Here is a 72,089-nt window from a genome sequence, read left to right as displayed (position 1 = left end):
GTCAAGACTTATTATACACCAGAGAATTCATACTGGTGAGAAGCCATTTAAATGTAATGATTGTGGGAAGGCCTTTAATCAGAACTCCAACCTCCTTAAACACCAGAGAATTCATACTGGTGAGAAGCCATTTAAATGTGATGATTGTGGGAAGGCCTTTAATTGGATTTCCAACCTCCGTAAACACCAGAGAATTCATACTGGTGAGAAGCCATTTAAATGTGATGATTGTGGGAAGGCCTTTAATCAGAATTCCAACCTCTCTGTTCACCAAAGAATTCATACTAGTGAGAGGCCATTTCAATGTAATGATTGTGGGAAGGCCTTTAATCGGAGTTCCCACCTCCTTCAACACCAGAGAATTCATACTGGTGAGAAGCCATTTCAATGTCATGATTGTGGAAATACCTTTAATTGCAGTTCCAGCCTCCTTCAACACAAGAGAATTCATACTGGTGAGAAGCCTTTTAAGTGTCATGATTGTGGGAAGGCCTTTAATCAGAGTTCTAACCTCCTTCAACACCAGAGAATTCATACTGGTGAAAAGCCATTTCTATGTCATGATTGTGGGAAGGCCTTTAATCAGAATTCGCACCTCCTTCAACACCAGAGAATTCATACTGGTGAGAAGGCATTTCTATGTCATGATTGTGGGAAGGCCTTTAATTGGATTTCCAACCTCCTTAAACATCAGAGAATTCATACTGGTGAGAAGCCATTTAAATGTAATGATTGTGGGAAGGCCTTTAATCAGAATTCCAACCTCTTTAAACACCAGAGAATTCATACTGGTGAGAAGCCATTTAAATGTAATGATTGTGGGAAGGCCTTTAATCAGAACTCCAACCTCTTTAAACACCAGAGAATTCATACTGGTGGGAAGCCATTTAAATGTAGTGATTGTGGGATGGCCTTTAATCAGAATTCCAACCTCTTTAAACACCAGAGAATTCATACTGGTGAGAAGCCATTTAAATGTAATGATTATGGGAAGGCCTTTAATCAGAGTTCAAATTTAATTGTCCATCAGAGAATTCATACTGGAAAGCTTATTAAAAAATCATGAATGTGGTAAAGATTTCAATAAGAGAACAAACTTCCTGGTACATCAGAGAATTCACACTGGTGAGGAACCTTATAAATGTGAAGGCTGTGAGAAAGTCCTCAGTTTTCAGTCATATTTTCTTGACCATCAGAGGGCCCATATTGGTGAGAAACTTTAGTAATGTGATGAATATGCCAAAGGGCTCTGTAAGCATCTAGTACTCATTGATCATCTGATCATGTTAGATATAAACCTTTTCCGTACGCTTCTTGTGAGAATGTTTTGGTACAAAATACAAAATTTTCTACACTAGAAAACTTGTGCTGAAAAAAAAAAACAACTTAGGTCCACAAGTTTCATTTGGCTGTATGATTATCATGAAATGTGTTTCTGTTTAGTAGCATAATAATGAATTCAATTTTTTATTTCATTCTTTACCTCATTTTTGACAATCAAATACAAACCATTTATATTTTATTATTTTTATAAATATATTTTCTCCTCTCACTTATTCCTAGTTTTACATGGGATTGATATTTATCTTTACATATTACAAACAAGATAATGTTTTCTAGTTTGAATGTCACTTCATCTAGATGTTAATATTGCAATTTCTGTCTTATAATAAAATATTATTTTTACGATATTTGCTTATTTTTAAACTAGGGATTTTGTGTATTATTTATCTTCAATGATTTTTAAAAATCATAAGTTTTTTTTTTGCATGAGACATTCTACATGTCTTATTTTAATAAGAAATTCAAACTATTTCTAAAATGTTAGGAATTTCAGTTTATTTTCGATAATTTTCTTTTCATTATTTTTGTTAATTCCATCATTCATTTACAGCAAAGCCCTTTAATGGGTAAGGTAAACGGACAAGTTCAGTAGACTTTTATTTGAGGAGAGTCTAGCCCCTCTAGAGGACAAAGGTTGTTCTCCCATCCATGGGAGGTGTTAAATTTATTTGTGGTTGAGATGGAAATATTAATTAGGTGGTCGCCAGGGATTTAAATTCTAAATCCCAAAAAGTATTACTCAAGTAAATAGAATTTATCGTAGTTTATTTATAATAGAGGGAATATATATATATATATATGTATATGTATGTATACAGAGAGAGAGAGAGAGGGAGAGAGAGATCTGGCTTCTTCTGATATCAGAATTTCTAAGCCCCAGCCAGGAGAAAAAAGTCTCAAAACGATGGGACTCTCTCAGAAGTTTAGACCTCTGAGAAAGGCATGGTCATTAAGTCAGCCTTTCACTCACTAATGGTGACCATCTAAAAGGAAAAGCAGTCTGAGGTCTCCGGCCTGAGTTCCTTCAGGGGTCCAGTTCCTCGGGTCCAACACCAAGTTAGAGAATCCTCCATCCAACTCGAATCTTGAATCAAAATATCTTCTTCTGGCCTCTGATCTTCTTAAAGATCTTTTTCTCTTGTGTCACCTTCCCTAAATTTCACACAAATCACAGCAGATGCTACTCTCCAGGACTGCCCACTCTTTAGTTCATACCTTCTTTGGTTTGAGTAAACCTTTTTTAGTTATTTAACACCTTTTTTGGTTAGATCACTTTTTGTAGCTACTTAACACCTTTTGTATTTAAAATGGGTAGATCTACTTAAAATACTGAGTTACCACCTTTTTGTAGATTAAAGTCTAAAACTACATTGTGTATTACAATTCAATCTTCCCAATAAAGGAAGAGCTAAGTACCTTCATTGTTACAATCAGAGGATGTAAGGGGTAAATGTAGGGGTTCTGACTAATATATTATCCTTATAGTCACCAGGGATTCATTCAAATCCCAATAAAAATATTCAAGTCAGTTTGGGAATTGTATGTTAGTTTAATTAATATAGAGGGAAGGAATGAAGAAGAACAGAGAGGGGAAAGGGTATAAGATTTCTCTGGCCTAGCCTGAGCCAAGGGGAGTTCAGAGACCTTCCAGCCACAAGGCCTCCTCCGAGATGAGGGGCCTCCTAGGAGGATGACGTTTTTAGGAAAGGTAAAGGAAAAAAAGGAATCAGCCTAAACTCCAAGAGAGTTCAGGGAACACACCTCACCTGACCCACAATATTAAGCTTCTCCCAGTTACTGTATCAAGGACACTCATCACCAAACCGGGACAATAGCTGCAGCCATGCCAAGATGCCAAGATGCCCAGCACACTGCCACAAGCCACCTCTCCACCAAAAGAGAACTGGCAAGAGGAAGTGGCGTGAATATATAGACTTTTTTTAATATCACTTCCTGCATCTCACATGTACCAATGGTAGCTTAAGCTTGACTTAGGACAGCCTAGGGCATCTGTCAGTTGTTTCCGATTTGTCACTTGATAGAACATGTTGGTCATTGGTCATCCTTCTCAACATTTGATCCATAAGTAGGGGTGTAGACAACCTTGTTTTGTTAGGATTTTAAAGATTTAATCAGGGTGGCCAAAATCAAAAATTCACAGGGATTACAATTTAATCTTCACAATAAAAGAAGAGCTAAGTATCTTGATTGTAACAATCAGGGGAGAGCTAAATCCAATCTTCACAGAGGATTTTCCTGTGTCTCCTCAGAGAAGGACCCCTTTCATTCTAGCCAATAAGGCCAGCCTGGAGTGATGGCCAGGTGATCCTTCCTGAGCCTGATGTCCCAGAAAGTGCCCTCCTCTTCCAGGCAGTCACACACAGAACATAGTCCTCTTGGGAAAGGGAGAAAGGACTGCAGAGAAGCCTGATTCTTTCCTCTCTGTCTGTCTGGCAGAGAGGAACGAGCTAAACTCTGAGCAGAGAGGCTGAAGGAGATGCTCCATTTCCCTCCTGTACTCAGGGGCTGAGTAATGTAATATTTATAGGGAAAATGGGTGGAATATAAAGAACAGGGGATACTGTAGGTTTTGTAACAGGGAATGGAGGAGTTGAGGGGAGAGAGGAAATATGGCTGCTGGTGAGGGAAAAGGAGTGAGATGCTCACTACTGAGAGGCTATTTTTGAAAAATGGGGTTCCCAAGAAATGGGCCACTTATGATAGCCTGAGGAGATATCTTCTCTATTGGATTCATGTGGAAGATACCCCAGAATAGGTAAACACAGATCCTCCTGAGGGAAAGCCTCCCCCCAGACTTAGTTGCCCAGAAGGGGTCCAATAAGGACCATTGATACTTGAATGACTATCTTGAGATTCAGCTCCCTCTATGTCCCCTGAAATGATAGTCCTCTTATCTGACTGCGGTTATTTAAATAAAGATAAATTTTAATGACAATGTTGGATTGGGGAAGGTATCAGGGAAGAAGGAAGAGGGATTTCCCTAGATAAGGTTTGAGTCTCTCTCAGCTTTTGAGCTGAGGCCAGGTCTCACAGAGGGAGGGAGGGTTTCTTTTATTCCTGTCTATGCTATTCTGTGCTAGTTTTCTTAAATTCAAAGTCTTAGCAGTAGACAGCAAGAGGAAGAAAAGTTCTGATCTTCAGAGGTGGTTGGGCCTGTCTCTTCGGGCTGATACCCCTAAATACTGGCCTTACAATCCAAACTGTTTCCACTGAGTCCTTTTGTCCGATGAATATGATCACAGGGATCCAGGTAGATCACACAGTTGGGAAATTCATGAATAGAGGCACTTCTATCTAGAAACAGGAAGAGAGTGCTCCTCACAAGACCAACTTCCACTTCCAGTTGCCCCTCTCTCCACCAACTGTCATTCTTGTCAATATCTTGTCTCTAACATTACAACTACTGTTTGTTCCACCTGACTGGCAGAAAGTCCAAAACTTGCTTTAGTTTTCCTTTCCACTGTAATGGCCAGAGGCTAGGCTATCCCAGGGCTTGAGAAGAGCAGCCAAGTGGATGAAGATGAGAAGGAAGGTAGCTACAGAGCTGGAGAGGTCAGGAATGGGATGTAGGATGTTGGGAGAGGTCAGGAACTTGGTGAAGGGGTTAGAGGGCAACAGGAAGCTACAGAAAGAGATAGATAGGGAACGGAGAGGAGGAAAGACCAGGCAGGGGGTAGAGAGAAAAGGGAATATTAAGAAGGATAAAGCAGAGAGGGGAGAAGAGAGATTAATGAGAGTAGCTGGCATTGACATGGGACTTTAAGGCTGGCAAAAGGCTTAAGAGGAGCAGCCTCATTGGATACTCAAATGACCTCTTGCATTATTTATAATGAATTCAGAAAATAAAGAAACTGAGGCTCAGAAATGTCATGGCCTGACTAGAATCACACAGCTACTCTTCTGGACTTAGTGCTTCTGTGAAGAAGCATCCAGTCAGAGGAAGAGGACACAGGGACAGAATTATTTACAATGTAAGTCCAGAAGGTCAGTGAGTTTCCAGAGTAAATATGTTTCTGTGGCATATCTGGCAGAGGAAGGACAGGGGCCAGGAGTATAGCCTGGACTCCAACATGCTGCTGCCAATGGCCCTAAGAATTCCTACCAGCCTGCAGGAAGACCACATGGATAAACTTCAACAGAGACAACTCTGCTTTAAATAAAACATAGCCAGTTCCTTTGACACTGGTTTGATGTCCTGCTCTCTTCCTTCTTTTGGAATTTGGCAACCCAGCAATGTTGAGTGCCAGGATTCTTGGCTGTGCTTGATTAATTTGGTTTTAAAATATACTTTAATAACAATTCCAATACAACTGCTTCCTTTGGACTACTATGATTCTGTTTTATACATTAAAAAAAAATTGTATCCCTGCAAAGTAAAACCCCTCTGAGGTACCACATATTATTTCAGGAAAGCCTCTGTCACCCTTCCCATCACTCCCTTCTCCCTCTTCATGGCCTGTGAAGGGTCCTTGCCAAGGCTCTGGCTGATTCTTGCATGGCCCTTTGCCCTGTCTCCCCCTCACACACAATTCTGTGAAAGGGAATTCTTTATTCCCAGTATCTATTTTGAGTTAACACTCTAGTTAATACTAACCCCTACTTAGATTGTGAAGACAGGATTAACTCTCCTTTGTCTACATTTGAATTGAATCAACAAGGTTGAACACAGGTAAGAAGCTAACAAGGTACTTGGAGAACTCACAAGTCTCTTCCTGAGAGAGCTCCACCCTTTTAACTCAGTACCAAACTTGTGAATATGATGATCAGAGTTTAAACCCTCAGAAAGTCAATCAGCCAGGAATCTGTGAACCTTTGTGATGAGCATTCACCCCCCCAGAAGATGAGAAATGGTTCCTATGAGCACTGCCCCCTGAGCAGTGCTGGACAATTTGGAAACTGTGACTGGCCCCTGTGAAGAGAGATAGGGACAAAAATTCACTATAAAAGCCATGAATTCTTCAGTTTGAGTCAGTCTTGTGGAGATAGACTCCTGACTGGAGAGAGTTTTCAAGGGAGCTTCACTGGAGACTGTGCATTGGATCGAGGGCTTAGAGCTCGGCTTCAACTTGGACCCTGACTCCTAGACTACTTTGCGAGGGGAGTGAAAGGTTGACTCCTTTCCTAGTTTCTGGAGAGACTAGCTTCCATCTTGGAGGAAGCTGTATGGTTACTGACTACAGGTCTTCCTGGTTGAGAGCTAATTAACTTCTGCCTGGATTAAGATAGGATGGATAACCTCTCTAATCCCCTCACATTTCTCTTCTTTATTGTTTCTTCTCTATTTGTAAATAAAGTTCTGACTCAAAGTATAATAAATATTGGTGAGCACATAATTTCATAAAAGTATTGTCCAACCATTAAATTCAACCTTTATAGTTCCAGATATAGAACTGTAAAAGAACATAGGAGGAATGCACCACATAAAAGGGAGCTGAGTTGCCTTTCTTCCTGAGAATCTCCTTCAGACCTTGTTATTTGTTTTCAGTTGTTTCCCATGATTTACAGAACTTCACCACCCTGGGCCACAGAACTGCAGGCCTAACCCTCTACTGCTGCTCTTGCTATGGGCGTGTGGCAGCCCCTGCAAGGGTCCAGAACACCAGATCACTCCATCAGAACTTGGGTCCTCAGCTGAGACCAAGCTGAAAACTTCTGTGCATGTACCCTCATTAAAGGGAGTCTCTGAATCTACCAGTGATCTTTGATCCAATATCGATCCTGACCACCATGTTGCTGTACCCTGGCCAGGGTACAGATCTCCTGTATGACAGAGCAGTCTAAGCCTAGAACTCCATCATACCACAAAGTTGAAGATTGTAATATTCTTCTCTAAGACTACACACACACATGTATACACACATATATGTTCCCTTTTCTTTCTCATATAGTATGTGGAGTCCGCGGTATATCTTTGCCACCTATCTACCTGCCACCAAACTCTTACCTTTGGCAGCAGTCACACACACACCAGTAAACTAAGCCTCAAACTTGTCTGAGTGTTAGGTAGATGTCTCCCCAAAGAATGTGAAGACTTCCTCAGCTGAATGGGCAGATGAGAACCATTTCTTACAACAGTCATGAAGGCAGTGGTTTAGGCAGGGCTAGGTTTTAGGGCTCTTAGAGTTTGGTTAGACATTTTAAAAAGCCAGGGTCTTCCACTTTGCAACCGAAATATTCTAAGTCTGGGAGCAGGAGGGCAAACAGCTCTCATTCCTAGCCACTTTTTCTTTAAGAGGAATGGGCTGTCTTAAGATCACACTCAACCATCTGAGCCTTTCCCACTAAATCCTGGCTACAAAAAGGCTGTCACCAATAGTGAATATTGAGGAAATCTATTTACTCAACCAAACCCAAACCACAAAATAGATGAATTGCAAAAATTAGAGTATAGAAAAAATGGCTCCCCAACTGGGATCAAGTGATTTAAGTTCAACCAACAGTCAGGTTTTCCATATCATCCTGGGGAAAATTCTCAGAAGACTTTAGAGAAGCCAATGGAAATCAGTGGATATACTGAGGAGCTAGCTATCTCTACATATCTGTAAGAGATCTCTCTTTCTCCTTTCTGGTGACTTTTTATAAGAAAGAACAAAGAGGGAACAGCCAGGTGATTTAGTGGATTGAGAGCCAGGTTCAAATCTGGCCTCAGACATTTCTAAGCTGTGTGACCCTGGGCATATCCTGACCCATCCCAGTTGGGCCCCTGGGCACCTCCTGACCCAGGCAGGCTGTCTGTCTCTGGTGTTCACCCTCTGCAGGGACTGCCTGGTCTTCACTGCTCAGCCTGACATGGCCTTCAAGGCTTGGTTCAAGCCCTGCCTTTTCCCTGCCACCTTCCCCAACCAGCCAACCACACCTTCTGGAAGACTCCCTCTCAGATGATCCCAGACTCTCCTGCTCATAGCTCCTGGCTGCCTGTCGTCTCACTTCTTTCTGATGGCTAGTAGCAATTTGTTTCCTTCTTTGAAAACTTCCAATTGCTTAGAGAAATTATCATTATAGATGTTGATCATAAGGTTGTTTTGGTTTTCTTCATGCACTTTTTTTCCTTCCTATAGAAACAAATTAATCTTTTTTCTCAGTTTCATGTTATGTCTCATTAAGACTTTTCCCCATCATATGTGTAAAAGATTTAATATCATCTTTTATATTTTCGATGAGGATTTTCTAAAACTCTTTATGAATCCATTTGGACATTATGGCTCTGCTATGACACGATCATCTGCTTCCTTTTCTCACCAAACTGCTTTCCAGTTTTCCAACAGTTTATTTTTAATCAAAACCTTCTCCCATGTTTTGTGAGTTTGGGTCTATCCAACACCAGAATAATACCCAATATGGCAAGTGTCATAGTTCTATCTCATCATTATCTAATCAGATTTCAGATCTTTTTCTATTCTTTGTCAATATTTGCCAATTTTGCCTTACTGTTCTCACTTCCTCACATGTTTACATACTATCTTCTTACATTTTTATCTAGTTTAATGAAGCTTAAGTGCTATTTTGATCGGATAAAACTGTCTAGATTGATCTATTTGAGTACCATCATCATCTTTATCATGTGTATGCAGTATTTTTATCTTTTACTGCACCTGTGATTTAATGTGTACTGAGCTCCTGGTAAGGAATTTTCTTTACCGTTGAGGCACCTTCTTTGCAATTTTTAGTCTCAGAGGTTTGGAGGGACTGAGTTATTAAGTGATTTACCCAGGATCATTCAAATTTGTCAGAAATAGAACTTGAACTCAGATCTGTAGGACTAGAAGACCAACTTTTTACCAATTTTGACATGCTGCCTAATGGTATTATTGAATATATTTTACATATTTAAATTTTAAAAATATTTTATGTCCCCAATTTTATGTAACAGCAATATTCAATGTTTCCTCAAAATTATAAGGTCCAAACTGTCTCCCTTCTTCCCTTCCCTCTCCCCTCCACAGAGGGTGAGCAATTTGATCTGGGTTATACATACATGTATTGTCATGCAAATCATACTTCCCATATTGGTCACTGTTGTAAGAGAATAGTCATATAAAACCACATCCCCAAAATAAAAACACAAAGAAAGTGAAAAATAGAATGCTTTGATCTGTATTCCAACTCCCACAGTTCTTTCTCTGGAGGTGGATAGCATTCTTTATCATAAGTCCTTCAGAATTGTCCTGGATTATTAAATGGCTGGGAATAGCTAAATCTCTCACATTTAATCACCATGAGTTGTTGTTGTTACTGTGTACAATATTCTGCTGGTTCAATTTATTTCACTCTACATCAGTTCATTTTGGTATAATTCTTTCTGAAGTCATGCTGCTCATCATTTCTTATAGCACAATAGTATTCCATTAAAATCATACCCCACTGTCCGTTCAGCCATTCCCCAACTGATGGATATCCCATCAATTTTCACTTCTTTGCTATCATAAAGAGTTGTAAATATATTTGTACAAGTAGGTCCTTTTTGCTGGGGGCCATCAGTCCATGACGCCTTGACAGAATTACTCATGGTAGCTGGGGAGGCCACAGAGTGTCCTTGGAGAGATGTGACTGCCCACTCTATCCCCCTTGCATGACTTCTTCCATCAATGCCCCTTACCTATGAATTGACATGATTATTATTCCCCCAGTCTCAAAAGAAATAATGCAAGAGCAAAGCACATGTACCCTAATTCTACAAAACATCACCAAAGAACAGACCCTCAAACACAATCCCAAAAGACTATCGTGGCTTAACTTTTACTTAGGTACATAATTCCCAGCGAAACCGCAGCTACAGGCCAAGCCAAAAACTCTTCCACATACAGAAGCCTCTTCTCATGAAGGAAGCACACAAATCAGTCATAGAGGCCCAAGCGATAAGTACAAGTATATCAAGCTTCAGAATGCCTCAGTGACTCGATCCCACAAATCAGTAACTCCCTAGAAGCCACCAGTCTAAATTCGAATTGTGTTCCCAGACCCCTCAGCCTCCATGATATGATTGTTGAATTGTCTTCTATGAACTGCTGATTAATTATTCCGTTTTATTAAAAGCAATACGTAATTTTCCTTGATTGATTGTAAGCTCAAAACTTCTCACAAGGTAATGAGAAAATTAAGCCACCTGTGACAGAAATCATTGATCTTGTGCGCAACCTTTATTCTGTCTGTAATCACAATACAAGAATATAGAATGTTAATCAAGAGATTTGTTAAAAGCTGATGTATCACTTTTCCAATTATCTCTCTTTGATTTTGTGTGTCTGCATGCCGAGAATATGGATATAAAATAATCCCAAACCTGGAAATGTCGGAGCAGCTGAGATGCAAAGCAGTCCCATGGCCATAATGATTAAGCTGTCTTCTGTTTGTTATTTATTTTATTTTATTTATTTTGACTGATCCTTTCCCACCTGTCAGGAACCCTGGAGTTGGGAGTGGGGCTGGACCACGACCGCGGCACCTTTTCTCTCCCCTTTTTTTATATCACTGGAACAGACCTAGTAATGGTATTAAGGGATCAAAGACTGCCCAGTTTTATAGTGCATTGGGCATGTAATTGGGAAAACAGCAAAAATAGCAGCAGCAACTAGAAATACTTCCAAATTATATCTAGCAATAGTTATTCTCTTAATGTTATTTTCTAATTCCTTTAGCTAACATATTGAGAAGTATGATAACAATGGGAAGCTTGAATTTCCTATTGTCCTTACTAGGAACTCCTCTTTTCTTTTCCCCATTATAAGCAGTTCTTTTTGCATTTCTATAATCAATGTCGATTTAGAGCATTTTTTTTCACATGACTTTAGATAGTTGTGATTTCTTCTTCTGAAAAGCGATTATTCATATCCTTTGGCCATTTTTCAATTGGGGAATGACTTACAGTCTTACAAATTTGGCTTATTTCTCTAAGTATTTCAGAAATGAGGCTTTTATCAGAGAATTTTGCTGTAATATTTTTTAGTTATGATTACTATGTATTTCCCTCCATCCAATTTTCCCTATTTATCCTTCTCTCTCCTTTCACCCTATCCCTACTCAAAAAATATTTTGCTTCTGAACACCTCCTCCCCTAGTTCACACTTCCTTTAGAACCTCCTTCTATTTTCTTCCCTTCCTACTTTCATGTAGAGCAATATTAAGATTTCTAAATCCAGCTAAGTATGCATATTATTCCCTCTTTGGGCCAATTCTCTTGAGAGTAACGTTGGAGCATTGCCCACTAACCCCAATCTTCCTCTCTACTTTATATATAGTAATAAAATATGGCACTAGTGGTTCAGAGTCAGTTTTCCCTGGCAGGCTTTCGCTCCGGAAAGGCTGTGGTCAAGCTGGCTGCCCAGCAAACTTCCATATCCTAGAGCCATGGTCTCCATGGCTTTGGACAGAAAGGGAAGGTATAAGGGTGGTCATGACACAAATGTCTAGAGTGCCCTTGGGTCTGTTACTACAAAGTTGCTGCCAGGAGCATGTAATGCAGCTGGAATCAGTAAGCATCAGTTCCTGGTTGTCCCTAACCTTTTCGATGTCCCCATTATGAAGCCAGCTGTCATTGCTGTATGTCTTATATAAAATACTTTTGAGAGATTAAAGGGGTTGTAGAGAAAGAAAAGATCTGTTTGTCATGCTGTTCATATGACCATCTTTGCTTCTTCATAAAAGGCTCTCTATACTTGTTCTCTGTCCATGGTAGTTTGATCAGTCCCATGAGTTCAATTATCTTTAATGTAGAAACATTGCACATAAAGATGCTTTTCTACATAGCCCATCTCTTCTTCCAAATTTGCTGTTTCTCTTGAGCAACATTATCCTTTACCTTGATTAGAATTTCTTTTATCAGTTAAAATCTTACCTTATGCCAGAGTTCTTTCCTAGTTCCAATCAAAACCGGTGCCTCCACTTGCCCTCTATATCTTGGATGAGCATCATTGGAATGTGAGCTCCTTCCGTGAGGTGACTGTTTTTGTCTTTAGAAGCCTAGTCCTTCACCAGTTCTGGGCACACTTACTAATAATTGTTGATGTGCTGACCATCCTAATAATATATGAAAATATAGTGGTGTCCCTACGTCACTATGCCACAAGGAAGCGTGTTGGTATTTTCTACATGACCTTCACTATTTCTCCAATTACTTTAACTTCTGTTTAATGTTCTCTTTATTTAAGATAGACAGACAGATATATAGATAGATGGACAGACAGACATAGATAGATAGACAGATATAGATAGACAGACAGATATAGATAGACAGAGAGAGAGAGAGAGAGAGAGAGAGAGAGAGAGAGAGAGAGAGGGATAGAGGGAGAGAGAGAGAGAGATCCAAATAACAAATCTAACAGACATTTATTAGGCATCCTATGCAAGGCACTCAATTAGATTCAAAGAGAAAAACAAGTCTCCACCATCAAGGAGCTTCCATACAAAATTCTATTTCCTCACCTGAATCTATCTATGAAAAGTCACCTCTAAGAAAGGCTGCACATTTCTATATTCACACTTACTACTGCCAAGGAATGAGAAATGTGTGGTTGCCCTCCTATCCCGGGAAAAGTGGCTTCGCTCTTTCAAATACATCTTGAAAGCTCGAGGGGGTAAAAGCTGGGACAATCACTAATCCTAGAGCAAATGAAACAGCAAGAGGCATTCTTCTTGGACTCTATGGCTTTAAGGATAAACTTTTTAAGAGACCTCATTGTTCATGACCAAAGTTCCTGTGTCTAGATGAGGAGAATGAATGAAAGAGCATTTATTAAGCACTTAGATGCTATGTGCTGGCAACACAAATAAAAAAGTGGAATGTCTCTGATCTCAGAAATTCACATTCTAATCAGGGAGACACCATATCAAAAGTTTGAGCTACAAGTCCCATGTTCCTCAGGGTACAACAGTAAAACAAGATGGTACGGCACATTCTCTAATGTGATTTCCATGGATGAAACCACATTCATTTCTAAGATTAAGTCATTTGACCATGTCAAGGACTCTGGTGGTGAGAACCTGCTTTTCTGAATCCTCAGTTGTGGTTGTTATAGTTGCAAAAGCAGTTTGCCAGGTGGCATCTCCCCAAGGATTGCTATCTTGGTTAACAGGGAACAAGGGCTAAGCTAGAAGTGGTGGTCTGCGTGGCAGTGCTATTTCCAGAAATCTAGGGCTGGGAATCCTGGGCAATATGCATTCTCACAGGAGTGAGGATGGTGATCCAAATGGTGGTGGCATGACTCCCCTGACATGTGATCTCCTGTCTTCTCTTCAGGGTGCTTTGCCACTTCCGCTAAATTGGCTTTCTAGCCACATAGGTACCAATTGGTGGAGGTCACTGGCCCCCTTTGATTAGTTCTGCTACACTGGATGACAGCTATGGGGCTGGGCTAAAAGCAGAGTCTGTGGAGGCCTCCTAGTGCTAGGGCTCTAGCTGCCTGATACTGATAAATGGGGTTGTTCCTTCATTGGTGGGGACTAAAGAATTGAAAGAACTGGGTCTCTATGCAATCTATTTATTTCACCATAAGATGAATAAACAATTGGGAAGAACTTTCAGTAATTCACTCAACATTCTTTTTAATACCTACAATCTTGTAAGCCCTCTCCTCACTTTGCATTACTCTGTGTTGATTCTTTAATATGCCTGCATGTTCCTCATGCTTTTTGCTCTATGGCATGACAGTTTCCATTGAATTGAAGTAGTGATTTGCATAACCATTTCCCAATCTGGGGTCCTTACACTATTTCCAGATGTGGGCTTTTAAAAAAATACTATATATAAGACTTCTGGAAACAACTTTGTATATAGTTTTCTTTTCCCCCAGGGACATATTTTAGTCAGAATTATCTCTTCAGAGAAGAAAGCTCTTACAACTATTCTCTATTGTCAGATTGTACAAATTCTATCAATAGCAGAAACATTTTTCTCCCCACAGTCCTGCCAATATTTGATTGGATTGTTTTTAAGTAACTCCTTTCAGTTGTTTGTGATTTGGGAGTAAAGAGCTTGGAGATGTTTGCAGAAGACTCAGAGAAAGTTTAGTTCTTGTAGATTCTGCTCTTGGGATATTTTGGAAGTTTCTACAATCAGACCTTCCTCTGACATCCTCAATTCAAGTCCTCCCACCCTCAAAAGCCTTTACCTTCTGTCTTAGTAGTCATTCTAATAAATGAGCAACAAGAACTAGATATCTAGGGTTGTGACATGCCCACAGTCACATAGTGAAGAAGTGCCTAAACCCAGATTTGTACCCAGGTCCTCCTGACTCTAGACCATCCCTGGTGTCTTAGCTTCTATTCTGAAAGGCAATTTTTTATGCATAAGTTTGAAGAACATGATTACAAGATTCCAAACCATGCCTTTTAGGATTTATACAAATTAGGCTCTTCATGACTTTTAGCTTATAATCTTATGATTTTTGAAGTCTTCATGATGTCAGTTCTATTTTTGTTGTTTAAAGAGCTTTATCTCTATCCTTCTGGAGTTTGAAAATTTTATACAGATTTTGTGCATACGATTTTGTGTCTTTTTCCTGTTTTAAGTGTTACTGCTAATTCTTCTTAGCTATGAAGGATATTCTTCAACATAATCTTCAAGTTGAATTCTTCACAAATGGCCATTTTGGGTAGGTTGGAGAACCCCAATTCATTCTCAACAACAGATTTCCCTCTGCCTTTGTATAAATCCTAGTATACCTCATCAGGTTTTTGCCCCTCTTCAGCACCTGGCACCTCCTCCTTACCCTGGTCATCTTTGTATACATCATCCTAGACATTATCAGGCTTAGAAAGTAGGGATCAGTTTCCCCTGCTCCTCGCCTTGCCTATCAAGTGACTTCTACCAACAAGATTATTCAACCAATCCACATCCCTCTATTTTTATCACTGTCTTAGATTATTTCACAAGTTGTGATATTCTTGAGTTATAAAAGAAGTCTTCTCACAAGTGGGGTCCTTTAGTCTTGACCAGAAGTCCGGCTTTATTATAAGACTGGCACTGGTGTGTAAATCTTAAAATTTGTTAGACTTATAAATGTTGGAAATTTCACCATTCGGGAATTTCATACTTGAAAAATTTCCTATTGAGAGTGGGAACTCTATTGGAATGTGAACCCCATTCACATGGGAGGTTCTTCCTCCTTCCTTCTTAAGATTACTTTAGGACAGAAACCTTTTGCTGAACAATGGAAAGGGCTTTGACCTATGCTTAAGCATACAACAGGAATTTCTTTGAGTCATGATTGATTTTAGAATTGATACAATGGAGATACTTGGAATGACAGAACCAGGTCTTGGAAATTGCAATCTCCACCCTACTCAGTCCTAACAGGATTTAGGAAGGGCTGCAGCATAGATCAAAATTTAATTATTCCAATCTCTACCCTACTCAGGGTAACAATATTAAGGAAGGGCTGTAGCAAAAGATCAAGAATTAATTATTTGAGAATATGACCTTCAAAAGACATGTGCAAAGCCACAGACCTCTGGGTGGTCCTGGGTTAAGCTAGAGCCTCCATTGGCACAGGGAAAATGATAGACAGTAATTGGTAGATGTGAGAACTGAGGGGAGGGAACTTGGATGGTTTCCTTAAAGATAGAGGGGTCTGAGGACTGAGGGATTGGTTGGAGAGTTTTGGCTCTGAGTGGTTGGAGAGGTGCTCTGAGAAGCTTGCTCTGAAGGAAGCTGGAGGTGGAGGCCCTTGAGACTGTTTCTCCATTTTGGTCACTTGAGTAATAGGGACTGATCTCTTTTCTTTGCCCCAGCTCTCTAAGGGCTTGGGCCTTTTGGCCCAGCCTAAACAGAAGGGGTATTTAAGCTCTATTCCCTTCTCTCCCCTTTCTCTCTCTCTATTTCTCTCTCTCTCTCTCTCTCTCTCTCTCTCTCTCTCTCTCTCTCTCTCATTCGTTTCTTCCTCCTGTTTGAAATTAAACTCTATAAAAGGTTGATGGCTGACTTGAGTTTTCATTTAGGAATTACATAGCTGAATTCCTTGGCGACCTTAAATTAATATATATCAGTCTTTTAAAGTGATTTCCTTGTCACAGGTGCAATAAACCTATTTCTTTTTGGCTTGGAGACTTGGTTTCCCTTATTTGCATTCCTACAGTTAGAAATTATACAACACTTTACTGAAAGAATGTGGGAAAAACTTCACACACAGGTCACCTTTTTCTCACCATCAGAGAATTCTTACTTAAGTTTTATCTTGACTATGAATTCTCTGATGATGAGAAAAAGATGACCTGTGTGTGAAGTTTTCCCCACATTCACTCATTACATTTATAAGGTTTCTCTTCAGTATGAATTTTCTGATGTTGAGAGGATAAACTGTCATTGAAAGATTTTCCACAATCAATAAACTTATAAGACTTTGGTCCTATACGAATTCTCTGATGTTTCATAAGGGAAGAGCTTCTACTAAAAGCTTTGCCACATCTACTACATTCATAGGGTTTCTCACCAGTATGAACTCTCAGGTGTAGAACCAGTAATGCATTCTGCCTGAAGGTGTAACCACATTCATTACACTTAAAGGGTTTTTTCTCCAGGATGAATTCTCTGATGATGAGAAAGAGAAGAACTATCACTAAAAGATTTTCCACAAGTACATTTATAAAGTTTCTCTCCAGTGTGAATTCTCTGGTGTCGAGTAAAAGATGAACTGTCACTGAAAGATTTTCTACAATCATTGCATTTATTGGGCTTCTCTCCTGTATGAATACTCTGATGCTTAGTAAAAGAAGAGCTATCACCCAAGGCTTTGCCACGCCCACTCCATTCATAGGGTTTCTCACCAGTGTGCATCCTCTGATGTAGTATCAGAAATACATTCTGCCTGAACGCTTTGCCACATTCATTACAATTAAAGGGTTTTTCTCCAGTATGAATTCTCTGGTGGGGAGAAGGGGATGACTGTGTGTGAATGCTGCACCACATTCAGAACATTTGTAGGGCTTCTCTCCAGTATGAATTCTCTGATGTTGAGCGAGAGACAAACTGTCAATGAAGGATGTTCCACAGTCACTGCATTTATAAGGTTTCTCTCCTGTATGGATTCTCTGATGTTTAGTAAGAGAAGAGCCATCATTGAAAGCTTTACCACATTCATTGCATTCATAAGGTTTCTCTCCAGTATCAACTCTTTGATGTAGTTTAAGATGAAATTTACTTAAAACTTTCCCACACTCCTTGCATTTATAGTGTTTCCCTCCAGTACACATTCCCTGATGTTGAGTTAAGAACTTACTGTGTAGGAATGCTTCCTCAAATTCATTAAGTTTGTAGGATTTCTCTCCAGTAGCTATTTTATTACATAGAGCTGAAGAGTAATTAAATTCTTTCTTACAAACATTTTTGTTACAAAGTCTCTTTCTTGAGATTCTATGTTTTTAATTGCTTCTGAATACTGTTTAAAGTTATTCCCATGTATATCATATTTATGAATACTCTTTCCTAGAGAAATGTCTCTTTCTATAACAATACTTGACTTATGAAGGAAATTCTTCCCAAATATATCACATTCACAAATTCTTATTTTATAAGGTATGTTCTTGTGGCTGATGGTTATTTGCCTCAAATTACTTTCATGGGTCTCCTGTGGCCTCTGGAATCTGCCATCACATTCCCAGTATGGTCCCAAATTGGAGTCCCATAAGTCATATTCTGCAAGTCCTCCCTGGGATAAGTCTTTCAAGGAAGTATCTTGCTTTGCAACTGAGTTCTTGGTCTCAAGTCTAGCCTGCCAATTTATGGGGAAACAAATCATTGGAGTAAAACCCATGTTCATACTGGAGATATTTTCTCCTCACTCAGATTAAAAATAACATTTCCTCACAAACATCTGGTGAAATACTTAGAATGAGTAACATCCACATTTACAGATATAGAAAAGCCAGGGGAGACAGGGATTATTAGAAGGAGAAAGACTAAGTAATAGAAGTTCAAGGAAGGGAGGAATAAAAATAATCTGTAATAGCAAAAAAAAGGGGGGGGTGGACATAAGGAAGGTGAGGCTCCAATTGACTAGTAAAAGATGTAGAAGATGTAGAGAATGTGGATTACTGGAGAAGGAGCAGGACAGTTCAGGCAGGAGGCATACTCCTGTTTGTCAGTATATGAAAGAGGTTAGCTTAGATGAGAAAGAGAGTGTCCTTTCAGTAATAAAAAGTTTAAAGCAGGCAAAAGATAAGATACCATTACTAGAGAACTGCAAGGTTGTATTATCACAAGTCTGAAAAAAAAAAAGACAAATGGGTGGTCTGACCATATTCAAGAAAACCAAGGGCTCCAAGTCCTACCTTCAACACATAATGGTTGAGGGAATGGCAGGAAAGAAAAGATGAGAATGTCAGGCAGGTGATTTGATGACAATAGGTCTATGGGAACAAACTAATGTCTGAAAGTCTGAGGCCCCCTCTCCAGGACTAGTAGACTGAGTAAAACTACACACCTAATACTCCAAAGACTGAGGGACCGAGCTATTGACTACAATAACTACTATCCACTTGTCTTCTCCCTTGCTTACTTGGATATGTGTTTCTTGGTACTTCTTTCTCTGCTGTCCATGATACTTCTTGTTCCAACAGGGAAATCACTTCTGCTTTGGACACCAGAAGCCTTGTTCATGAGTTTTTTAAAAAGAAATGAAACAGAGTTCGAGAGAAGTATCAGTCTCACAATTTAATCTTGGCTAATCTTCATTAGGAGAAAGAAGGCATGATAGGAAAGCTCCAAGAGTGACAGATTTTTAAATTTTATTCTTATATTTCATTTTACAAAAAATTGGTAATTTACCAATAAGAAATTTCCAAATTATTCAAAGTTACAAGATTCAAATTTTCTTCTTCCCTCCCCCTTCACAGAGCTTGCAGGCAAGCAAGCAATTCACTCTGGGTCATACACATATCATCACATTTTCCTTTCCCAACTTAGGAAACACTCATGACCCTCTTTTGGGGTTTTTGTAGATTGTTTAACTCTGGGAAGACCAAAGAAAAACCTGATCTTTGGTTTGGACTCTGAGTCTGTTAAGGTTCAGAGTCCTAACTTGATTCTTGTTGAGACTTGACCAGTAGAGTTTCGTATTTTATAATTTGAAGGTGAAGTTGAGAAATATAAGGATAATAGCAGTAGTTTTTCTTTAGCTAATATAAATTTGGGTTTGTCAGAACAAAGAGGACTAGTGTAGTCTTCAAATCACAGGAGAAGTGGTTCCTCCTGGAATCTGGGAGTTTATTTGGGTGGATTTAGAATCTCTTAGAATTAGAAGTCCTTTATTTATCCTTATATAGTTCAATAAACATTTTATGTTTATAATAAGAGTCTCTTTAACATCCTTGCACCTCGGTCTGACGGGAAGTTCACATTTGAGCTTCACTTCATCACTGAGGATACTTTTGATTATATTTATCAAAAGTATTGGAACAGTTTTAAAAAGTTTTGAACCTATATAGAAACAGTTTTTCCAGCTAAATATTTTCTTTATTTTGTAAACCTTAAAATTTCTTAGACTTATAAATGTTGGAAATTTCACCACTGGGAAATTTCATACTTGAAAATTTTCCTATTGATAGTGAGAACTCTATTGGAATGTGAACCCCATTGGCATGGGAGGTTCCTCCTCCTCCCTTCTTAAGATTACTTTAGGACAGAAACCTTTTGCTGAACAATGGAAAGGGCTTTGACCTATGCTTAAGCATAGAACAGGAATTTCTTTGAGTCATGATTGATTTTAGAATGGATACAATAGAGATACTTGGAATGACAGAACCAGGTCTTCGAAATTACAATCTCCACCCTACTCAGTCCTAACAGGATTTAGGAAGGGCTGCAGCATAGATCAAAATTTAATTATTCCAATCTCTACCCTACTCAGGGTAACAGGATTTAGGAAGGGCTGTAGCAAAGGATCAAGTTTAATTATTTGAGAATATGACCTTTAACAGACATGTGCAAAGCCACAGACATCTTGGCGGTCCTGGGTTAAGCTAGAGCCACCATTGGCACAGGGAAGACATGGACAGTGATTGGTAGATGTGAGAACTGAGGGGAGGGAACTTGGATGGTTTCCTTAAAGATAGAGGGGTCTGAGGACTGAGGCGGTTGGTTGGAGAGTTTTGGCTCTGAGTGGTTGGAGAGGTACTCTGAGAAGATTGCTCTGAAGGAAGCTGGAGGTGGAGGCCCCTGAGACTGTTTCTCCATTTTGGTCACGTGAGTAATAGGGACTGATCTCTTTCTTTGCCTCAGCTATCTAAGGGCTTGAGCCTTTTGGCCCAGCCTAAACAGAAGGGGGTATTTAAGCCCTATTCCCTTCTCTCCCTTTTCTCTCTCCCTCTCTCTCTTTATCTCTAATACCTTTCTTCATCCTCTTTGTAATTAAACTTTATAAAAGGTTGATGGCTGACTTGAGTTTTCATTTAGGAATTACATAGCTGAATTCCTTGGCGACCTTAAATTAATATATATCAGTCTTTTAAAGTGATTTCCTCGTCACAATTTTTACACTGGCTTTCAAGTGGAAGTCTAGCACCATTAATGGAAACAATCCATCCTTCTAGAGGGTCTAGATTCTCCTCTAATTAAACTCCTAAACAGAAAACAGACTCATATGCACGTAAACCCTTGTGGCACATGCATACGCAAAGGCATAGAATTCTAGTCCAAGGACTCTAAACCACAGAGGATCCCAGAATCAGAGGTGGAAGGGACCTTCCCTCTAATTCTGACTCTTTACAACATCCCCAAAGGGGGGTAATTCACATTCCAGATGCTAACCTTCCCCAACAACTCCTTTTGGGCAGCTCTCATATTCAGGATGGTTTCTTTCCATGTCAGAAAGATCTTCCCTTCCCTCTTTTCTTGCCAAGGCACATTCCCATGAACCTTCTACTTTCCTGGGTTAGAGGGACAGCAAAGAGACTGAAAAAAAATTTTGAGAAATTTTTATTAATTAATTTAGAATATCATTCCATGGTTACATGATTCACACTCTTTCCCTCCTCTCCTTCAACCTTCCTCCCATAGCCAACAAGCAATTTCACTGGGTTTTATATATAATGTGAAGAGTGAAATGTTGAGGGAACTCATTTACTCATGAAGGGAAATCCAAAATCAGAGAACTTATGCAGAGTATGTAGAAAATGACTCCTCAAAGGGGAGCAAGTTATCTGAGTTCAACCAAGAGACAGGCCTTCAGTATCATCTAGATGTATTAAAAATAGATGATCTGTAGAGCTATTTCTAGTTGCAGTAAATGATATACTCTGCTTCTGATTAGAGAGATACTGGGGAAAACTCAGGAAGCCCAATTGTAATGGAGATAGAGGTACTTCTGAGAGATAGAGAGATACTATTAGAGAAAGATATTCTAGGGTTGCCTATTGATCACTACTGATGTCTAATTGATTATTTTTCCTAAGCTCCTCCTCCCTCAATCCCTCCCTTCACCACCCTATTCTGTAGCCTTGTCTGATTTTGCCTTTGGCTTCGCACCACCCCCCTGAGTGGACTATAAGATTTATGAGGAAAAACTCTTTTCTCTTCCTTTTTCAAGTAAGGGGGTTTATTGGGAACAACAGGATGGAGAACTGAGGTAAGATGAGGTGAGAGGGATAAGGTGTTCCCTAATCTCTAAGGAAGGTTAGGAGGATTTTGGGAAATGTCAGTTCTGTCACAGCTGTGACACAAGTCTGTCAAGGAGATATGAAGGACAATTGATTTTCTTCTGTCTTCTTCTAATCAGCCCAGTATATAACAATCAATGACCAACATCAGCCACACCAAAGCCTCAGCCTAGGTCAGAAGCCAAGGCAGTCTCTCAGTTCATCCCCTGGCCATGCTCCACCTGATATTCCTGGGAACATTCTATTTGAAATATTCTTTCTTCATTGACATCTGAGGTCCTTTACTCTCTGTCTCCCATGCATGGAATTATCTCTTCCTTCATGCCTCTTCCACATTGGGGAAAACTCCCAGAAGTCTTTAGGGAAGCAAATGGAAAATGGGGATAGACTCAGAATCCAACTTCCCCTACCTGTCTTTAAGAGATCTCTCTTTCTCTTTCCTGCAGTCAGTTTCAAAGAGTCTATCACCATGAGTGCTTGTCTCCAAGAAGGAATGAAAAACACTTCTTATCTGCAAAAGTCTTCTACTGATTCTGACTCTCAGGTGGGCACAACATTGGCTTTTCAACACCAATTAGTAGAGCCACATGAAGACAACCACAAGGACTCATGACAAGAAGGGCCCTCTGCCTCCAGAGAAGGAGCTGATGGATCTGGATGCAGACTTCCTTTTTTCTTTGCTCAGATTCTCTTCCACTCAGTGATGAGTATGGGGTACAGTTTGACAGTATTACTTCTGTACACTCCATATCAGATTGCTTGCCCACTGTTACACGGAAATTAGCAGGAATAAGAGATCCTGCAAGGCAGAAGAGCACGGTTCCAGAACTCTGGAGAGTGACAGGCAGTTCCTTCTGAGAGGGACAGTAGAGCAGCCAGGAGTTGAGTTTCTGTCTAGTTCTTCTGGGAAGGATGTAGAGAGCTAGATATTCTCTCTCCTGTGGCTTTCCTGGTGATCCAGTCTGTTCTTGTGGGTCCCTGCTACTGCTGAGACTGATTTCCAACAGAGATGCTCAAGACTCCAGAGGACAACTGTCAGTGAGACCTTCCTTTGAATCCTGGTCCTGCTACCTTCAATTCCTTCCCACTTTTATATATTAATTAAGGGGGTTTCATTTCACTAGATGAATCAAGTAGATTTGTAGGTAGTGAAGTATTAAATGGTGGAGGTAACCACTTGACTTGGGTTTTAGATAGATCATCCCAAATCCCTTCCTTCCCTTATCTGAAAATGAACTATTGTCTTAGTTAGATTTATATACATTATTTCAGTAGAGTTATTTCACCACTCAGAGAAGGGAAGGGGAAGAAGGGAGAGATGCTGTGATTCTTCCACACTCTGCCCTTCTCAGAAGGCATACTGGCTGCACTTTCCTGTCCTTTTCCTGGTCTCTCTCTTTCTCGTTGCTGGTCTCCCTAGCAGGCTAACTCTCACTCTCCAAGGCTACAATGGCCCTCCGATCCAATCACACATGGCAGCTGAAGTAGCCAGAAACAGACATGCTCCAATCAGATTCTCCTCGAGCAGCAGGGATCCCCCACCAGCTCATCCACGCCACTCACAAGACTCCCGGCCAAGAGCAATTCTTTAGGGACACAAAAGACACAAGTGAGCAGGTGAAAAGTGGAACCAACGGATCACAGCCCCACCAAGCCAAACACCAAACCATTCCGGAGCACCGTAGGTGCCTTTCCAAAGAGACAGCCCAGTATATTTCATTTCCAAAAAGATTGCAGGAACCAGAAACAGAATCAATTCGACACAAAAGCCAGGATGGATGTAAAAAGAACTTTGACAAGGCCTGAGGATACATCCCAATGTAAGAGAGCGCAAGTGCAGCCAGAGGAGAGATTGAAAGACCTGGAGAGATGGAAAGAAACAGCTTTAGCCAAGAGACACTCGAGGACTTTTCAACAACTCACTGCCAAGAAGGGTCTGAGCAGCAGTTAATCCCAGAACAACAATGATTTTAGAACACGATCACTCTGTGTTAAACCTGGTCTATGTTGAACCCTGTTGTTGTCCTCTGGTGTTGTCTTATCTGGTGTGCACAAACAAAAAAACCAGGATTGAGCCTAAGAGAACTCTGATCAGAATAAGTAGAGCCCCAAACAAGAAAGTTGTTTGAGGTTATGGATTATATATGAATGAAATCAGAATGCTAATAAGAACAGGTTTTTATCTCAACTTTAATGTATAAGATTTATGAAAAAAGGGTTTATGGAAATCACACCACTGGGATATTTTTACTTAAAGTCATAAAGTGAAAGATTATTAAATACCCCACAAATGATTTCATATTCATACAGAGTATTTAATCATTGATGAGAACAATCTAAATGCTGCTAGGCATTTTCATGACTGTAAAAACAAAAGGGGGATAGTAAATCTAATATAGGCAATGGATTTGATCATTGATTAAAAACTGATTTCAGATACTCTGCTTACTGTGCTCACAAAGTATCCTCAGTTTATATCAGTGAAGTGAAACTCATAAATGAACATCATTTCAGGGCCAGGCACAAGGATGATAAAGAGACTCTTGTTATCAAAAATAAAATATATGTTGAAATATATAAGAATAAAAGGATTTCTAACTCAAAGGGATTCCAACTCCACCCAAATGAAACTCCCTGGTTCCACAAAGATCTGCTTCTCCTGTGTTTCACAGGCTACACTAATCCTACCTGATCTGACTAACCCAAATTTATACTATCTAAATAAAAACTACCACTATTATCCTGATAAATCTTAACTGTGCCTTCAAATTATAAAAAAGCAAAGGATAGCTGGTTGAGTCTCAACAAGAACCAAGTCAGGACTCTGAGCCTTAGCAGACTCAGAGTCCAAAGGAAAGACCACATCTTTCTTTGGCCTTCTCAGAGTTAAACAATCTATAAAGACAGTAATTGATAGTCAATAGTACTGCACTCAGTCAAATGACATCATGAAGTCCTGAGTCCCCTCACTCTGGAAAGCAAAGAAGTCATTGTAATACCAAGACTGAAAGTACCACACTTGCCTTTCTCCAAGTTACACAGAAGAGATTAGCAATCACCGTTTCTCAGCTTGCTTACCTCTATAATAGCAACCCTGGTAATGTTCATGTGTGGAGTCATTTTCATAAACATTATCCTGTGGGAGAGTAGCACATCCAGCCCCCAGGAATGTTGTTGTGCTTAGGATTTTTCTCTCTATAAAAGTCTTTCTTTTAGTCACAATAAAGGAAGTCATAGCCCCAGTCATGGTGCCATGATTCTTTCCCCTGGTCCTGCTCAAAAGGCTTGCTGGCTTCACCTTTCTGGTCCTTCTCCTTATCTCACTCTTTCTCTCTAGCTGCTAGTTTTCCTAGCTGACTAACTCTCACTCTCCATGGTACAACAGCCCTCAGATCCAATCACTCATCACCAGTCTCCCACACATGACTCCCATAGAGAGGGGAAAACAATTTGACTCAAAAAAAATTTTAAAGAAAGTTTAGAATCATTTTTACATTTAATTAAGGGAAAAAATAGAATGTGATTTTTAAAAATGTACCAGGCTGGGCCCAAAATCTGCTTCTTAGATAAAGAAATCAAAACCTTCTCAAGGTCTATGCCATCTCCCCAGGGAAGTAAATAAGCCCTGAATTAAGGGGAAATTCCACCACCTGGAGGTGATCAAGATGGGGCAGGGCAGAGCTGAGGCCTGGAATAAAGGCAGAACTCCCAGAGCTTCAGAACCTTGGGAGGAAAGAGGCCAGATAAGGAAGTGAGAGGTACCAGGCCTACACTTTCTGATGGAGACTTCCTCAGGCAGCCCTCAGCCTGGATGAGTCTTTTTAGGTGGGAGCTCTTGTTCTGGTCCCACTGAACTGAACCTGAGGTTACTCTATTGAGCTTCAGGGCCTTCTGGGGTCTGTTCCTGCTGTGGGTGAGTCTGCCCCATTTTCTCCTCCTCCTCCTCAAGTCCTCCTTGCTTCAGTCCCTCACCCCAAGCTCTCAGAGGGGTCTCCTCCTGCCTTAATGAGGACCAATGACCTAGAACAAGGTAGCTGAGGGTCACCCCTGATTGCAGAGGAAAGGAGGCCCTGGATTCCTCAGGGGCCTTAGTTCCCCAAAGAAACCCTTATCTATGAAACCTCTGGTAGGTCCTACTCCCAGTTGGAGGTGATGGGGAATCAAAGGCCAAAGGCAAATAGAACCTTTCCTTTAGGAGTTTCCCATTTACCCTAAGGCAAACAGATAAGAATGTAGGGAATGGGAAGGGACCTCAATACTAAGAAGCGCCTGGGGAACCAGGAGATATTCCCTTGGGTATCCTGTTAATCCTATGTATAGCTTCCTTGGTATGTTTTTGTTTGAATGTTGTCTCCTGTGAGCTTCCTCAGGGAGGAGCCATTTTTTACCTCTTTCTTGGATGTCCAGCACTTAGCATAAAACAGAGCTCATAATAAGCTCTCAAGACATGTCCACTGATCTATTTTTCATGTCTAGAGTGTTATCAAATCGGTTACAACTTGACATAGAAAATTTAGAAACTTCAGAAGCAGATTTAGAGATAATAGATAAATTAATGGATAAATAAAATATCGACAGCAAGTCTATTCTATGGTGGGCTGTACTGAGCACTTTATAATACTACCATCTCTTAAGATCCTCACAACAATCCTAAGAGGTAGGTTGCCACTTTACCATTGAGGAAACTGAGTCAGCAGAGGTAAAGTGACTTTGCCAGGGTCACCCAGCTAGGAAGAGTTTGAAGCCCAGATTTGAACTCAGATCTTTCTGACTTTAGGCCTTTGTGAACTCTTCCCTTCACCATCACTTCACTGCCACTAGATTAGGAGGGACCTTATCTGCAATTGGCAGATGAGTGGTGGGGGCCATCAGTCCATGAGACAGAGTCACGCGTGGTAGCTGGGAGACCACAGAGTGGTCCTTGGCGAGACGTGATTACCCACCCAACCCCCTTTTACATGACCTCTTTCATCAATGCCCCTCACCTATGAATTCACATGATTATTCCCCCTAGTCTCAAAAGAAATAATAAAAGAACGAAGCACAAGTGCCATAATTCTCCAAAACACCACCAAAAGTTCAGACCCTCAAACCCAATCCCAAAGAGACTGTCATGGGTTACCTTTTACTTAGGCACATAATTCCCAGCAAAACCTCATCTACAGGCCAAGCCCAAAACTTTCTCATGAAGTCGGCACCCAAATCAGTCAAAGAGGCCCAAAGATAAGTACTTCAAGCTTCCGTGTGACTCAGGAACTCCCTAGAAGCCACCAGTTTAAATCTGAATTGTGTTCCCAGACCCCACAGCCTCGATGATATGATTGTTGAGTTTTCTCCTAAGAACTGCTGATTAATTATTCCATTTTATTAATAGCAAGACGTAATTTTCCTTGATTGTTAGCTCAAAATTTCTCACAGGGTGAGGAAATTAAGCCACCTGTGACAAAATCATTGATCTTGTGTGCAACCTTTATTCTGTCTGTAATCACAATACAAGAATATAGAATGTTAATCAAGTCATTTGTTAAAAGATAATGTATTGGGGCAGCTGGGTAGCTCAGTGGATCGAGAGCCTAGAAATGGGAGTTCCTAGCTTCAAATATGGGCTCAGACACTTCCCAGCTGTGTGACCCTGGGCAAGTCACTTGACCCCCATTGCCTAGCCCATACCACCCTTCTGCCTTGGAGCCAATACACAGTATTGAATCCAAGAAGAAAGGTAAGGGTTAAAAAAAAGTTAATGTATCACTTTTCCAATTATCTCTCTTTGATTTTGTGTATCTGCATGCCAACAGAATGGGTATAAAAATAAATATTAGACATGGAGAAAGCAGAGCAGCAGTCAGATGCAAAGCAATCCCATGGCTGTTATGTTTAAGCTCTCTTCTGTTTGTTATTTTTTTTTGACTGATCGTTCATCACTCCAGAATACCCTGGAGTCTTGGACTTAGCCCATGACACCAGTTGACCCAGTGTCTACTAAGTAGGTAGTCTAATAGTTGAAGCCAGATTTCCTGACTCCTAAACTAGGGTTCTCTTTAGGCCACAGTGCTGCTTCCTATGACTGATGGTGGAGTCTGACTTGACTCTCCTTTCCCAATCAGACCATGCCATTCTCCTACTCAAGAAATGCCAGTGACTCCCATTTGCTCTGGAATTCATGGGTCCAACTATGTGACTCTGAGCAAGTCACCTAATCACCACTGTCTAGTCTTTCCTGCTCTTTTCCTTTGGAACCGATACACAGTACTGATTCTGAGACGGAAGGGAAGGGTTTAAAAAACAAAGAATTCATGAGTCTTCCTCTGTTCAGCATTGATAGGCCTCTCTACCTCATTCCAACTTCCTTTTACACAGTGTTTATTCATTACAATCATTCAGTTGTCCTTCTGATATTTCCCCTCATCTTCCTTCATCCTTGAACTCTTTTGGTAGTTCTCATGGCTTGGATTCCCCAATCTCTGATCACTCCTCATTACCCACCTCCTTCAATTCCTTCCTAGCTCTGTGTTGCCCATGGATCATGGCCACTTTTCCCTCCTAGTTCTGTTGACCTTCTCTGCCTTTTCCCCATGAGTTCAGGCTATGATTGAGAGAACTCAAGGACATTCCTCTTAGGGCTATTGTCACTGTGGGGTATGTGCCTGGTTTTTCTCAGCTACAAGGGTCCCGTTCCCCTAGAAGAGGCCACAAAGGAAATTTGTGTATTTCATTTCATCTCTTTCAGACTGGGAGTCCAGGTCTAAGACCAAGAAGGAAACTCCACAATAAGGCATTCCTGAGGAAGAAGGAAGCAAAAAGATTGGTCTTGCATTCTGCTTTTGGAGAAGTAGAAATTGATGAAAACAAATTCTGTGGAGAAATCAGAGAAACCAGGAGTCACATTTGGGGCATTTCATCTTTACTCATTTCAGAAAAGTACCAACATGTATACTGGAGAGAAATTCTACAAGTGCCCTCAATGTAGGAAAGCTTTTAATAAAAGCTCAAAACTCATTTTACATCAGAGAATTCATGTTGGAGAAAACCCTTATGAATGCAATGACTGTGGGAAAGGTTTCCGTCATAGGTCAAAACTTAACATACATCGGAGAGCACATACTAGAAAAAATCCTTATCAATGCAATGACTGTGGGAAAATGTTTATTAATGACTCAAAACTTATTTTGCATCAGAGGATTCATACTGGTGAGAAGCCTTTTAAATGCAATGATTGTGGGAAAGTCTTCAGTCATAGGTCAAAACTTATTATACACAAGAGAATTCATACTGGTGAGAAACCTTTTAAATGTCATGATTGTGGGAAGGCCTTTATTCGGAGTTCCCACCTCCTTCAACACCAGAGAATTCATACTGATGAGAAGCCATTTCAATGTCATGATTGTGGGAAGGCCTTTAATCAGAATTCCCACCTCCTTCAACACCAGAGAATTCATACTGGTGAGAAGCCATTTAAATGTGATGATTGTGGGAAGGCCTTTAATCAGAATTCCAACCTCTCTGTTCACCAAAGAATTCATACTAGTGAGAGGCCGTTTCAATGTAATGATTGTGGTAAGGCCTTTAATCGGAGTTCCCACCTCCTTCAACACCAGAGAATTCATAGTGGTGAGAAGCCATTTAAATGTGATGATTGTGGGAAGGCCTTTAATCAGAATTCCCACCTCCTTCAACACCAGAGAATTCATACTGGTGAGAAGCCATTTCAATGTCATGGTACTGGGAAGGCCTTTAATCCGAATTCCAACATCTCTATTCACCAAAGAATTCATAATATTGAGAGGCTATTTAAATGTAATGATTGTGGGAAAGCCTTTAAACAGAGTTCCCACCTCCTTCAACACCAAAGAATTCATACTGGTGAGAAGCCATTTCAATGTCATGATTGTGGGAAGGCCTTTAATCAGAATTCCAACCTCTCTGTTCACCAAAGAATACATACTGGTGAGAAGCCATTTCAATGTCATGATTGTGGGAAGGCCTTTAATCAGAATTCCCACCTCCTTCGGCACCAGAGAATTCATACTGGTGAGAAGCCTTTTAAATGTAATGATTGTGAGAAGGCCTTTAATCGGAGTTCCCACCTCCTTCAACACCAGAGAATTCATACTGGTGAGAAGCCTTTTAAATGTAATGATTGTGAGAAGGCCTTTAATCGGAGTTCCCACCTCCTTCAACACCAGAGAATTCATACTGGTGAGAAGCCATTTAAATGTGATGATTGTGAGAAGGCCTTTAATCGGAGTTCCCACCTCCTTCAACACCAGAGAATTCATACTGGTGAGAAGCCTTTTAAATGTAATGATTGTGAGAAGGCCTTTAATCAGAGTTCCCACCTCCTTCAACACCAGAGAATTCATAGTGGTGAGAAGCCTTTTAAATGTGATGATTGTGAGAAGGCCTTTAATCAGAGTTCCAACCTCCTTCAACACCAGAGAATTCATAGTGGTGAGAAGCCATTTAAATGTGATGATTGTGGGAAGGCCTTTAATCAGAATTCCCACCTCCTTCAGCACCAGAGTATCCATACTGGTGAGAAGCCTTTTAAATGTAATGATTGTGAGAAGGCCTTTAATGGGAGTTCTACCCTCCTTAAACACCAGAGAATTCATACTGGTGAGAAGCCATTTAAATGTAATGATTGTGGGAAGGCCTTTAATCAGAATTCCCACCTCCTTCAGCACCAGAGAATTCATACTGGTGAGAAGCCATTTCAATGTAATGATTGTGGTAAGGCCTTTAATCAGAGTTCCAACCTCCTTAAACACCAGAGAATTCATACTGGTGAGAAGCCATTTAAATGTAATGATTGTGGGAAGGCCTTTAATCGGAGTTCAAATTTAATTGTCCATCAGAGAATTCATACTGGAAAGCTCATTAAAAAATCATGAATGTGGTAAAGATTTCAATAAGAGAACAAACTTCCTGGTACATCAGAGAATTCACATTGGTGAGGAACCTTATAAATATGAAGGCTGTGAGAAAGTCCTCAGTTTTCAGTCATATTTTCTTGACCATCAGAGGGCCCATATTGGTGAGAAACTTTAGTAATGTGATGAATATTCCAAAGGGCTCTGTAAGCATCTAGGACTCATTGATCATCTGATCATGTTAGATATAAACCTTTTCCGTACGCTTCTTGTGAGAATGTTTTGGTACAAAATACAAAATTTTCTACATTAGAAAACTTGTGCTGAAAAAAAACTTTCATTTTAAAAAAAAGTTTCATTTGGCTGTATGATAATCATGAAATACGTTTCTGTTATGTAGCCCAATAATGAATTCAATTTTTTATTTCATTCTTTACCTCATTTTTGACACTCAGATAATACAAACCATTTATATTTATTATTTTTATTAATATATTTTCTCCTCTCATTTATTCCCACTTTTATATAGGATTGATATTTTTCTTTATATATTACAAACAAGGAAATGCTTTCTAGTTTGAATGTCACTTCATCTTGATATTAATATTCAAATTTCTGACGTATAATAAAATGTGATTTTTAGAATAATTGCTTATTTTAAAACTAGGGATTGTTTATCTTCAATGGTTTTTAAAACTCATAAGTGTTTTTGTTAATTGAGACATTCCAAATGTCTTATTTTAATAAGAAATTCAAACTATTTCTAAAATTTTAGGAATTTCAGTTTATTTTCAATAATTTTCTTTTTATTCTTTTTGTCAATACCATCATTCATTTATTCATTTATAGAAAAAACATATAATGGGGACAGTAAATGGACAAGTTCAGTAGCAGGAATAAGGGAACATTGCTGAACAGAATATGTCCTCTGTTGGTATATCCATACAATATCTGCACATTAGGTGGATTGTCTGTAAAGGGCTGAGGAAGAAGAGATGAGTTTGGATCTGTACTACTAGGGGCAGATGCAGACTAGTAGTAAATGGGAAGAATTGGGTGTTTAAGGAAATGATAGATTTCCAGATAATGGAGGTAGATAGTTTTGAGTGATGTTAAGATCAAGCATATAATCAACTTTATGGATGGCTAAGTCACCAAGACAATGTTAACTTGGATGTGGAGAGGCTAAAGAAATGGGCGGCCATCCTATTAGAGGGGGTATCACCATGGATGCTTCAGACTCGTAGATGAGAAGGCGATTGAGTTGGAGGAAAAAATGATGTTGTGAGCACTGGAATCCAAGAGAAGGGAAAAAAGTCTCTCAGTTTTGATGGGTTTCCCCCCCTACTATATTGCAATTCTCTCCATTTGCTTTACAAGTTACACTTGAATGGTTCCTGCTGTCCATGGATGAATACCAGTAGTGAGGAGGTGCCAGTTTTGTAAAAAGTTTTCCAAATGATTTTAATTCCAGGTTTCCAAGCAGGCTTCACAGTGTCTTTTGGAGTGGGAGAACTTGGCAATATTCCAGAGAGATTTTTCCATTTTGTCCCAGAAGATGCATTTAGACAAATCGTGTAGACTTCCTCATCTTACAAGGGGAGCCCTCATACACCTTACAGCTAATTTGGGGAGGAGGCAGAGAACTTTTCCCAGTAGGGGCCCTACTCTCCCCACATTCTTTGTTGTCCCTATAATCCATGAAAGTGAAAGATTCATAAGACCTGGCAAGAGAAGATGGGAAAGGCGGATTTCCTCCATTGATGAAAACCATATAACATGAGAGCTGCCCATAGAGGGTAGAATTGGCTTGGTGGGATAGGGTAGAGGGATGTTGTTTCTTCACAGGTTAGTAACAGAGAAGTAACTGATCCCTCTTTGGGGATGTTGCACAGGGTCGGGAGAAGATAACTTCCAGCTCCAACTCTAGGATTCTCTGTGGTTCAGGATCTTTGGGCTAGATTCAGTCCTGGGGAGTACAACTGTTTCTGTGCTATGTGGCTGGCTGTGCATATCAATCCATTTCCTGTCCAAGAGTTTCATTTGAGGGTAGTCTAGCCCCTCTAGAGGCCAAAGGTTGTTCTCCCATCCATGGGAGGTGTTAAATTTATTTGCGCTTGTGACTGAAATATATTAATTAGGCCTTTGCCAGGGAATTAAATTCTAAATCTCAAGATGAATTACTAAAGTAAATGGAATTTATGATTTATTTATTTACAATTAGGGGAAGATTATATAGAGAGAGACAGAGACAGAGAGAAATCAGGATTGGGATTATTCTGATATCAGTTAGAATTTCTAAGGCCCGGGGGAGGGGTGGGGGGGTCAGTCTCAAGATGATGGGCCTTTCTTAAGAGATTTAGATCTCTGGGTCAGACTTTCACTCACCAAAGGAAAAGCAGTCTGAGGTCTCCTGCAGGAGTTCCTCCAGAGGTCCAGTTCCTCTAGTCCAACTCTGTGTTGGATAGAGGAGTCAGAGTATCCTCCATCCAACTCGAATCTTGATTCAAAATATCTTCTTCTGTCCTCTGATCTTTTTAAAGATCTTTTTCTCGTGTCACGTCCAATCACAGCAGATGCTCCTCTCCAGGACTGCCCACTCTTTAGTTCACACTGTCTTTAGTTATATTATCTATTTTTGGTTATTTTAACACCTTTTTTATATTAGTTCACCTTTTGTAGTTACTTAACACCTATTGTAGTTAAAATGAGTAGATTGACTTAAAATACTGAATCACCACCTTTTTGTAGATTAACATCTAAAAGTAGATTGTGAATTACAATTCAATCTTCCCAAGAAAGGAAGACCCAAGTGCCTTCATTGTTAGAATCAAGGGATGTAAAGGGGTCAATTTAGGGGTTTTGACTAATATATCATCCTTATGGTCACCAGAGATTCATTCAAATCCCAATAAAAATATTCAAGTCAGGGAATTTTTTATGTTGGTTTAATTAATATAGAGGGAAGGAATTAAGAACAGAGAGGGAAAAGGGTATAAGATTTCTCCAGCCAAGCCTGAGCCAAGCTCTTCAGAGATCTTGCAATCATGAAGCCTCCTCCCAAGATGAGGGACCTCCTAGGAGGAAAAATAGGAATCAGCCTAAACTCCAAGAGAGCTCAGGAAACAGGCCTCACCTGACTCACAATATTAAGCTTCGCCCAGTTACTGTGTCAAGGACACTCATCACCAAACCGGGACAATAGCTACAGCCATGCCAAGATGCCCAGCACACTGCCTCAAGCCACCTCTCCACCAAAAGAGAGCTGGCAAGAGGAAGTGCCGTGAATATATACTTTTTTTAATATCACTTCCTGCATCTCACATGTACCAATGGTAGCTTAAGCTTGACTTAGGACAGCCTAGGGCATCTGTCAGTTGTTTCAGATTTGTCACTTGATGGCACATATCAAAGAAGGGGTGTAGACATTCCCATTTTGTTAGGATTTCCCAGAAAGTGCCCTCCTACTCTAGGCAGTCACACACAGCAGAATGTGGGCCTCTTGGCAAAGGGAGAAAGGACTACAGAGAAGGCCCAGGGATTCTTCCCTCTCTGACTGTCCGGCCGAAGCTGAAGGGCCCTTTTCCCTCCTATACTATTAAGGTTTTGGGCCTGAGTAATGTAATATTTATAGAGGAAATGGGTGGGATATGAAGAACAGGAGATCCTGAAGGTTTTGGAACAGGGAATGGAGGAGTTGAGGGGAGAGAGGAAATATGGCTGCTAATGAGGGAATAGGAGATACCCCCTGCTGAGGCTATTTTTGAAAATGATAGCCTGAGGGGACATCTTCTCTATTTGGATTGATGTGGGAGATACCCCAGAGCAGGAAGGCATGGGACACTCCTGAGGGACAAGGCTCCCTCCAATCTTAGTTGCCCAGCAGGGGTCAAGGACTATTGATTGTTGAGTAACTGTCCTGAGATTCAGCTCCCTCTATGTCCCCTGAAATGACAGTCCTCTTATCTGACTGCAAAGATAAATTTTAATAACAATGTTGGATTGGGGAAGGTATCAGGGAAGAAGAGGGATTTCCCTAGATGAGGTTTACTCTCTCTCAGCTTTTGAGCTGAGGCCATGTCTCACAGAGGGATGGAGGGTTTCTTTTATTCCTGTCTATGCTATTCTGTGCTAGTTTTCTTAAATTCAAAGTCTTAGCAGTAGACAGCAAGAGGAAGAAAAGTTCTGATCTTCAGAGGTGGTTTGGCCTGTCTCTTCGGGCTGATGCCCCTAAATACTGGCCTTACAATCCAAACTGTTTCCACTGAGTCCTTTTGTCCGATGAATATGATCACAGGGATCCAGGTAGAGCACACAGTTGGGAAATTCATGAATAGAGGTACTTCTATCTAGAAACAGGAAGAGAGTGCTCCTCACAAGACCAACTTCCACTTCCAGTTGCCCCTCCCCCCACCAACTGCCATTCTTGTCAATATCTTGTCTCTAACATTCCAACTACTGTTTGTTCCACCTGACAGGCAGAAAGTCCAAAACTTGCTTTAGTTTTCCTTTCCACTGTAATGGCCAGAGGTTAGACTCTCCCAGGGCTTGAGAAGAGCAGCCAAGAGGATGAAGATGAGAAGGAAGTTAGCTACAGAGCTGGAGAGGTCAGGAATGGGATGTAGGATGTTGACAGAGGTCAGGAACTTGGTGAAGGGGTTAGAGGGCAACAAGAAGCTAAGGAAAGAGATAGGGAATGGAGAGGAGGAAAGATCAGGCAGGGGGTAGAGAGAAAAGGGAATATTAAGAAGGATAAAGCAGAGAGGGGAGAAGAGAGATTAATGAGAGTAGCTGGCATTGACATGGGACTTTAAGGCTGGCAAAAGGCTTAAGAGGAGCAGCCTCATTGGATACTCAAATGACCTCTTGCATTATTTATAATGAATTCATAAAATAAAGAAACTGAGGCTCAGAAATGTCATGGCCTGACTAGAATCACACAGCTTCTCTTCTGGACTTAGTGCTTCTGTGAAGAAGCATCCAGTCAGAGGAAGAGGACACAGGGACAGAATTATTTACAATGTAAGTCCAGAAGGTCAGTGAGTTTCCAGAGTAAATATGTTTCTGTGGCATATCTGGCAGAGGAAGGACAGGGGCCAGGAGTATAACCTGGACTCCAATATCCTGCTGCCAATGGCCCTAAGAATTCCTACCAGCATGGAGGGAGACCATATGGATAACCTTCACCAGAGACAACTCTGCTTTAAATGCAACATAGCCAGTTCCTTTGACACTGGTTTGATGTCCTGCTCTCTTCCTTCTTTTGGAATTTGGCAAGCCAGCAATGTTGAGTGCCAGGATTCTTGGGTGTGGTTGATTAATTTGGTTTTAAAATATACTTTAATAACAATTCCAATACAACTGCTTCCTTTGGACTACTATGATTCTGTTTTATACATTAAAAAAAATTGTATCCCTGCAAAGTAAAACCCCTCTGAGGTACCACATATTATTTCAGGAAAGCCTCTGTCACCCTTCCCATCACTCCCTTCTCCCTCTTTATGGCCTGTGAAGGGTCCTTGCCAAGGCTCTGGCTGATTCTTGCATGGCCCTTTGCCCTGTCTCCCCCTCACACACAATTCTGTGAAAGGGAATTCTTTATTCCCAGTATCTATTTTGAGTTAACACTCTAGTTAACACTAACCCCTACTTAGATTGTGAAGACAGGATTAACTCTCCTTTGTCTACATTTGAATTGAATCAACAAGATTGAACACAGGTAAGAAGCTAACAAGGTACTTAGAGAACTCACAAGTGACTTACTGATAGAGCTCCACCCTTTTAACTCAGTCCCAAACTTGTGAATATGATAATCAGAGTTTAAACCCTCAGAAACTCAATCAGCCAGGAATCTGTGAACCTTGTTGATGAGTATTCACCCCCCCCCCCAGAAGATGAGAAATGGTTCCTATGAGCACTGCCCCCTGAGCAGTGCTGGACAATTTGGAAACTGTGACTGGCCCCTGTGACGAGAGATAGGGACAAAAATTCACTATAAAAGCCATGAATTCTTCAGTTTGAGTCAGTCTTGTGGAGATAGACTCCTGACTGGAGAGAGTTTTCAAGGGAGCTTCACTGGAGACTGTGCATTGGATCCAGGGCTTAGAGCTTGGCTTCAACTTGGATCCTGACTCCTAGACTACCTTGCGAGGGGAGTGAAAGGTTGACTCTGTTCCTAGTTTCTGGAGAGACTAGCTTCCATCTTGGAGGAAGCTGTATGGTTACTGACTACAGGCCTTCCTGGTTGAGAGCTAATTAACTTCTGCCTGGATTAAGATAGGATGGATAACCTCTCTAATCCCCTCACATTTCTCTTCTTTATTGTTTCTTCTCTATTTGTAAATAAAGTTCTGACTCAAAGTATAATAAATATTGGTGAACACATAATTTCATAAAAGTATTGTCCAACCATTAAATTCAACCTTTATAGTTCCAGATATAGAACTGTAAAAGAACATAGGAGGAATGCACCACATAAAAGGGAGCTGAGTTGCCTTTCTTCCTGAGAGTCTCCTTCAGGCCTTGTTATTTGTTTTCAGTTGTTTCCCATGATTTACAGAACTTCACCACCCTGGGCCACAGAACTGCAGGCCTAACCCTCTACTGCTGCTCTTGCTATGGGCGTGTGGCAGCCCCTGCAAGGGTCCAGAACACCAGAGCACTCCATCAGAACTTGGGTCCTCAGCTGAGACCAAGCTGAAAACTTCTGTGCATGTACCCTCATTAAAGGGAGTCTCTGAATCTACCAGTGATCTTTGATCCAATATCGATCCTGACCACCATGTTGCTGTACCCTGGCCAGGGTACAGATCTCCTGTATGACAGAGCAGTCCAAGCCTAGAACTCCATCATACCACAAAGTTGAAGATTGTAATATTCTTCTCTAAGACTACACACACACATGTATACACACATATATGTTCCCTTTTCTTTCTCATATAGTATGTGGAGTCCGCGGTACATCTTTGCCACCTATCTACCTGCCACCAAACTCTTACCTTTGGCAGCAGTCACACACACACCAGTAAACTAAGCCTCAAACTTGTCTGAGTGTTAGGTAGATGTCTTCCCAAAGAATGTGAAGACTTCCTCAGCTGAATGGGCAGATGAGAACCATTTCTTACAACAGTCATGAAGGCAGTGGTTGAGGCAGGGCTAGGTTTTAGGGCTCTTAGAGTTTGGTTAGACATTTTAAAAAGCCAGGGTCTTCCACTTTGCAACCGAAATATTCTAAGTCTGGGAGCAGGAGGGCAAACAGCTCTCATTCCTAGCCACTTTTTCTTTAAGAGAAATGGGCTGTTTTAAGATCACACTCAACCATCTGAGCCTTTCCCACTAAATCCTGGCTACAAAAAGGCTGTCACCAATAGTGAATATTGAGGAAATCTATTTACTCAACCAAACCCAAACCACAAAATAGATGAATTGCAAAAATTAGAGTATGGAAAACATGGCTCCCCAACTGGGATCAAGCAATTTAAGTTCAACCAACAGTCAGGTTTTCCATATCATCCTGGGGAAAATTCTCAGAAGTCTTTAGAGAAGCCAATGGAAATCAGTGGATATACTGAGGAGCTAGCTATCTCTACATATCTGTAAGAGATCTCTCTTTTTCCTTTCTGGTGACTTTTTATAAGAAAGAACAAAGAGGGAACAGCCAGGTGATTTAGTGGATTGAGAGCCAGGTTCAAATCTGGCCTCAGACATTTCTAAGCTGTGTGACCCTGGGCATGTCCTGACCCATCCCAGTTGGGCCCCTGGGCACCTCCTGACCCAGGCAGGCTGTCTCTGGTGTTCACCCTCTGAAGGGACTGCCTGGTCTTCACTGCTCAGCCTGACATGGCCTTCAAGGCTTGGTTCAAGCCCTGCCTTTTCCCTGCCACCTTCCCCAACCAGCCAACCACACCTTCTGCAAGACTCCCTCTCAGATGATCCCAGACTCTCCTGCTCATAGCTCCTGGCTGCCTGTCGTCTCACTTCTTTCTGATGGCTAGTAGCAATTTGTTTCCTTCTTTGAAAACTTCCAATTGCTTAGAGATAGTATCATTATAGATGTTGATCATAAGGTTGTTTTGGATTTCTTCATGCACTGCTTTTCCTTCTTATAGAAACAAATTAATCTTCTTTCACAGTTTCATGTTATGTCTCATTAAGACTTTTCCCCATCATATGTGTAAAAGATTTAATATCATATTATTATTATCATTACTAATAATATTATCATATTATTAGTAAGTGTGCCCAGAACTGGTGAAGGACTAGGCTTCTAAAGACAAAAACAGTCACCTCACGGAAGGAGCTCACATTCCAATGATGCTCATCCAAGATATAGAGGGCAAGTGGAGGCACTGGTTTTGATTGGAACTAGGGAAGAACTCTGGCATGAGGTAAGATTTTAACTGATAAAAGAAATTCTAATCAAGGTAAAGGATAATGTTGTTCAAGAGAAACAGCAAATTTGGAAGAAGAGATGGGCTATGGAGAAAAGCATCTTTATGTGCAATGTTTCTACATTAAAGATAATTGAACTCATGGGTCTGATCAAACTACCATGGACAGAGAACAAGTATAGAGAGCCTTTTATGAAGAAGCAAAGATGGTCATATGAACAACATGACAAACAGATCTTTTCTTTCTCTACAACCCCTTTAATCTCTCAAAAGTATTTTATATAAGACATAAAGCAATGATAGCTGGCTTTATAATGGGGACATCGAAAAGGTTAGGGACAACCAGGAACTGATGCTTACTGATTCCAGCTGCATTACATGCTCCTGGCAGCAAGTTTGTACTAACAGACCCAAGGGCCCTCTAGACATTTGTGTCATGACCACCCTTATACCTTCCCTTTCTTTCCAAAGCCATGGAGACCCTGGCTCTAGGATATGGAAGTTTGCTGGGCAGCCAGCTTGACCACAGCCCTTCCAGAGCGAAAGCCTGCCAGGGAAAACTGACTCTGAACCACTAGTGCCATATTTTATTACTATATATAAAGTAGAGAGGAAGATTGGGGTTAGTGGGCAATGCTCGAACCTTACTCTCAAGAGAATTGTCTGAAAGAGGGAATAATATGCATACTTAGCTGGATTTAGAAATCGTAATCTTGCTCTACATGAAAGTAGGAAGGGAAGAAAATAGAAGGAGGTTCTAAAGGATGTGTGAACTAGGGGAGGAGGTGTTCAGAAGCAAAATATTTTTGAGTAGGGATAGGGTGAAAGGAGAGAGAAGGATAAATAGGGAAAATTGGATGGAGGGAAATACATAGTAATCATAACTAAGAAATATTACAGCAAAATTCTCTGATAAAAGCCTCATTTCTGAAATACATAGAGAAATAAGCCAAATTTGTAAGACTGTAAGGCATTCCCCAATTGAAAAATGGCCAAAGGATATGAATAATCACTTTCAGAAGAAGAAATCACAACTATCTAAAGTCATGTGGAAAAAAAATGCTCTAAATCAACATTGATTATAGAAATGCAAAAAGAACTGCTTATAATGGGGAAAAGAAAAGAAGAGTTCCTAGTAAGGACAATAGGAAATTCAAGCTTCCCATTGTTATCATACTTCTCAATATGTTAGCTAAAGGAATTAGAAAATAACATTAAGAGAATAACTATTGCTAGATATAATTTGGAAGTATTTCTAGTTGCTGCTGCTATTTTTGCTCTTTTCCCAATTACATGCCCAATGCACTATAAAACTGGGCAGTCTTTGATCCCTTAATACCATTACTAGGTCTGTTCCAGTGATATAAAAAAAGGGGAGAGAAAAGGTGCCGCGGTCGTAGTCCAGCCCCACTTGCAACTCCAGGGTTCCTGACAGGTGGCAAAGGATCAGTCAAAATAAATAAAATAAAATAAATAACAAACAGAAGGCAGCTTAATCATTATGGCCATGGGACTGCTTTGCATCTCAGCTGCTCTGACATTTCCAGGCTTGGGATTATTTTTATATCCATATTCTCGGCATGCAGACACACAAAATCAAAGAGAGATAATTGGAAAAGTGATAAATCAACTTTTAACAAATCTCTTGATTAACATTCTATATTCTTGTATTGTGATTACAGACAGAATAAAGGTTGCGCACAAGATCAATGATTTCTGTCACAGGTGGCTTAATTTTCTCATTACCTTGTGAGAAGTTTTGAGCTTACAATCCATCAAGGAAAATTATGGATTGCTTTTAATACAATGGAATAATTAATCAGCAGTTCATAGAAGACAATTCAACAATCATATCATGGAGGCTGAGGGGTCTGGGAACACAATTCAAATTTAGACTGGTGGCTTCTAGGGAGTTACTGATTTGTGGGATCGAGTCACTGAGGCATACTGAAGCTTCATGTACTTGTACTTTTTTTTTTTTTAAATATATTTTATTTGGTCATTTCCAAGCATTATTCATTAAAGACATAGATCATTTTCTTTTCCTCCCCCCCCCCCCCCACCCCCCATAGCCGACGCGTAAGTCCACTGGGCATTAGATGTTTTCTTGATTTGAACCCATTGCTTTGTTGATAGTATTTGCATTAGAGTGTTCATTTAGAGTCTATCCTCTGTCATGTCCCCTCAACCTCTGTATTCAGGCAGTTGCTTTTTCTCGGTGTTTCCACTCCCATAGTTTATCCTTTGCTTATGAATGGTGTTTTTTTCTCCTGGGTCCCTGCAAGTTGTTCAGGGACATTACACCGCCACTAATGGAGAAGTCCATTACGTTCGATGATACCACAGTGTGTTTGTCTCTGTGTACAATGTTCTCCTGGTTCTGCTCCTCTCGCTCTGCATCACTTCCTGGAGGTTGTTCCAGTCTCCATGGAACTTCTCCACTTTATTATTCCTTTTAGCACAATAGTACTCCATCACCAACATATACCACAGTTTGTTCAGCCATTCCCCAATTGATGGGCATCCCCTCATTTTCCAGTTTTGGGCCACCACAAAGAGCGCAGCTATGAATATTTTTGTACAAGTCTTTGTGTCCATTATCTCTTTGGGGTACAGACCCAGCAGTGCTATGGCTGGGTCAAAGGGTAGATATTCTTTTAGCACCCTTTGGGCATAGTTCCAAATTGCCCTCCAGAATGGTTGGATCAGTTCACAGCTCCACCAGCAATGAATTAATGTCCCTATTTTGCCACATCCCCTCCAGCATTCATTACTTTCCTTTGCTGTTATGTTAGCCAATCTGCTAGGTGTGAGGTGATACCTCAGAGTTGTTTTGATTTGCATCTCTCTGATTATAAGAGATGTAGAACACTTCTTCATGTGCTTGTTAATAGTTTTGATTTCTTTATCTGAGAACTGCCTATCCATTTCCCTTGCCCATTTATCAATTGGAGAATGGCTTGATTTTGTGTACAATTGATTTAGCTCTTTATAAATATGAGTAATTAAACCTTTGTCAGAGGTTTCTATGAAGATTTTTTCCCAATTTGTTGTTTCCCTTCTGATTTTAGTTATATTGGTTTTGTTTGTACAAAAGCTTTTTAGTTTGATGTAGTCAAAATTATTTATTTTACATTTTGTGATTCTTTCTATATCTTGCTTGGTTTTAAAGCCTTTCCCCTCCCAAAGGTCTGACATGTATACTATTCTGTGTTTACCCAATTTACTTATGGTTTCCTTCTTTATGTTTAAGTCACTCACCCATTTTGAATTTATCTTGGTGTAGGGTGTGAGGTGTTGATCTATTCCTAGTCTCTCCCACACTGTCTTCCAATTTTCCCAGCAGTTTTTATCGAATAGTGGATTTTTGTCCCAAAAGCTGGGATCTTTGGGTTTATCGTATACTGTCTTGCTGAGGTCGCTTTCCCCCAGTCTATTCCACTGATCTTCCTTTCTGTTTCTTAGCCAGTACCAACTTGTTTTGATGACTGCTGCTTTGTAATATAGTTTTAGGTCAGGGACTGCAAGGCCCCCATCATATGTGTTTTTTTTCATTATTTCCCTGGATATCCTTGATCTTTTGTTCTTCCAAATGAACTTTGTTATGGTTTTTTCTAAATCAGTGAAGAAGTATTTTGGTATTTCAATGGGTATGGCACTAAATAGATAAATAAGTTTGGGTAGGTTGGTCATTTTTATTATATTGGCTCGTCCTATCCATGAGCAGTTAATGTTTTTCCATTTGTTCAAGTCTAGTTTTAGTTGTGTGGCGAGTGTTTTGTAGTTGTGTTCATATAGTTCCTGTGTTTGTCTTGGGAGGTAGATTCCTAGGTATTTTATTTTGTCTAAGGTGATTTTGAATGGGATTTCTCTTTCTAGTTCTTGCTGCTGAGCTGTGTTGGAGATATATAGAAAAGCTGATGATTTATGTGGGTTTATTTTGTATCCTGCAACTTTGCTAAAGTTGTTGATTATTTCAATTAGCTTTTTGGTTGAATCTCTAGGATTCTTTAAGTAGACCATCATGTCATCCGCAAAGAGTGATAACTTGGTCTCCTCCTTGCCTATTTTGATGCCTTCAATTCCTTTATCTTCTCTAATTGCTACTGCTAGTGTTTCTAGTACAATGTCAAATAGTAGAGGTGATAATGGGCATCCTTGTTTCACTCCTGATCTTATTGGGAATGCATCTAGTTTATCCCCATTGCAGATGATATTAGCTGTTGGTTTTAGATATATACTGTTTATTATTTTTAGGAATGACCCTTCTATTCCTATGCTTTCTAGTGTTTTTAATAGGAATGGGTGTTGTATTTTATCAAAGGCTTTTTCTGCATCTATTGAGATAATCATGTGGTTCTTGCTAGTTTGCTTGTTGATGTGGTCAATTATGTGGATGGTTTTCCTAATGTTTAACCAGCCCTGCATCCCTGGTATGAATCCTACTTGATCATGGTGAATGATCCTTCTGATCACTTGCTGGAGTCTTTTTGCTAGTATCCTATTTAAGATTTTTGCATCTATATTCATTAGGGAGATTGGCCTATAGTTTTCTTTCTCTGTTTTTGACCTGCCTGGTTTTGGAATCAGTACCATGTTTGTGTCATAAAAGGAGTTTGGTAGAACTCCCTCTTTGCTTGTTATGTCAAATAGTTTGTATAGTATTGGGATTAACTGTTCTCTGAATGTTTGATAGAATTCACAGGTGAATCCATCAAGCCCTGGGGATTTTTTCTTTGGAAGTTCTTTGATGGCTTGATGGATTTCAATTTCTGATATGGGATTATTTAAGAATTCTATTTCCTCTTCTGTTAGTCTAGGCAGTTTGTATTTTTGTATATATTCATCCATTTCTCCTAAATTGGTGTATTTATTGCCATATAATTGGGCAAAGTAATTTCTAATGATTGCCTTAATTTCCTCCTCATTGGAGGTGCTGTCCCCCTTTTCATCTTTAATGCTGTGAATTTGCTTTTCTTCCTTCCTTTTTTTAATTAGATTGACCAGTACTTTGTCTATTTTGTTTGTTTTTTCAAAGTACCAGCTTCTTGTCTTATTTATTAAATCAATAGTTCTATCACTTTCGATTTTATTAATTTCTCCCTTAATTTTTAGGATTTCTAATTTGGTTTTCTGCTGGGGGGTTTTAATTTGATCGCTTTCGAGTTTTTTCATTTGCATTTCCAATTGATTGATCTCTGCTCTCCCTTGTTTGTTAATATAAGCATTCAGGGATATGAATTTACCTCTGATTACCGCTTTGGCTGCATCCCAAAAGGTTTGAAAGGATGTTTCGCCATTGTCATTTTCCTCGATGAAATTATTAATTGTTTCTATGATTTCTTCTTTAAACGGTTTTGGAGTATCATATTGTTTAATTTCCAATTGGTTTTAGATTTGGTTTTCCATGTACCATTACTAATCATTATTTTTATTGCCTTGTGATCTGAGAAGGCTGCATTCATTATTTCTGCTTTTTTGCATTTGTGTGCTATGTTTCTGTGACCTAATGTATGGTCAATTTTTGTGAATGTGCCATGTGGTGCTGAGAAGAAGGTGTATTCCTTTTTATCCCTATTTATTTTTCTCCATATGTCTATTAATTCTAATTTTTCTAAGATTTCATTAACTTTTTTTACCTTTTTGTTATTTGTTTTTTGATTTGATTTATCTAAATTTGATAATGGTTGGTTTAAGTCTCCCAGTAGTATGGTTTTATTGTCTATTTCTTCCTTCAATTCTCCTAGTTTCTCCATTAGAAATTTGGGTGCTATATTATTTGGTGCATACATGTTGATTAATGATATTTCCTCATTGTCTAGAGTCCCTTTTAACAAAATATAATTACCTTCCCTATCCCTTTTGATCAGGTCTATTTTTGCATTGGCTTTATCAGATATCATGATTACCACTCCTGCCTTCTTTCTATCAGTTGAGGCCCAGAAGGTCTTACTCCATCCTTTAATTCTGACCTTGTGGGTGTCAACCCGCCTCATGTGTGTTTCTTGAAATCAACAAATGGTAGGGTTTTGGATTCTAATCTATTCTGCTATTCGTCTACATTTTATGGGTGAGTTCATCCCATTCACGTTCAAAGTTATGATTGTCATTTGTGGACTCCCTGGCATTTTGATTGCCTTCCCTAATTCTAAGTTTTCTTCTTCGGCTCTACCTTTTAGTCCAGTGATTTACTTTGAATCAGTCCCCCTTGTCCCCTCCCTTGATGTTTCCCTTTTTAGTCCCTCCCTTTTTCTTCCCTCCCCCTCCCCCTCTCTTTCCCTCCCTTTTTGTTCTCCCTCTCCCCCTCCCCCCCTTGGTTTTCCCTTCTCCTTACCCCTGTTGGGTAAGATAGAATTCAAGATCCCAATGGATCTGGATGTTTTCCCCTCTCAGAGTTGATTTCCCTGAGATTGAGGTTTAAGTACCCCCCCCTCTCTTCTTCTCCTTCTTATAGGAGTTTTCTTCCCCTCCCCTTCCCATGTGAATCTTTGTGTGAGAACGATTATTCTATTTGTTCTTTCTTTACCCCCTATTTATACATTACATTTTCCCCACATATTAGTATACATAGATTGATATAAATGTAGTCCTTATAGAAGAGAGTTTGAGTAAAAGAAGAAGGTAACATTTTTCCCCTTTCCTTAATATTTACCTTTTCAGGTATTCCTTGCTCTTTGATTTTCGGTATCAAACTTTCCACAGAGCTCTGGTCTTTTCTTTGCAAAGAGTTGGAAGTCTTCTATTTTGTTGAATGCCCATACTTTCCCTTGGAAGTATATAGTCAGTTTTGCTGGGTAGCTGATTCTTGGTTGGAGACCCAGCTCTCTTGCCTTTCTGAAGATCATGTTCCATGCCTTACGATCATTCAGAGTAGAACTTGCAAGGTCTTGTGTGACCCTGATTGGCATTCCTTTATATCTAAATTGTCTTTTTCTGGCTTCCTGTAGGATTTTTTCTTTTGTTTGATAGCTTTGGAATTTGGCAATTACATTCCTGGGAGTTGTCTTTTGGGGGTTTAGTGTAGAAGGTGTTCTGTGAACTCTGTCAGTGGCTGTATTGCCCCCTTGTTCTAGAATCTCTGGGCAATTTTCTTTGATTATATCTTGTATCGCCATGTCCAGTTTGGTGTTTATTTCTGGCTTTTCTGGGAGTCCAATTATTCTTAAATTATCTCTTCTCCCTCTATTTTCCAGATCTATCACCTTGTCGGTGAGATATTTTATGTTCTCTTCTAATTTCTTGGTGTTTTGGCTTTGCTTTATTAGTTCTTGCTTTAAAGCCTGGTTTTTTTTTACAGTTTGGTCAAACTGGTTTTGTAGATGCGTGAATTTCTTTTGCATTATTTCCCACTTTTCCTCCCAGAGGGCTTCCATCTTTTTGGTCATTTCTGATTCAAATTCTTCATGGGTTTGTGGAGAGTTTCCATTTCCTTTGGAGGATTTTGGAGCATTTTCTTGTATATCTTCTTCTATCTGCTCTGTATTTTGTATTTTGGCTCCATAGAATGTGTCCAAAGTCGCCCCTTTCTTCTAAATTTCTTGGTATTTTGGGGCTTCTGTGCTTCTGTGGAGTTTGCCATCTCTGAATGTGGAGGATTAGCTTTTCTTATCTCTGTCTGGTGTTCAGAGGCTTTAGTCCTGGGCAGATTGTCGGTTCTATGAGCTTTCCCTGGGTTAAAATGAATATGCCTCACTGGAACTGGAATGGAAGGGTCGGACCACGAGGCCACACTCTCCCCCCGGCTCGCTTTCCGGAAGTTGCCTTCAGAATCGCTGGCCGTGAGGCTGTTTCGTCGGCCTACGGGGGGATGGGCTGCAGCTTCCCCAAGCTCCGAGGGCAGGGACTTTCACTGAGACTTGGATAGCAGGATCCAGCCCGTGAGGCTGTCTTGCCAGCCCTGAGGGTTGCTGTTGTTTCCACCGCTCTTTGCAGCGGGAGCCCCAGGCAGTAACTTTCACTGGGACTCGGATAGAGCGCCCTGAGGGTTGTTGTTCTGAGGACCCTGCTCTCTGAGCCGGGCTGGGCTGCGGCTTCCCGGAGCCTCGGACTCTGCGCTCCTACCCCTGAGGTCCGAGTGATCTCGGGTTCTGGCTTTTGAGGGGAGCCGTACCTTTTGAACCAGGTCCAGGTCCAGGAGGAGGGTTCCCACGGTCTGTGCTGTTGATCATTTTGAATTTCGGCGCCTTAGGAGCTTATAGTTTGAGATTGGTCGGGAAGGGTTTTCCGGAGATCTGAACTTTAGCTTTCTCTAAGCCGCCATCTTAACCGGAAGTCTCAAGCTTCCCATTCTTATCATACTTCTCAATATGTTAGCTAAAAGAATTAGAAAATAACATTAAGAGAATAACTATTGCTAGATATAATTTGGAAGTATTTCTAGTTGCTGCTACTGTTTTGTAAGGCCAGTATTTAGGGGCATCAGCCCGAAGAGACAGGCCCAACCACCTCTGAAGATCAGAACTTTTCTTCCTCTTGCTGTCTACTGCTAAGACTTTGAATTTAAGAAAACTAGCACAGAATAGCATAGACAGGAATAAAAGAAACCCTCCACCAGCCTGTGAGACCTGCCCTCAGCTCAAAAGCTGAGAGAGACTCAAACCTTATCTAGGGAAATCCCTCTTCCTTCTTCCCTGATACCTTCCCCAATCCAACATTGTCATTAAAATTTATCTTTATTTAAATAACCGCAGTCAGATAAGAGGACAGTCATTTTAATGGACATAGAGGGAGCTGAATCTCAAGATAGTCATTCAAGTATCAATGGTCCTTATTGGACCCCTTCTGGGCAACTAAGTCTGGGGGGAGGCTTTCCCTCAGGAGGATCTGTGTTTACCTATTCCGGAGTATCTTCCACATCAATCCAATAGAGAAGATGTCTCCTCAGGCTATCATAAGTGGCCCATTTCTTGGGAAACCCATTTTTCAAAAATAGCCTCTCAGTAGCGGGCATCTCACTCCTTTTCCCTCACCAGCAGCCATATTTCCTCTCTCCCCTCAACTCCTCCATTCCCTGTTACAAAACCTTCAGTATCCCCTGTTCCTTATATTCCACCCATTTTCCCTATAAATATTACATTACTCAGCCCCTGAGTACAGGAGGGAAATGGAGCATCTCCTTCAGCCTCTCTGCTCAGAGTTTAGCTCGTTCCTCTCTGCAGACAGACAGAGAGGAAAGAATCAGGCTTCTCTGCAGTACTTTCTCCCTTTCCCAAGAGGACTATGTTCTGTGTGTGACTGCCTGGAAGAGGAGGGCACTTTCTGGGACATCAGGCTCAGGAAGGATCACCTGGCCATCACTCCAGGCTGGCCTTATTGGCTAGAATGAAAGGGGTCCTTCTCTGAGGAGACACAGGAAAATCCTCTGTGAAGATTGGATTTAGCTCTCCCCTGATTGTTACAATCAAGATACTTAGCTCTTCTTTTATTGTGAAGATTAAATTGTAATCCCTGTGAATTTTTGATTTTGGCCACCCTGATTAAATCTTTAAAATCCTAACAAAACAAGGTTGTCTACACCCCTATTTATGGATCAAATGTTGAGAAGGATGCCCAATGACCAACATGTTCTATCAAGTGACAAATTAGAAACAACTATCAGACCCCCTGGGCTGTCCTAAGTCATGCTTAAACTACCATTGATACATGTGAGATGCAGGAAGTGATATTAAAAAAAGTCTATATATTCACGGCACTTCCTCTTGCCAGCTCTCTTTTGGTGGAGAGGTGGCTTGTGGCAGTGTGCTGGGCATCTTGGCATCATGGCATGGCTGCAGCTATTGTCCCGGTTTGGTGATGAGTGTCCTTGATACAGTAACTGGAAGAAGTTTAATATTGTGGGTCAGGTGAGGCGTGTTCCCTGAGCTCTCTTGGAGTTTAGGCTGATTCCTTTTTTTCCTTTACCTTTCCTAAAAACGTCATCCTCCTAGGAGGCCCCTCATCTCGGAGGAGGCCTTGTGGCTGGAAGGTCTCTGAACTACCCTTGGCTGAAGGCTAGGCCAGAGAAATCTTATACCCTTTCCCCTCTCTGTTCTTCTTCATTCCTTCCCTCTATATTAATTAAACTAACATACAATTCCCAAACTGACTTGAATATTTTTATTGGGATTTGAATGAATCCCTGGTGACTATAAGGATAATATATTAGTCAGAACCCCTACATTTACCCCTTACATCCTCTGATTGTAACAATGAAGGTACTTAGCTCTTCCTTTATTGGGAAGATTGAATTGTAATACACAATGTAGTTTTAGACTTTAATCTACAAAAAGGTGGTAACTCAGTATTTTAAGTAGATCTACCCATTTTAAATGCAAAAGGTGTTAAGTAGCTACAAAATGTGATCTAACCAAAAAAGGTTTACTCAAACCAAAGAAGGTATGAACTAAAGAGTGGGCAGTCCTGGAGAGTAGCATCTGCTGTGATTTGTGTGAAATTTAGGGGAGGTGACACAAGAGAAAAAGATCTTTAAGAAGATCAGAGGCCAGAAGAAGATATTTTGATTCAAGATTCGAGTTGGATGGAGGATTCTCTAACTTGGTGTTGGACCCGAGGAACTGGACCCCTGAAGGAACTCAGGCTGGAGACCTCAGACTGCTTTTCCTTTTAGATGGTCACCATTGGTGAGTGAAAGGCTGACTTAGTGACTGTGCCTTTCTCAGAGGTCTAAACTTCTGAGAGAGTCCCATCGTTTTGAGACTTTTTTCTCCTGGCTGGGGCTTAGAAATTCTGATATCAGAAGAAGCCAGATCTCTCTCTCCCTCTCTCTCTCTCTGTATACATACATATACATATACATATATATATATACATATACATATACATATATATATATATATATTCCCTCTATTATAAATAAACTACCATAAATTCTATTTACTTGAGTAATACTTTTTGGGATTTAGAATTTAAATCCCTGGCGACCACCTAATTAATATTTCCATCTCAACCACAAATAAATTTAATACCTCCCATGGATGGGAGAACAACCTTTGGCCTCTAGAGGGGCTAGACTCCCCTCAAATAAAAGTCTATTGAACTTGTCCTTTTACCTTACCCATTAAAGGGCTTTGCTGTAGATGAATGATGGAATTAACAAAAATCATGAAAAGAAAATTATCGAAAATAAACTGAAATTCCTAACATTTTAGAAATAGTTTGAATTTCTTATTAAAATAAGTCACGTAGAATGTCTCATGCAACAAAAAATTTATGATTTTTAAAAATCATTGAAGATAAATAATAAACAAAATCCCTAGTTTAAAAATAGGCAAATATTGTAAAAATAATATTTTATTATAAGACAGAAATTGCAATATTAACATCTAGATGAAGTGATATTCAAACTAGAACACATTACCTTGCTTGAAATATGTAAAGATAAATATCAATCCCATGTAAAACTAGGAATAACTGAGAGGAGGAAATATATTTATAAAAATAATAAATATAAATGGTTTGTATTTGATTGTCAAAAATGAGGTAAAGAATGAAATAAAAATTTGAATTCATTATTATGCTACTAAACAGAAACACATTTCATGATAATCATACAGCCAAATGAAACTTGTGGACCGAAGTTGTTTTTTTTTTTCAGCACGAGTTTTCTAGTGTACAGAATTTTGTATTTCGTACCAAAACATTCTCACAAGAAGCGTACGGAAAAGGTTTATATCTAACATGATCAGATGATCAATGAGTACTAGATGCTTACAGAGCCCTTTGGCATATTCATCACATTACTAAAGTTTCTCACCAATATGGGCCCTCTGAAGGTCAAGAAAATATGACTGAAAACTGAGGACTTTCTCACAGCCTTCACATTTATAAGGTTCCTCACCAGTGTGAATTCTCTGATGTACCAGGAATTTTGTTCTCTTATTGAAATCTTTACCACATTCATGATTTTTTAATAACCTTTCCAGTATGAATTCTCTGATGGACAATTAAATTTGAACTCTGATTAAAGGCCTTCCCACAATCATTACATTTAAATGGCTTCTCACCAGTATGAATTCTCTGGTGTTTAATGAGGTTGGAATTCTGATTAAAGGCCTTCCCACAATCACTACATTTAAATGGCTTCTCACCAGTATGAATTCTCTGATGTTGAAGGAGGTTGGAAATCCAATTAAAGGCCTTCCCACAATCATGACATAGAAATGGCTTCTCACCAGTATGAATTCTCTGGTGTTGAAGGAGGTGGGAATTCTGACTAAAGGCTTTCCCACAATCATGACATAGAAATGGCTTCTCACCAGTATGCATTCTCTGGTGTTTAAAGAAGTTGGAATTCTGATTAAAGGCCTTCCCACAATCACTACATTTAAATGGCTTCTCACCAGTATGAATTCTCTGATGTTTAAGGAGGTTGGAAATCCAATTAAAGGCCTTCCCACAATCATCACATTTAAATGGCTTCTCACCAGTATGAATTCTCTGGTGTTGAAGTAGGTTGGAACTCTGATTAAAGGCCTTCCCACAATCATGACATTTAAAAGGCTTCTCACCAGTATGAATTCTCTGGTGTTGAAGGAGGGTGGAACTCTGATTAAAGGCCTTCCCACAATCATGACATTTAAAAGGCTTCTCACCAGTATGAATTCTCTGGTGTATAATAAGTTTTGACCTATGACTGAAGACTTTCCCACAATCATTACATTTAAAAGGCTTCTCACCAGTATGAATCCTCTGATGCAAAATAAGTTTTGAGTCATTAATAAACATTTTCCCACAGTCATTGCATTGATAAGGATTTTTTCTAGTATGTACCCTCCTATGTATATTACGTTTTGACCTATGATGGAAACCTTTCCCACAGTCATTGCATTCACAAGGGTTTTCTCCAACATGAATTCTCTGATGTAAAATGAGTTTTGAGCTTTTATTAAAAGCTTTTCTCCATTGAGGGCACTTGTAGAATTTCTCTCCAGTATACATGTTGGTACTTTTCTGAAATGAATAAAGATGAAATGCCCCAAATGTGACTCCTGGTTTCTCTGATTTCTCCACAGAATTTGTTTTCATCAATTTCTACTTCTCCAAAAGCAGAATGCAAGACCAATCTTTTTGCTTCCTTCTTCCTCAGGAATGCCTTATTTTGGAGTTTCCTTCTTGCTCTTAGACCTGGACTCCCAGTCTGAAAGAGATGAAATGAAAAACACAAATTTCCTTTGTGGCCTCTTCTAGGGGAACGGGACCCTTGTAGCTGAGAAAAACCAGGCACATACCCCACAGTGACAATAGCCCTAAGAGGAATGTCCTTGAGTTCTCTCAAACATAGCCTGAACTCATGGGGAAAAGGCAGAGAAGGTCAACAGAACTAGGAGGGAAAAGTGGCCATGATCCATGGGCAACAGAGCTAGGAAGGAATTGAAGGAGGTGCGTAATGAGGAGTGATCAGAGATTCGGGAATCCAAGCCATGAGAACTACCAAAAGAGTTCAAGGATGAAGGACGATGAGGGGAAATATCAGAAGGACAACTGAATGATTGTAATGAATAAACACTGTGTAAAAGGAAGTTGGAATGAGGTAGAGAGGCCTATCAATGCTGAACAGAGGAAGACTCATGAATTCTTTGATTTTTAAACCCTTCCCTTCCGTCTCAGAATCAGTACTGTGTATCGGTTCCAAAGGAAAAGAGCAGGAAAGACTAGACAGTGGTGATTAGGTGACTTGCTCAGGGTCACATAGTTGGACCCATGAATTCCAGAGCAAATGGGAGTCACTGGCATTTCTTGAGTAGGAGAATGGCATGGTCTGATTGGGATAGGAGAGTCAAGTCAGACTCCACCATCAGTCATAGGAAGCAGCACTGTGGCCTAAAGAGAACCCTAGTTTAGGAGTCAGGAAATCTGGCTTCAACTATTAGACTAACTACTTAGTAGACACTGGGTCAATCACTGACTTCTCTTATTTCCTCATCTGCTAATTGCAGATAAGGTCCCTCCTAATCTAGTGGCAGTGAAGTGATGGTGAAGGGAAGAGTTCACAAGGGCCTAAAGTCAGAAAGATTTGAGTTCAAATCTGGGCTTCAGACTCTTCCTAGCTGGGTGACCCTGGCCAAGTCACTTTACCTCTGCTGACTCAGTTTCCTCACTGGTAAAGTGACAACCTACCTCTTAGGATTGTTGTGAGGATCTTAAGAGATGGTAGTATTATAAAGTGCTCAGTACAGCCCAGCATAGAATAGACTTGCTGTCGATATTTTATTTATCCATTAATTTATCTATTATCTCTAAATTTGCTTCTGAAGTTTCTAAATTTTCTATGTCAGGTTGTAACCGATTTGATAACACTCTAAACATGAAAAATAGATCAGTGGACATGTCTTGAGAGCTTATTATGAGCTGTGTATTATGCTACGTGCTGGACATCCAAGAAAGAGGTAAAAAATGGCTCCTCCCTGAGGAAGCTCACAGAAGACAACATTCAAACAAAAACATACCAAGGAAGCTATACATAGGATTAACAGGATACCCAAGGGAATATCTCCTGGTTCCCCTGGCCCTTCTTAGTATTGAGGTCCCTTCCCTATGTTCTTATCTGTTTGCCTTAGGGTAAATGGGAAACTCCTAAAGGAAAGGTTCTATTTGCCTTTGGCCTTTGATTGCCCATCACCTCCAACTGGGAGTAGCACCTACCAGAGATTCATAGATAAGGGTTTCATTGGGGAACTAAGGCCCCTGAGGAATCCAGGGCCTCCTTTCCTCTGCAATCAGGGGTGACCCTCAGCTACCTTGTTCTAGGTCATTGGTCCTCATTAAGGCAGGAGGAGACCCCTCTGAGAGCTTGGGGTGAGGGACTGAAGCAAGGAGGACTTGAGGAGGAGGAGGAGAAAATGGGGCAGACTCACCCACAGCAGGAACAGACCCCAGAAGGCCCTGAAGCTCAATAGAGTAACCTCAGGTTCAGTTCAGTGGGACCAGAACAAGAGCTCCCATCTAAAAAGACTCATCAAGGCTGAGGGCTGCCTGAGGAAGTCTCCATCAGAAAGTGTAGGCCTGGTACCTCTCACTTCCTTATCTGGCCTCTTTCTGAAGAGGTTCTGAAGCTCTGGGAGTTCTGCCTTTATTCCAGGCCTCAGCTCTGCCCTGCCCAATCTTGATCACCTCCAGGTGGTGGAATTTCCCCTTAATTCAGGGCTTATTTACTTCCCTGGGGAGATGGCATAGATCTTGAGAAGGTTTTGATTTCTTTATCTAAGTAGCAGATTTTGGGCCCAGCCTGGTACATTTTTAAAAATCACATTCTATTTTTTTCCCTTAATTAAATGTAAAAATGAATTTTACCTCCTTTAAAATTTTTTTGAGTCAAATTGTTTTCCCCTCTCTATGGGGGTCATGTGTGGGAGACTGGTGATGAGTGATTGGATCTGAGGGCTGTTGTAGCCATGGAGAGTGAGGGTGAGCCAGCTAGGAAAACTAGCAGCTAGAGAGAAAGAGTGAGATAAGGAGAAGGACCAGAAAGGTGAAGCCAGCATGCCTTTTGAGAACGACCAGGGGAAAGAATCATGGCACCATGACTGGGGCTATGACTTCCTTTATTGTGACTAAAAGAAAGTCTTTTATAGAGAGAAAAATCCTAAGCACAACAACATTGGGTGGCTGGATGTGCTACTCTCCCACAGGATAATGTTTATGAAAATGACTCCACACATGAGCATTACCAGGGTTGCTATTATAGAGGTAAGCAAGCTGAGAAACTGTGATTGCTAATCTCTTCTGTGTAACTTGGAGAAAGGCAAGTGTGGTCCTTTCAGTCTTGGTATTACAATGACTTCTTTGCTTTCCAGAGTGAGGGGGGACTCAGGACTTAATGATGTAATTTGTCTGAGTTCAGTACTATTGACTATCAATTACTGTCTTTATAGAATGTTTAACTCTGAGAAGACCAAAGAAAATGTTGTCTTTGGTTTGGACTCTGAGTCTGCTAAGGCTCAGGGTCCTGACTTGGTTCTTGTTGAGACTCAACCAGCTATCTTTACTTTTTTATAATTTGAAGGCAAAGTTAAGATTTATCAGGACAATAGTGGTAGTTTTTATTTAGATAGTATAAATTTGGGTTAGTCAGATCAGGGAGGATTAATATAGTCTGTGAAACACAGGAGAAGCAGATCTTTGTGGAACCAGGGTATTTCATTTGGGTGGAGTTGGAATCCCTTAGAGTTAGAAATCCTTTTATTCTTATATATTTCAACATATATTTTATTTTTGATAACCAGAGTCTCTTTAGCATCCTTGTGCCTGGCCCTGAAATGATGTTCATTTATGAGTTTCACTTCACTGATATAAACTGAGGATACTTTGTGAGCACAGTAAGCAGAGTATCTGAAATCAGTTTTTAATCAATAATCAAATCCATTGCCTACATTAGATTTACTGTCCCCCTTTTGTATTTACAGTCATGAAAATGCCTCGCAGCAGCATTTAGATTGTTCTCATCAATGATTAAATACTCCGTATGAATATGAAATCATTTGGGGCGGTATTTAATCATCTTTCACTTTATGACTTTTAGTAAAAATATCGCAGTGGTGTGATTTCCATAAACCCTTTTATCAGAAATCTTATACATTACAGTTGAGATAAAAACCTGTTCTTATTAGCATTCTGATTTCATTCATATATAATCCATAACCTCAAACAACTTTCTTGTTTGGGGCTCTACTTATTCTGATCAGAGTTCTCTTAGGCTCAATCCTCGTTTTTTTGTTTGTGCACACCAGATAAGACAACACCAGAGGACAACAACACGGTTCAACATAGACCAGGTTTAACACAGAGTGATCGTGTTCTAAAATCATTGTTGTTCTGGGATTAACTGCTGCTCAGACCCTTCTTGGCAGTGAGTTGTTGAAAAGTCCTCGAGTGTCTCTTGGCTAAAGCTGTTTCTTTCCATCTCTCCAGGTCTTTCAATCTCTCCTCTGGCTGCACTTGCGCTCTCTTACATTGGGATGTATCCTCAGGCCTTGTCAAAGTTCTTTTTACATCCATCCTGGCTTTTGTGTCGAATTGATTCTGTTTCTGGTTCCTGCAATCTTTTTGGAAATGAAGTATACTGGGCTGTCTCTTTGGAAAGGCACCTACGGTGCTCCGGAATGGTTTGGTGTTTGGCTTGGTGGGGCTGTGATCCGTTGGTTCCACTTTTCACCTGCTCACTTGTGTCTTTTGTGTCCCTAAAGAATTGCTCTTGGCCAGGAGTCTTGTGAGTGGTGTGGATGAGCTGGTGGGGGATCCCTGCTGCTCGAGGAGAATCTGATTGGAGCATGTCTGTTTCTGGCTACTTCAGCTGCCATGTGTGATTGGATCTGAGGGCCATTGTAGCCTTGGAGAGTGAGAGTTAGCCTGCTAGGGAGACTAGCAACGAGAAAGAGAGAGACCAGGAAAAGGACAGGAAAGTGCAGCCAGTATGCCTTCTGAGAAGGGCAGAGTGTGGAAGAATCACAGCATCTCTCCCTTCTTCCCCTTCCCTTCTCTGAGTGGTGAAATAACTCTACTGAAATAATGTATATAAATCTAACTCAGACAATAGTTCATTTTCAGATAAGGGAAGGAAGGGATTTGGGATGATCTATCTAAAACCCAAGTCAAGTGGTTACCTCCACCATTTAATACTTCACTACCTACAAATCTACTTGCTTCATCTACTGAAATGAAACCCCCTTAGTTAATATATGAAAGTGGGAAGGAATTGAAGGTAGCAGGAACAGGATTCAAAGGAAGGTCTCACTGACAGTTGTCCTCTGGAGTCTTGAGCATCTCTGTTGGAAATCAGTCTCAGCAGTAGCAGGGACCCACAAGAACAGACTGCATCACCAGGAAAGCCACAGGAGAGAGAATATCTAGCTCTCTACATCCTTCCCAGAAGAACTAGACAGAAACTCAACTCCTGGCTGCTCAACTGTCCCTCTCAGAAGGAACTGCCTGTCACTCTCCAGAGTTCTGGAACCTTGGTCTTCTGCCTTGCAGGATCTCTTATTCCTGCTAATTTCCGTGTAACAGTGGGCAAGCAATCTGATATGGAGTGTACAGAAGCAATACTGTCAAACTGTTCCCCATACTCATCACTGAGTGGAAGAGAATCTGAGCAAAGAAAAAAGGAAGTCTGCATCCAGACTCCATCAGCTCCTTCTCTGGAGGCAGAGGGCCCTTCTTGTCATGAGTCCTTGTGGTTGTCTTCATGTGGCTCTACTAATTGGTGTTGAAAAGCCAATGTGCCCACCTGAGAGTCAGAATCAGTAGAAGACTTTTGCAGATAAGAAGTGTTTTTCATTCCTTCTTGGAGACAAGCACTCATGGTGATAGACTCTTTGAAACTGACTGCAGGAAAGAGAAAGAGAGATCTCTTAAAGACAGGTAGGGGAAGTTGGATTCTTAGTCTATCCCCATTTTCCATTTGCTTCCCTAAAGACTTCTGGGAGTTTTCCCCAATGTGGAAGAGGCATGAAGGAAGAGATAATTTCATGCATGGAAGACAGAGAGTAAAGGACCTCAGATGTCAATCAAGAAAGAACATTTCAAATAGAATGTTCCCAGGAATGTCAGGTGGAGCATGGCCAGGGGATGAACTGAGAGACTGCCTTGGCTTCTGACCTAGGGGAGACTGGCTTGGTTTCTGACCCAGGCTGAGGCTTTGGTGTGGCTGATGTTGGTCATTGATTGTTATATACTGGGCTGATTAGAAGAAGACAGAAGAAAATCAATTGTCCTTCATATCTCCTTGACAGATTTGTGTCACAGCTGTGACAGAACTGACATTTCCCAAAATCCTCCTAACCTTCCTTAGAGATTAGGGAACACCTTATCCCTCTCACCTCATCTTACCTCAGTTCTCCATCCTGTTGTTCCCAATAAGCCCCCTTACTTGAAAAAGGAAGAGAAAAGAGTTTTTCCTCATAAATCCTATAGTCCACTCAGGGGGGTGGAGTGGTTGCGAAGCCAAAGACTTCAGAATAGGGTGGTGAAGGGAGGGATTGAGGGAGGAGGAGCTTAGGAAAAATAATCAATTAGACATCAGTAGTGGCAATGGGCAACCCCAGAATCTCTCTCTCTAATAGTATCTCTCTATCTCTCAGAAGTACCTCTATCTCCATTACAACTGGGCTTCCTGAGTTTTCCCCTGTATCTCTCTCGTCAGAAGCAGAGTATATTATTTACTGCAACTAGAAATAGCTCCACAGATCATCTATTTTTAATACACCTTGATGATACTGAAGGCCTGTCTCTTGGTTGAACTCAGATAACTTGCTCCCCTTTGACGAGTCATTTTCTACATACTCTGTGTAAGTTCTCTGATTTTGGATTTCCCTTCATGAGTAAATCAGTTCCCTCAATATTTCACTCTTCACATTATATATAAAACCCAGTGGAATTGCTTGTTGGCTATGGGAGGGAGGTAGAAGGAGAGGAGGGAAAGAGTGTGAATCATGTAACCATGGAAAAATATTCTAAATTAATTAATGAAAATATCTGAAAAAATTTTTTCATGCTCTTTGCTGTCCCTCTAACCCAGGAAAGTAGAAGGTTCATGGGAATGTGCCTTGGCAAGAAAAGACGGAAGGGAAGATCTTTCTGACATGGAAAGAAACCATCCTGAATATGAGAGCTGCCCAAAAGGAGTTGTTGGGGAAGGTTAGCATCTGGAATGTGAATTACCCCCCTTTGGGGATGTTGTAAAGAGTCAGAATTAGAGGGAAGGTCCCTTCCACCTCTGATTCTGGGATCCTCTGTGGTTTAGAATCCTTGGTCTAGAATTCTATGCCTTTGGGGATGCATGTGCCACAAGGGTATATGTGCATATGAGTCTGTTTTCTGTTTAGGAGTTTAATTGGAGGAGAATCTAGACTCTCCAGAAGGAAGGATTGTTTCCCTTAAAGGTGTTAGACTTCCACTTGAAAGCCAGTGTAAAAATAAAGAAAATATTTAGCTGGAAAAACTGTTTCTATATAGATTCAAAACTTTTTAAAACTGTTCCAATACTTTTGATAGATGTAATCAAAAGTATCCTCAGTGATAAAGTGAAGCTCAAATGTGAACTTCCATCAGGCCCAGGTGCAAGGATGCTAAAGAGACTCTTATTATAAACATAAAATGTTTATTGAACTATATAAGGATAAATAAAGGACTTCTAATTCTAAGAGATTCTAAATCCACCCAAATAAACTCCCAGATTCCAGGAGGAACCACTTCTCCTGTGTTTTGCAGGCTACACTACTCCTCCCTGATCTGACTAACCCAAATTTATATTATCTAAACAAAAACTACTGCTATTATCCTTATACTTCTCAAACTTCACCTTCAAATTATAAAATAGCAAAGTCTACTGGTTAAGTTTCAACAAGAATCAAGTTAGGACTCTGAACCTTAACAGACTCAGAGTCCAAACCAAAGATCAGGTTTTTCTTTGGTCTTCCCAGAGTTAAACAATCTACAAAAACCCCAATAGAGGGTCATGAGTGTTTCCTAAGTTGGGACAGGAAAACGTGATGATATGTGTATAACCCAGATTGAATTGCTTGCTTGCCTGCCAGCTCTGTGAAGGGGGACGGAAGGAGAAAATTTGAATCTTGTAACTTTGAATGATTTGGAAATTTCTTATTGGTAAATTACCAATTTTTTGTAAACTGAAATATAAGAATAAATTTTAAAAATCTGTCACTCTTGGAGCTTTCCTATCATGTCTTCTTTCTCCTAATGAAGATTAGCTAGGATTAAATTGTGAGACTGACTCCACACTTTTCTCCACACTTTTCTCCAACTCCGTTTCATTTCTTTTTAAAAAACTCATGAACAAGGCTTCTGGTGTCCAAAGCAGAAGTGATTTCCCTGTTGGAACAAGAAGTATCATGGACAGCAGAGAAAGAAGTACCAAGAAACACATATCCAAGTAAGCAAGAGAGAAGACAAGTGGATGGTACTTATTGTAGTCAATAGCTCTGTTCCTCAGTCTTTAGAGTATTAGGTGTGTAGTTTTACTCAGTCTACTAGTCCTGGAGAGGGGGCCTCAGACTTTCAGACATTAGTTTGTTCCCATAGACCTATTGTCATCAAATCACCTGCCTGACATTCTCATCTTTTCTTTCCTGCCATTCCCTCAACCATTATGTGTTGAAGGTAGGACTTGGAGCCCTTGGTTTTCTTGAATATGGTCAGACCACCCATTTGTCTTTTTTTTTTCAGACTTGTGATAATACAACCTTGTAGTTCTCTAGTAATGGTATCTTATCTTTTGCCTGCTTTAAACTTTTTATTACTGAAAGGACACTCTCTTTCTCATCTAAGCTAACCTCTTTCATATACTGACAAACAGGAGTATGCCTCGTGCCTCAACTGTCCTGCTCCTTCTCCAGTAATCCACATACTCTACATCTTCTACATCTTCTAAATAGTCAATTGGAGCCTCACCTTCCTTATGTCCAGCACTGCCTTTTTTTTTTTTGCTATTACAGATTATTTTTATTCCTCCCTTCCTTGAACTTCTATTACTTAGTCTTTCTCCTTCTAATAATCCCTGTCTCCCCTGGCTTTTCTATATCTGTAAATGTGGATGTTACTCAGTCTAAGTATTTCACCAGATGTTTGTGAGGAAATGTTATTTTTAATCTGAGTGAGGAGAAAATATCTCCAATATGAACATGGGCTTTTACTCCAATGATTTGTTTCCCCATAAATTGGGAGGCCAGACTTGAGACCAAGAACTCAGTTGCAAAGCAAGATACTTCCTTGAAAGACTTATCCCAGGGAAGACTTGCAGAATATGACTTATGGGACTCCAATTTGGGACCATACTGGGAATGTGATGGCAGATTTCAGAGGCCACAGGAGACCCATGAAAGGAATTTGAGGCAAATAACAATCAGCCACAAGAACATACCTTATAAAATAAGAATTTGTGAATGTGATATATTTGGGAAGAATTTCCTTCATAAGTCAAGCATTGTTATAGGAAGAGACATTTCTCTAGGAAAGAGTATTCATAAATAAGATATACGTGGGAATAACTTTAAACAGTATTCAGAAGCAATTAAAAACATAGAATCTCAACAAAGAGACGTTGTAACAAAAATGTGTGTGAGAGAGAATTTAATTACTCTTCAGCTCTATGTAATAAAATAGTTACTGGAGAGACATCCTACAAACATAATGAATTTGAGGAAGCATTCCTACACAGTAAGTTCTTAACTCAACATCAGGGAATGTGTACTGGAGGGAAACACTATAAATGCAAGGAGTGTGGGAAAGTTTTAAATAAATTTCATCTCTTAAACTACATCAAAGAGTTGATACTGGAGAGAAACCTTATGAATGCAATGAATGTGGTAAAGCTTTCAATGATGGCTCTTCTTGTACTAAACATCAGAGAATCCATACAGGAGAGAAACCTTATAAATGTAGTGACTGTGGAACATCCTTCATTGACAGTTCGTCTCTCGCTCAACATCAGAGAATTCACACTGGAGAGAAGCCCTACAAATGTTATGAATGTGGTGCAGCATTCACACAGAGTCATCCCTTTCTCCCCACCAGAGAATTCATACTGGAGAAAAACCCTTTAAGTGTAATAAATGTGGCAAAGCTTTCAGGCAGAATGCATTTCTGATACTACATCAGAGGATGGACACTGGTGAGAAACCCTATGAATGGAGTGGGCGTGGCAAAGCCTTTGGTGATAACTCTTCTTTTACTAAGAATCAGAGTATTCATACAGGAGAGAAGCCCAATAAATGCAATGATTGTAGAAAATCTTTCAGTGACAGTTCATCTTTTAGTCGACACCAGAGAATTGACACTGGAGAGAAACCTTATGAATGTACTTGTGGAAAATCATTTAGTGATAGTTCTTCTCTTTCTCATCATCAGAGAATTCATCCTGGAGAAAAAACCGTTTAAGTGTAATGAATGTGGTTACACCATCAGGCAGAATGCATTACTGGTTCTACACCTGAGAGTTCATACTGGTGACAAACCCTATGAATGTAGTAGATGTGGCAAAGCTTTTAGTAGCAGCTCTTCCCTTATGAAACATCAGAGAATTCGTATTGGACCAAAGTCTTATAAGTTTATTGATTGTGGAAAATGTTTCAGTGACAGTTTATCCTCTCAACATCAGAAAATTCATACTGAAGAGGAACCTTATAAATGTAATGAGTGAATGTGGGGAAAACTTCACACACAGGTCATCTTTTTCTCATCATCAGAGAATTCAGAGTCAAGATAAAACTTAAGTATGAATTCTCTGATGGTGAGAAAAAGGTGACCTGTGTGTGAAGTTTACCCCACATTCATTCAGTAAAGTGTTGTATAATTTCTAACTGTAGGAATTCAAATAATGGAAACCAAGTCTCCAAGCCAAAAAGAAATCGGTTTATTGCACCTGTGACAAGGAAATCACTTTAAAAGACTGATATATATTAATTTAAGGTCGCCAAGGAATTCAGCTATGTAATTTCTAAATGAAAACTCAAGTCAGCCATCAACCTTTTATAGAGTTTAATTACAAACAGGAGGAAGAAAGGAATTAGAGAGAGAGAGAGAGAGAGAGAGAGAGAGAGAGAGAGAGAGAGAGAAAAGGGAGAGGGCTTAAATACCCCTTCTGTTTAGGCTGGGCCAAAAGGCCCAAGCCCTTAGATAGCTGGGGCAAAGAAAGGAGATCACTCCCTATTACTCACGTGAACAAAATTGAGAAACAGTCTCAAGGGCCTCCACCTCCAGCTTCCTTCAGAGCAAGCTTCTCAGAGCACCTCTCAAACAACTCAGAGCCAAAACTCTCCAACAAACCCCTCAGGTCTCAGACCCCTCTATCTTTAAGGAAACCATCCAAGTTCCCTCCCCTCAGTTCTCACATCTACCAATCACTGTCCATGTCTCCCTGTGCCAATGGTGGCTCTAGCTTTACCCAGGACCGCCCAGAGGTCTCTGGCTTTGCACATGTCTGTTGAAAGTCATATTCTCAAATAATTAAATCTTGATCTCTTGCTACAGCCCTTCCTAAATCCTGTTACCCTGAGTAGGGTAGAGATTGGAATAATTAAATTTTGATCTATGCTGCAGCCCTTCCTAAATCCTGTTAGGACTGAGTAGGGTGGAGATTGCAATTTCCAAGTCCTGATTCTGTCATTCCAAGTATCTCTATTGTATCAATTCTAAAATCAATCATGACTGAAAGAACTTCCTGTTCTGTGCTTAAGTATAGGTCAAAGCCCTTTCCATTGTTCAGCAAAAGGTTTCTGTCCTAATGTAATCTTAAGAAGGGAGGAGGAGGAACCTCCCATGCCAATGGGGTTCACATTCCAATAGAGTTCCTACTCTCAATACGAAATTTTTCAAGTGTGATATTTCCCAATGGTGAAATTTCCAACATTTATAAGTTTAAGGAATTTTAAGGTTTACAATCCCCCCTGATGAACATTGGGAGACTAGTCTCCCCATTGATCATTTAATATAATCATTTTGTAGTTCTACATTCACTTCTAACTAAAGGTAAACACAATATTCAATTTTCCAAGAGAAATTAGAATAGTGAGAGAGGAAGTAGAAAAGAAAAGAAAGCAAAACCAATGTTTGCTAGGCGCATTGACAGAAAGCCAAATTAGGGGCAGTCCCTTTTGGCATAAATGTGTACAGTTACAATAAATGTTCAATCAAAAGTTCAGTCCAATCAATCACATCCAAAGTTCATTCTTGATCTTCTTGATGAAGTGTAGGTTTTCAGCATCTTTCTGCAACAGCTCATTCTCTGTATATAAAAGTTTTAAGCTTCTTTCTTGTAGATCTTTTCTCAAAAAGAATCGAAATCTTTGAATTTTTTATAAAAGTAAAATATTAAACAAAATTCTTGGATTTTTACAAAATACAATCTCAAACAAAAAAAAATTCAAAATTCTTAGATTTTAAATTAAAATACAATCCCCTCTGAAGTAAGTATTTAAAAAAAATATCTAGTTTTGCTCAGAATGCAATGTTCAGTTATGGGGGTGTATGTGTCAATTATCAAAAGAATAGAAAAATAATAAGAAACATAAGAAAAATTCAAAATAGGTCTTGTATAGGTCCAGTTTAAAGTAATTTCTATCCCACAAGTATGTAGGACAGAATGCAGTAATATTTCACTTAGCCATTTGTAGCCAAGACTACAGGAAGTTGCCATAATATAAGAAGAAAAAAATTAGAATTCTATTTTGATGGGGAAATGTCATTCCCTTGTCTGATTTTTTCCTCAGGGATATAGGGAGCCAGCACTTGTTTGAGTACTTCGAAAGGAGTGTAGATACAAGGAAGTCCTACGACTTAAACATAAGTTAAGCGTCGCAACCTCGAGTCTCACTTTAATATTTCTTGTGTGCTCTATTGGCAATATTCAGGTTTAGTCTGTGCTCCTTGTTTTTATCCCTTTTCCTGGAATCAGACACAAACCTTAATCACAATCCTATAATATTTTATCAATAAATGGCAGGTTCCCATAGTTTAAAGCTTTTAGGCATATATTGATATTATAGCAAGAGTATATATATTAACTTGTATTACTCCAGGGAAAAATAATATTAATATTAATTATGTGTACCTTCAGTAAAAAAAATGAGAAAAAAATCAAATATTCTGATAAAAAAATAAAAGAAAAGAAATAAGAAAAAATAAGAAAAAAATCAGTAATTCAATATATTCTTGAAAAAAAATATCCATTTGTCTATGGATTATTATCTCCAATTCATATGATAAGATATAGTCACAATTCATATGATAGGATAGAGTCAATCAGTCTCAGCAGAAGATGCTTTCTTCACATGTGAGCAGTGAATCCAAGAGTCTCTTTCTCCAATCTTTATAGATGTTGGAGTAGTTAATAATATTTGGAATGGTCCTTCCCATGAAGGTTGAGTTACTCCAGTTCGCTTGAAATTCTTGATATAAACTTTCTCTCCTGGGTTCAGGTCATGCAGAGAAAAGTCTAATGGTCCGGCTTGTACTGCAGCTCCGGATTCATTAAGTTCACGTAGTTTGTGCTGTAACTCCTGTATATAGGAAACAATAGTAATATCTCCCCCTAATAGCGATGTATAAGCCGGGGAGAAAGGCTTAGCCTGTATAGGTGGATGTCCAAAAAGCGTCTCAAATGGTGAAATATGTAAGTCTCCTCTAGGCCTGCTTCTAAGATAAAATAGGGCCAGAGGGAGAATTTCAGGCCATTTTAAATGGGTCTCAGTACATAATTTGCCAATCATAGTCTTAAATTCTTTATTCATCCTCTCCACTTGGCCTGAGCTCTGGGGGTGATATGGAACATGGAATTTTGGAGTTATCCCCAAGCTCAAACATATTTGGTTTAAGACAGAATTGGTAAAATGACTCCCTCTATTGGAGTCAATACGTGCTGGCAGGCCAAAATGAGGAATAATTTCTTTTAAAAGTATCTTTGCAACAAAATCTGCTGTGGCTCGGGTCATAGGAAATGCTTCTGGCCATCTGGTCAGTTGATCTACAATTACTAGACAAAATTTATAACGTCGAGCCTTTGGCATCGTTATGAAATCGCTGAGAAGGTCCCAAAGTCTGAGTTTACCCACCAGAGGATACTCCTCTTCGCTCATGCACATATAAAGTAAATGGCTTGTTGTAATCTGGGATGCCTAGAGCAGGGGCAGACATGATAGCCTTTTTTAGATCTGATAGAGCTGACAAGTGTTCAGGCTCTAATTTGAGGGGTTCAGGAACCGAATCCTTTGTTAATGCTATAAGGGGTTTAGTGATTTCCCCATAGCAAGGAATCCATTGTCTACAAAACCCTGTTGCTCCTAAAATTGCTCTCAGCTGTTTCTTAGTGTTAGGAGCACTCAATTTTTGAATGTTCTCAATTCGTTTTGGAGAAATATAACAAGCACCCACAGTCAAGATGAATCCCAAATATTCTACTTTTTGGAGATACCATTGAATTTTATCCTTAGAGATTTTATGTCCTCTTTTGTGCAATTCCAAAAGAAGGTGTTTGCTATCTTCTTGACATGTTTTTGCATCTGTTGAAGCCAAGAGTAGATCATCTACATATTTGATTAATTTGCTATTTTTAAATGTTATATTGTCTGTGTCTTGGCTCAAAATTTGCTCAAATAAGCTCGGACTTTCAACATAACCCTGTGGCAGCCAACACCAGGTATATTGTCAGCCCTTCCAGGTGAAAGCAAAAAGATGCCTGGAGTTCTCATGTATTGGTATGGAAAAGATAGCTGAACTACTACTGTAAAGTATGTAGCTGTGCTAGGAATAGATGGAATAATAGTATGTATGTTAGAAAGTACGGAGTGTCTCTTTATAATGTGATTATTCACTGCCCTTAGATCCTGTACGAATCTATAGAGGTGCTTGCCATTGGGCCCTCTTTTTGGTTTTTTAATTGGCAGGATGGGCGTGTTGTATTCAGATTTGCAAGGGATTCTTATTCCCTGTTCTATTAATGAGTTAATAACTGGTGTAATACCCTCAATTGCCTCCTTTGAGAGGGGATACTGAGGGATAGAAGGAGGTGGGCTAGATTTAGTTTTTATCTTCACAGGAACAGCAGATTTAAGTAAGCCTACATCAGAAGAAGATGTAGCCCAAAGAGACTCCAGTATATCTTTAGGTATTTCCAAAGTGGAAGGCTCTTTTGCCTCCTGGTTTTCCGAGAGAAGTACAGGGAGTAAATTTAAAGATTCCTCTGGTACTTCTAATGATAATGAGCCATCTGGGGAGCAGGTTATTGTGGCTCTGAGTTTGCATAGAAGGTCCCTCCCCAGCAAATTTAAAGGGGAGTCAGGCATCAAAAGGAAGGAGTGTTGTACCTCTAGGGGTCCTACAGACACCATTCTAGGAGGAAGTCTTTTAACTCTTTGGGTTATTCCTGATACTCCCATTACATTCTCTGAGCCAACAGAATAACATTATAAATCAGGTGTTCTCTTTAATGCAGACCAGGAAGCTCCGGTGTCTAATAGACAATCATAATAGGTGTTACCCACCTTGAAGGTAACATGTGGTTCTTTAGTATGGGGGGGCAGTGGATAGGGACAACGGGTAGTAGGACATCAGGGTCTGGGAAATCAAAGGTTGTATCCTCTGAATCCTGTGCCCCAGCCCACCCGGACACCATCATTGTGTTTGGGATATTCCTTGGGCACCCCCCTGAAGGGCACCTCTCTGAGGGTCATTAGTACCTCGAGTATTTTTTGGACGAGCGCCATTTCTCATATATTGTTGTTTTTCATTATCATTATAATTTTCTTCAATTGGAGCATTGTCATTATTTTCCCAAATCCTATTTCTATAATTCTGGTTTCTAAAGTTCTTATTTCTATATTCATTATAGTTATTTCCATAGTCATTATTATAATTTCTAGAATTCTGGTTTCTATAACCATTATCATCATTTCTATAGTTATTATTTCTAAAGCTATTATTAAACTGTGTATTCCTTCCAATCATCTTAAGAAGGGTTCTACATTCCATCATTTTGTGGCCCTTCTTCTCACAGAAGTGGCAAGTAATGGATTGATAATTGGATTTCTGGAGAGGGGCAATTGTCGTTGGTTCATTATCATGCCCACTTTCTAATTTAGTCATCCTATCTATTAAATATCTCATTTTTTTCTTCATTTCCTCCATGTCATCATTATTTTCTTCCTCCTTTTCCTTGTTTCCCTTTAAAACATATATAGCTGTTTTTCGCAATTCTTCAAGGTCCATATCTGACCATCTTGGGCATTGTGTTCTAAAATAATTCTTAATTGCTTTGCAAGAGTTATTTACAAAGATTCTTCTAACTTGTCTTAAACTACTCTTTTTAGTTAAGTCCCAATCTAAGTATCTGTCCCCAAACTCGATAATTCTATCCATAAATCTGGACGGTGATTCTTCTTCCTTTTGCTTAATTTTTTCCAGTTCCATCCACTTATCTGTACTGTCTGCACATTCCTTGATTGCCGTGAGGATGGCGTCTCTACAACGGTATAGTTGTAGATAATCCTCAGGATTGTTATAGTCCCATTCGGGATCCTGAGATGGCCAATGTGCTGCATTAAGCCCCCGGGTTTTGTTGACATGAGCAATTATTTTATTTTTTTCACGTTCAATTACAAAAGCCTGTAGTAAGTTCTCAACGTCCTTATAAGACAGATTATACTGAAAAAATCTGTCTGCCATCTTTTTTGTTACTAGAAAAGGATCTTGTTCATATGTGGGGATATTTTGTGTAAATTCATTTATTTCTTGGGGAGTAAACGGTATCCAATGTCTTAAAGTCACCACATCCCCATTCTGTCCTCTTTCAGGTACCTCTCTTAGAGGAAACAGGCCTCTAGTTGAATTTTATACCTGTAGGTCAGTTTGACAAGGACAGGTTTCTCTAGGAGGACAAGATCTCCTTTGCGTTGGAATTTGGTTTTCTGTAGGAGAGGGAACATGAGAAAATGGGATTGCAAGGGAAGGGTTTTGGGGATTAAATTCAGACAAGATTTGCACTACATGAGAAAAGCAGTCTGTTAACTGGGCTATAGGGAAGGTGTTTTCCATCTCTATTTCAGGGAAGGAAATTTCCTCATTCAAAGGTTCAGAAACAGATCTGTTTCTGGTAGAGTGGGTGTTTGCCCATTGATCCTGTAAGAAACATTTTAGATCTTCTAATTGGGCTTGCATTTTATCCTCAATTTTTTCTATTTTATCCTCAATAATTTTTATTTCAGCATCTCTAAATATAGTATTGAGGAGTACAAAAATGACAGTACCTATTAATATAAAAATTTGGAGGTATCCTTCATTCCTCAATGCCCCTAATTCTTCAGCTGCCATATATTTGTCAAAGAATGTAGTATTCATTTATATATATATATATATTTTGTAATTTCACAAAACACGTGGGGAGTAGAGCAAAGCAACAAACTTTCCACAGGGTTTTTTTTTTCTAATCCAGGAAGTTGTTCCTTAAGGGAAAGGATATTTAGAAACAGCTCTTCCAGCCAGGACTTTAGGGTCCTGTTGCTGAGATTTAAAACAGCTGTTTTCTGCCTATCAGAGTGACACAGCTGGGAAGAATCTGAGGTCCGATTTGAACCCAGGATCTTCTGTCTCTAGGCCTGGCTCTCAATCTGCTGAGCTACCCAGCTGTCCCTTAAGATTAAAGGGAAGAAAAAGAAAAAGTGCTGATTCAAATTTAACTTAAGGAGAAAAGAGAAGAAAGAAAAAGTTTTTTATACTCACGTGTTCTAGCAGCTGTGTCTTTAAGCCAAGTTTTTTGTTAAAAAAAAGGGACGAAGTGGTGAGACGGTATAGGAAAAAGGCAAGGAATTTCAGAAGTTTATTGAGAGAATTCTTTAGACTCCGGTGTGGTCAGACACAATGTGACAAGGAAATCGCTTTAAAAGACTGATATATATTAATTTAAGGTTGCCAAGGAATTCAGCTATGTAATTCCTAAATGAAAACTCAAGTCAGCCATCAACCTTTTATAGAGTTTAATTACAAACAGGAGGAAGAAAGGAATGAGAGAGAGAGAGAGAGAGAGAGAGGGAGAGAGAGAGAGAGAGAGAGATAGAGAGAGAGGGGGGGGGGAGAAGGGAATAGGGCTTAAATACCCCTTCTGTTTAGGCTGGGCCAAAAGGCCCAAGCTCTTAGATAGCTGGGGCAAAGAAAGGAGATCACTCCCTATTACTCACGTGACCAAAATGGAGAAACAGTCTCAAGGGTCTCCACCTCCAGCTTCCTTCAGATCAAGCTTCTGAGAGCACCTCTCCAACCACTCAGAGCCAAAACTCTCCAACCAACCCCTCAGTCCTCAGACCCCCTATCTTTAAGGAAACCATCCAAGTTCCCTCCCCTCAGTTCTCACATCTACCAATCACTGTCCATCATTTTCCCTGTGCCAATGATGGTTCTAGCTTAACCCAGGACTGCCCAGAGGTCTGTGGCTTTGCACATGTCTGTTGAAGGTCATATTCTCAAATAATTAAATCTTGATCTTTTGCTACAGCCCTTCCTAAATCCTGTTACCCTGAGTAGGGTAGAGATTGGAATAATTAAATTTTGATCTATGCTGCAGCCTTTCCTAAATCCTGTTAGGACTGAGTAGGGTGGAGATTGCAATTTCCAAGACCTGGTTCTGTCATTCCATGTATCTCCATTGTATCAATTCTAAAGTCAATCATGACTCAAACAAATTCCTGTTCTATGATTAAGCATAGGTCAAAGCCCTTTCCATTGTTCAGCAAAAGGTTTCTGTCCTAAAGTAATCTTAAGAAGGGAGGAGGAGGAGCCTCCCATGCCAATGGGGTTCACATTCCAATAGAGTTCCCACTCTCAATACGAAATTTTTCAAGTATGAAATTTCCCAATGGTGAAATTTCCAACATTTATAAGTCTAAGAAATTTTAATGTTTACACACCAGTGCCAGTCTTATAATAAAGCCGGACTTCTGGTCAAGAGTAAAGGACCCCACTTATGAGAAGACTTCTTTTATAACTCAAGAATATCACAACTAGTGAAATAATCTGAGACAGTGATAAAATAGAGGGATGTGGATTGGTTGAATAATCTTGTTGGTAGAAGTCACTTGATAGGCAAGGAGAGGAGCAGGGGAAACTGATCCCTACTTTCTAAGCCTGATGATGTCTAGGATGATGTATACAAAGATGACCAGGGTAAGGAGGAGGTGCCAGGTGCGAAAGAGGGGCAAAAACATGATGAGGTATACTAGGATTTATACAAAGGCAGAGGGAAATCTGTTCTTGAGAATGAATTGGGTTCTCCAACCTACCCAAAATGGCCATTTGTGAAGAATTCAACTTGAAGATTATGTTGAAGAATATCCTTCATAGCTAAGAAGAATTAGCAGTAACACTTAAAACAGGAAAAAGACGCAAAATCATATGCACAAAATCTGTATATAATTTTCAAACTCCAGAAGGATAGAGATAAAGCTCTTTAAACAACAAAAATAGAACTGACATCATGAAGACTTCAAAAATCATAAGATTATAAGCTAAAAGTCATGAAGAGCCCAATTTGTATAAATTCTAAAAGGAATGGTTTGGAATCTAGTAATCATGTTCTTCAAACTTATGCATAAAAAATTGCCTTTCAGAATAGAAGCTAAGACACCAGTGATGGTCTAGAATCAGGAGGACCTGGGTACAAATCTGGGTTTAGGCACTTCTTAAGTATGTGACTGTGGGCATGTCACAACCCTAGATATCTAGTTCTTGTTGCTCATTTATTAGAATGACCACTAAGACAGAAGGTAAAGGCTTTTGAGAGTGGGAGGACTTGAATTGAGGATGTCAGTGGAAGGTCTGATTGTAGAAACTTCCAAAATATCCCAAGAGCAGAATCTATAAGAACTAAACTTTCTCTGAGCATTCTGCAAACATCTCCAAGCTCTCCTGATTAGAATGTGAATTTCTGAGATCAGAGACATTCCACTTTTTTATTTGTGTTGCCAGCACATAGCATCTAAGTGCTTAATAAATGCACTTTCATTCATTCTCCTCATCTAGACACAGGAACTTTGGTCATGAACAATGAGGTCTATTAAAAAGTTTATCCTTAAAGCCATAGACTCCAATGAGAATGCCTCTTGCTGTTTCATTTGCTCTAGGATTAGCGATTGTCCCAGCTTTTACCCCCATGAGCTTTCAAGATGTATTTGAAAGAGCGAAGCCACTTTTCCTGGGATAGGAGGGCAACCACACATTTCTCATTCCATGGCAGTAGTAAGTGTGAATATAGAAATGTGCAGCCTTTCTTGGAGGTGACTTTTCATAGATAGATTCAGGTGAGGAAATAGAATTTTGTATGGAAGCTCCTTGATGGTGGAGACTTGTTTTTCTCTTTGTTTCTAATTGAGTGCCTTGCATAGGATGCCTA

At 39.9% G+C, this 72,089-nt stretch overlaps 3 protein-coding genes across 3 annotated transcripts in view; 2 read left to right on the top strand and 1 right to left on the bottom strand.

The window, feature by feature from the left end:
* Positions 1–1,656, top strand: part of LOC130454047 (zinc finger protein 665-like) — a 2,030-nt gene extending 374 nt beyond the window's left edge. The window contains exon 1 of the mRNA XM_056796876.1: positions 1–1,656. This exon is cut by the window's left edge and continues 374 nt beyond it. Coding sequence (XP_056652854.1) covers positions 1–1,066 — 1,066 coding nt within the window. The 3' untranslated portion in view covers positions 1,067–1,656.
* A 27,136-nt stretch (positions 1,657–28,792) lies between these two features.
* LOC130458921 (zinc finger protein 845-like) lies at positions 28,793–31,031 on the top strand. Its single transcript, XM_056825942.1, has one exon. The coding sequence runs from the start codon at positions 28,875–28,877 to the stop codon at positions 30,837–30,839; it is 1,965 nt and encodes a 654-aa protein (XP_056681920.1). The 5' UTR covers positions 28,793–28,874; the 3' UTR covers positions 30,840–31,031.
* A 19,481-nt stretch (positions 31,032–50,512) lies between these two features.
* LOC130458920 (zinc finger protein 852-like) lies at positions 50,513–51,883 on the bottom strand (the record flags this gene model as incomplete). Its single annotated transcript, XM_056825941.1, has 1 exon — positions 50,513–51,883. A coding segment is annotated over one exon (780 nt), but the record flags the coding sequence as incomplete, so codon positions are not given.
* Positions 51,884–72,089: the final 20,206 nt, after the last annotated feature.

Source organism: Monodelphis domestica, chromosome 4 (assembly GCF_027887165.1).
Source record: "Monodelphis domestica isolate mMonDom1 chromosome 4, mMonDom1.pri, whole genome shotgun sequence".
In the NCBI taxonomy this organism is placed as follows: domain Eukaryota; kingdom Metazoa; phylum Chordata; class Mammalia; order Didelphimorphia; family Didelphidae; genus Monodelphis; species Monodelphis domestica.
This window is presented reverse-complemented; position numbering and strand designations above follow the sequence as displayed.

What these genes read in the sequence shown, in the direction of transcription:
- LOC130458921 (XM_056825942.1), top strand. Translation starts at nt 28,875, where the DNA reads ATGTATACTGGAGAGAAATTCTACAAGTGCCCTCAATGTAGGAAAGCT.